At 35.6% G+C, this 72,089-nt stretch overlaps 1 long non-coding RNA gene and 1 pseudogene across 1 annotated transcript; one reads left to right on the forward strand and one right to left on the reverse strand.

The window, feature by feature from the left end:
* Positions 1-8,481: 8,481 nt before the first annotated feature.
* On the forward strand, positions 8,482-9,192 carry LOC122738398 (annotated as a pseudogene).
* A 5,811-nt stretch (positions 9,193-15,003) lies between these two features.
* On the reverse strand, positions 15,004-47,523 carry LOC122742328. Its single transcript, XR_006354914.1, has 3 exons — positions 47,398-47,523; positions 39,009-39,092; positions 15,004-15,132 (listed from the first exon to the last, which is right to left on the reverse strand). It is a non-coding gene; the product is annotated as an uncharacterized LOC122742328 (long non-coding RNA).
* Positions 47,524-72,089: the final 24,566 nt, after the last annotated feature.

Genomic DNA, 72,089 nt, shown 5'->3' on the forward strand with positions numbered 1-72,089 from the left:
GCAAATTTGAACTCCCAATCTATCCAATCCACCACCTAGCCAAGGCTGTCTATCTATCTACTATAACCTGCTCTTTTTCATCGTAATCTACATTCCAAGAGCCAACTGCCTTGCTTTCAGAAAATTACCAAGCTATTTTTCTGATCCCAATATTTCCATGAAAACAAAGGCCCATCTTTTCAATTCTGACCTCATTGATATTTCCCTTTGGCAACAATAAGTGGAACACCACTATACTAAAGAACTAACATTGAGTGTCACACAGGAGAGTTTCAAGATGTATGTGAGCCAGGCTGTAACATATACTAATGGAGAACTCCAGAAGATTAGGATGAAAGAAGTCATTGTTCCATTAATTTCTATCCCTATTCTATAATAGAAAGAAGATATTGGCTAGTCATGAGTTATGAGTAAAGAGTGATAAGTAGGTAGCTAGAATGATTCATTGGTATCCTCTCAATGTTGAAAGTAAGAAAGGTCCCCAGTTTGGACCCCCTTTGGTGAACATGAATAAGAGCTACATATGAAGGGTAAGCATAGTTGGGTTGCAATTTAAAACACTGGAGGAAACTCCTGAATCTATGTGATAACCGACCTTTTTGGATATTTAAATATTTATGCAAATCCCAGAAAAGTTCTTCAATGATTCATTTTTTAAAAGATGTAATTCTTAAGTAAAAAATCTAAAACTTAGGGCAATGGATGGTGCAATGGATAGAGCACCGGCCCTGGATTCAGGAGGACCTGAGTTCAAATTTGACCTCAGACACTTGACTAGCTCTGTGACCCTAGGCAAGTCACTTAACCCTCATTGCCCCACAAAAAAAATCTAAAAATTCAGAACTACTTTTCCCAAACTTTATGTGATTCCTCTCCCTTGAACAATTATAATTTATTCCTCACCAGATTTCTCATCTCTAAATATTCAAACTGCATTGCCTTTCTGAGCAAATGACCCCCTACCTTAGTGTTTTATTGTGACTTGTCATTGAAATACATACATATGTGTGTAGATATGTACGTACCATAATCTTTAAGATCAAGATGTTCCACTTTTGCTTCTAAGCCTTCCTTCATTTTACCTTACACAATATCACTTCTCTTATATAGATATAGAATTTAGAGTGACCTTAGAGATAATTTCATCCTCGTTTTTCAGATGAGGGAACAGAAGCCCAGACAGTTGAAGTTACTTGTCCGATTTCAGAAAGCTAATATATAGCCAATCCAGGACTCAAAGGAATCAAGAATCTTTACCTTATACATTATCTCCTCTTAGTCCTAGGGAGATCTACATCTGTCACACTTAGACAAAGGTACTCAATGAAGTTTTCATCTGATATCTCCCAATTTATATCACATTCCAGGAGTGCCTTCCACACTTGGGTACTTACCCTTTTGTTCACGCAAACAATCCTAAAACCTCATGAACACCATGAAAAGAAAATAATAGATATTCCTAGGTCATGTGCTATCAAAGCACACTACTGCCATGACCCTTCTTCACTCATTACTTCCACTAAGATCCTACCCATTTCCTTGAATACAAAGAAAATATTATAAAAAGATTTTTTAAATCACCTTCCTTTGTCGCATATGTTTTTGTTTTTAAGTTGTCTTTCAGTCATGTCCAATTCTTAGTGACCCCATTTGGGGTTTTTCTTGGCAGAGATACTAGAATAGTTTGTCATTTCCTTCTCTAGCTCATTTTATGGATGAGGAAACTGAGGCAAACAGGGTTAAGTGACTTGCCCAGGGTCACAGAGCTAGAAAAGTGTTTGAGGTCAGATTTGAACTCCTGAAAAATAAGTCTTCCTTACTCCAGGCCTGGTGCTCTGTGCACTGTGTCACCCATAGGTTAAATTGGCAATACAGGGACATATCAATCAAACAATAAGCATTTTTCCATGTCTACTCTGTGTCAGGCACTGTGCTAAGCCCTGGAGATAGAAAGGGAAAAACAAGAGAAACAATACCTCCTCCCAAAGTAATTTAAATTATATATGTATACTTACATATATGTATAGGGTGTCCTAAAAGACCTATTTCAGTCTTAAACTTTAATAACTATGAATTATAAATGCCACAAACACAGAAAACATGTTTGAAAAGTTAATTATTCAAATGTTTAAAATAGTTTTGTTTCTAATTAAAATTCAACATAACCACTGTCATGTTATATATCACTCTATCCACTTTTATTGTGGGGCAATGAAGGTTAAGTGATTTGCCCAGGGTCACACAGCTGAGGCCAGATTTGAACTCAGTGCCTCCTGAATCCAGGGCTAGTGCTTTATCCACTGCACCACCTAGCTGCCCTGATATCAACTCTAGCTGATTGAAAACTTCGTATAAATCTGTCAACAGCTACTGCTACTCAGTGACTGAAAGGGCTGCATGTAATCTTAGCCTTAAGGTCATCCAAAAGAATGAGGTTTAGACACATGCATGGCAATATTGAGGGTACCTCCACAAGTAACAGCCTAATGGACATAGATCAGGGAACCAAGGTGACAAAGCAAGAGGACCTCCTCTACCAATCCACTGGTTTGAAAAATTGTCATCCAGAAGCCGCCACACACATGATGCATAATGGTGGGAAACCCTGTCATATAAGAATTAAAGTTTATTATTCAAAATTCACAAAACTAAATAAGTTTAAGAGACATAAAAGTAATTAAACTTTCAAATGATATTTTTGGAAGTTTGGAGTATTTGTGTGTCTTGAAGTTATTAAAACTTAAAACTATAATTAGGCTCTTGGGACATGCCATAGACATATACACACAAAATAACCATATACATATATATCTGTATGTCTATATAGAGACTAATAATGTATAGTTCTAGGTATACTAATAATAGATAACAATATTTAATAATAATGATATATGTAAATATGTGTCTGTATATCTATGTTTATATCTATACATATATACATATGTCTGAATGAGCGTGTATACATATATATCTATCTGCACATGTATACAAATAGATATACAAATAGATATACATATATATATATATATATATATATATATATATATACACCGATGTACAGACATAGATATAGATATACAGAATAGGGGGCAGCTAGGTGGCGCAGTGGATAAAGCACTGGCCCTGGATTCAGGAGGACCTCAATTCAAATCTTACTTCAGACACTTGACACTTACTACCTGTGTGACTTTGGGCAAGTCACTTAACCCTCATTGCCCAGACCCCCAAAAGTATATATATACAGAATAACTATAAGGTAAATAAACAGTAGTTACGGAGGGAGAGAAGAGAGGACACTAGCAGCTGGGGAAATCATGTAGGTGATGCTTAAACTGTATCTTGAAGGATGTGAGGAATTTTATAAAATAGAAGTAAGGAGGGAATGCATTCCAAGTATTTGGTACTACTTTTGCAAAGGCAGACTGATAAGAGATAAATTGCCATGTATAAGAAAAATAAAAGAAAAATACTTTGGCTAGAGTCATGTCTAATGGTGCTTGAGAGTTAGGTTGGAACCAAAGTACAAAGGAATTTACAAGCCAAAAAGAGAAGTCGATATTTTATCTTGGAGGCAGCAAGAAGCCACTGGAATTTATTGAGCACAAGAGTGACGTGGTCAGGTCTGTGCTTAAGGGAAATCACTTTAGTAGTTCTGTAGGGGTGGAATGGAGAAAAACCCAAAGTACAAAGACCAGTTAGGAGTTCTTTACAACAGTGTAGGCTAGAGGTAATAAGAGCCTGTACCAAAGTAGTGACTGTGTGAATAATGGCAAGGGGTCAGATGGGAGAGAAATTGCAGAGAAGAAAAGGCAAATTTGGCAACTGATTGGTTATGTGGGGGTGTGGGAAACTAAAGAGCTGAAGATAATACTGAGGTCATATGACAAAAACAGTGTTATCTTTGACAGAAATAAGAAGTGTGGCAGAGGAGTCTGTTTGGAGGAAAAGTTAATGGATATTTTGAATCTGAAATGCCTCCAAGACATCCAATTTGAAATGTTATGTGTGATTGGAGCCCAAGGGAGAAACTGGATGTGGCTGGATATGTCAATCTGTATGTCATCTGCATAGAGATAATAATTAAGTCTTTGGGAGCTGATGAGTTTTCTAAGAGAGAGGATGTATGGAGGAAAGGGGGCCTAAGACTAAGCCTTGGAGTACACCACAAGTTAGGGATGTTCAATGGTTGATTTTCCCAGCAAAGCAAACCAAAAAATAGAAGGAGAAACAGAGGAGTGTAATGTCACAAAAACCCAAAGTGGAGAGATCACCAGGAGGAGAGAATGCTCAACAATGTCAAATGCAGCAAAGAGAGAGGTCAAGAAAGATGAAGACTGAGAAAGGAAATCAAATTTAGCAATTAAGAAATTGTTGGTAACTTTGGAGAGAGCATTTTTAGGTGTCAAGAAGTCAGAAACCAGATCTCAAAGGTTTGAGGAAAGGAGACAAAATGGAGACAACAAATGTAAGGAGCTTTCTAAAGACACTGGCTAAGGTAGGTAGAAAAGATACAGAATAATAACTAGAGGGGATGGAAGCATCTAGCAAATATTTTTAGTGTGTTTCTCTCAGAAAACTTCATTTCACACACACACACACAAACTTGGAACATGAGTTACTTGGCATTAACACTATAATGGAGTTCTATTGGAACTCAGTATTTGACAAAAACTGCTGGGAAAACTGGAAGATAGTATGGTGGAAACTAGGCATAGACCAACGTCTTACACCTTATACTAAAATAAGGTCAAAATGGGTACATGATTTGGACATAAAAGGTGATATCATAGGTAAATTAGGAGAGGAAGGAATAGTTTACCTCTCAGATTTATGGAAAGGAGAAGAGTTTATGACCAAACAAGAGATAGAGAATATTATGAAATACAAAATGGATGATTTTGATTACATTAAATTAAAAAGGTTTTGTACAAACAGAAGCAATGCATCCAAAATTAGAAGGGAGGCAGAAAGCTGGGAAATACTTTTTATAGCCAGTATTTCTGATAAAGGTCTCATTTCTAAGATATATTGGGAACTAAATCAAATTTATAAGAATCAAAGTCATTCCTCAATTGAGAAATGGTCAAAGGATATGAAAAAGCAGTTTTCTGAGGAAGAAATCAAAGCTATCTGTTGCCATATGAAAAAATTATCTAAATCACTATTGATTAGAGAAATGCAAATTAAAACAACTCTGAGGTACCACCTCACACCTATCAGATTGGCTAAAATGACAAAAAAGGAAAATAATTTTGGAGAAGCTGTGGAAAAATTAGAACACTAATGCATTGTTGGTGGAGCTGTGAACTGCTCCAACCATTCTGGAGAGCAATTTGGAAGTATGCCTAAAGGGCTATAAAGCCCAGCAATACCACTCTTAGGTCTTTATCCCAAAAAGATTATAAAAAAGGGAAAAGGTCCCACATGTACAAAAATATTTATAGCTGCTCTTTATGTGGTGGCAAGGAATTGGAAATTGAGGGGATGCCCATCAATTGGGAAATGGCTGAACAAGTTGTGGTATATGAATGAAATGGAATACTATTGTGCTGTAAAAAACAATGAGCAGGTGGATTTCAGAGAAACCTGGAAGGACTTGCATGAACTGATGCTGAGTGAGATGAGCAGAACCAGGAGAACATTGTACACAGTATCGACTACATTGTGTGTTGATCAACTGTGATAGACTTGACTCTTCTCAGCAATACAGTTGTCCAAGATTGTTCCAAAGGACTCATAATGGAAATGCTCTCCAAACCCAGAAAAAAAGAACTGTGGAATCTAGATGCAGATTGAACCATACTATTTCTACTTTTTTTGTTTCTCTATTTTGAGGTTATTCCCTTTTGCTCTGATTCTTCTTTCACAACATGACTAATGCAGAAATAAAAAAGAAATATGTATTTAGTCAATTTGTTATTGTTTGGTAATCTCAAGCTCTTTATATTTCTGTCTCTATTGTTGTTTCCTTAAGAGTATAAACATCTAGAGCTAGAATCTAGGGCTGTATCTTCTTTATTCTGTATTAAGGATAAAGAAATATCTCACTAATATTGCTCATCATGATAAAGTCAAAGAAAATCCATGGCCTTATGAAATGAATAGAAGCAATGGCTAACCCAATTCACCTCATTCTGTTTTCTTTCTGTTGTAACATCATATTATTCTGTGAATGTATTAATGGGAGGAAGTGTCATAGTGGGTAAAGCATTTAACTTGGAATCAGGAAGACCTGAGGGTAAACCGTGCTTCATACACTATCAGTATGAATCTGGCCAACTCACCTAAATTCTCTCAACTCCAGTGTTCTCAAATATAAAATAGGAATAATAATAGCACTTGCTTCACAGGGTTGTTGTGAGGATCAAAGATGAAAATATTTAAGTGTTTTACAAAGCCCTACATAAATATTGCCTATTATGCATAACAGATGTATACATATATCTGTATGTACATATATCAGAACAATATCTATGAACATCTATCAAATTTTCTACTCAATTTTCTGCCTCCCACACATTTCTGAAAATGCCTGTTTATTTCATTCAATAAAAAATGCATTTTAACTATAACTTTCAACCTTGTTATTTTTTTATTCAATCCCTGAAGCACAAAATAAGTATTTCAGAATAACACGGGCATATTGATAAAAAACAGAATTGAGTTTGGTTGATCCTTTATATGTCCTAATTTCCCCCATGAATTGAAGATGGATATTTCTATTCTATGGAAGCCAGACTGCTTAAACAGTGGTTAGTTATATTAGATATCAAAACCTATGTATAAAAAGTGAAAATTTAATTAAAATCAAGATAAATTATCAACATGAGACCAAATATATGGATGAAAATTTTTACATTTTAATCCTAACATTTGATATCATATAGATACAACCAGGTGAGAATGTGAAAATCTTTATAAAAAGAATTAGAATCAAGTACTTAGGATCTTTTTTACTATCTAAAATTAAAACTGACTTTAGGGGGCAACTAGGTTGCACAGTGGATAAAGCACTGGCCCTGGATTCAGGAGGACCTGAGTTCAAATCCAGCCTCAGACACTTAACACTTACTAGCTGGGTGACCCTGGGCAAGTCATTTAACCCCTTATTGCCCCACCAAAAAAAAAACTGACTTTAAAAGATTTTAGAAATATTGCATAGAAAGATTATAATTATTTTAAGATGTACTAAGTAAATAAGAATTGTGATGAGAAATATAGCTGAATAAGAAAAAAAGGTTGAAGATAGTTGCCATTATTTACCCTGGAGAAGTAAAGACCAAGGAATGACAGAATGATTGTATTCAAATATATGAAAAAAGGGACAGCAAGGTAGCATAGTGGATAGAGTGCCAGGCCTGAAGTCAGGAAGACTGTGTGACCCTAGGTAAGCCACTTAACTCTGCCTCAGTTTCCTCATCTGTAAAATGAGCTGTAAAAGGAAATGACAAACCAATATCTTTGCCAAGAAAGCCTGAAAAGAGGTCACAAAGAGTTAGTTGGATACAAATGAAAAAAATGGCTAAATATGAAAGAATTTTATATGAACAAATAGGGCCAACTATTCCCTCACCCTACTAAAGACTAAAGAACCATAGAATTGACTTACATTACCAAATAACTGTCTTCTTAAGGTAGACATAACAAACAGTGGAAAATTAATTTTTTTTTAATTTCTTGGAGGTATTTCATCTTCTTGAATTGGGTTAGTATAGTCTTTCTTGATTTGGGGCAGTTAAATTGGGTAACAGCTCTTCTACGTCACTTTCAGTCCCATGTTGCTTGGTGGTTGTTTTTTGTCTTGAAGAGAAGAGAAAATATAGTAATGACTATATAGGAAACACGGTTAAACTCTAATAATAACTCTTGAAACAAAGATGAAAAGATGAGACTTTGTCCGGCAGAGATAAGAAAGCCATAAAATGAACAAAAGTATATAAATAATTTTTAAAATCAGAAATGTGATTTTTTTTTCAAAAATGCTTAGTACAGTGGAAAAGCTGGCTCTGGAATCAGAGTTCAGATGCTGCTAGTCATTTGACCTTGAACAAATCATCAGCCTCCATGTGCCTCAGTTTCCTTATCTCTAAGGCAAGAAGGTTGGACAAGGTGGTTTCTGAGTTCCCTTCCCTCTCTATATCTATGATAACTATCCCAAAATGCTGAGAGTTTTAAAAATTGCTACTTTATTTTTCTGGAGTCTTTTATGGTCAATTGCAATGTATTTCTGGGTTCTCCATCCAGGTTGCAGATTACAGCCCATTCATACCTTCTCATCCTTGCAATTCTTTCATAAATCCTCCATAGGGTATCTACCCATTGCACTTTAAACCTTTGTTTTTAAATCTTTTAACCCAGAACCCAGATTAACCACCCTTATCTTGCCCTATAACCAACCTTCTTCTTTTTCCAGTCATATGCTTTCTCAATTATGTCCTCTGTCACTTCTTCCATTTAGTTCATCTCTGAAAATACTCTCAAATCTTGTTCCTGAACTACCAAAACATGCCAGACCTGAAATAGATGGTCCAACTCAGAAGAATGACTCCCTCTTTGCAATCTGGAATATCAGAGGATTTGAACAATGTACAGAAAGAGATGGGCATGGACAGGAGCAGAGATGTAGACTTCTTCCTTCTGCTAGACAATGTATTAGTGGTACAGACCAATGAGCTCTGCAGGTGCTCAATACTAAATAAATTCACACATATTATTGAGCAGAGAGTTGTTGATACAGCCCTATATATCCTGGAGAGCAGACACAGGGAAGATCTTCAGATGGCATTTGGCTCCAAACTCTACACCCTACAGCACAACATGCTAGAAGCAGTGGACCCCTCTACTCCACCCAGGAATAACAGAAATTTCCTCATTTATGCTATGCATAATGTGACCCTCTCACCCCTCTTCATAACACTGGGGATTTTTGAGCATTAATGATGCCTATATGCTTCAAACTTGATCATGAAAATCTATCAACACCAGGACTCCAAGAATTAGTTCAGACAACTTTCTTACAATGGAAAGAAACAAATAGTGAAAAGGTGGCCCCACAGGATTCTGTCCCTGGCAATTTCTAAAAGCCCTGTCACCTTACACTGTATGCCCAGAAGAGTATAACACACTCTGCTCCTACCAGAGAATATAAACATTGAAAATGAGAAACAATCAGATGGTACACATGTGTACTGATTTTTAAATAAAAGCCTGTTTGCACACACACACACACACACACACACATACACACAAACTTGCTTAAAACCACTACACATTTCTCCATCAACCTTTGGGGCAACATAAAATTTTAGTTCTTTAGAAACTGTGGCATTCTATGATCACAACACTAAAATATAATTGTTGAGGTGACATAGTCCTGAATCGTGTGCATATCAAAAACTTGAAAAGGAATCATATTCCATACCACCTTACATCTTAGACTTCTATAATGTTGAATAGTTGAAGTGGTAGCCTAGAAAGTACTTTTTTATTAAAAAACACAACAACAACATAAAAGGTGAAAGAAATCTTTAGTGCCTACATTTGCAAAGGAATCTTGAATTACCTGTCTATCCCTTTAAACATTTTCATCTACAAATCAAACACAGATGGCCCATTATGTTTATGACCTCACTGTCAATTGCTCTAGATGGAGTATGCATTAATTATTGAAATATTTTCATAGTATACAACTTTTTAGTGTGTACATTGTCACAGATAATTTCAACTTTTTGATTAGAAGGCGGTATAAACAATTTTATTTATGGGAATTAATCTCTTTTATGTCGTAAAAGCTACCAATACAGTAATTTTTTTTATAATAAAGCCAAGCAAAAGTCCCTGGCCCTAGTCTTGGAAGTCAACATTATGTTAACACTGCCTACAATACATAAACGTTGCCAAAATCTATTACAATTGTAGTAAATTTTGATTACTGGAGTTGTTTGTTATTTATGTCTAGAAGATAAAGATAATATTGGGAATAGCCCTCTTCTATTCAACGTATAAATTACATCCATAAAATATCTTGCTTTGTAAACAGCAAGAGAAAGAAAGCAGAACTTGATTGAAGCTTTTAAATTGTTGCATCTACTTTACTTTCAAGTAAACAAATGTTTTAGCTAATATAAAAATCTCCAAAAAAGTTTTATTTTGTAAATGTATTACTAGCGTTTTTTTTTAATTTAGAAAACCACCCAAAAATGTATAGGTGTCATTTAGCTTTGAAAATATATTTGCTGGTGTCGTTTAGCTTTGAAAATACTTTATATTTGCCAAGTCCTTTATGGCTTACAAAGCATCAACACCAATATTATCTCATTTCATCCTTATAATAACCCCAAGATGAATGCAAAGAAAACATTCCATTTCCTGTCTCTGGCTTTGTACTGGCCCTCCCCCATGCCTGGAATGCACTCTCTCCCTACCTCTGTCTCATAGAATCCCTCTCTTATTTTAAGGTGCATCTAAGGCACCATCTTCTTCATAAAAACTTTCCTGATCTCAACTACTAGTGTCCTCCCTTCCAAGCTACTTTGTATTGAACAACTATGTATGTGTAGGTATATTAACTTTATGTTGTATATATTTTATATGTAGTCATCTCCCCATTAGAATGTAATTTTATTGAAAGTGAGAATCATTTCATTCTTTATACGTATGTGCTTCTACCAGTATCCAGTAAACCAGCACAGTGACTGCCATTTGTTGAATGAGGGAGACAGAGAAACAGAGACAGAGAGATGATAGAAAGACAGACATATAGATTGGTATGCATACATATAATCAGTTCATAAATATAATGAGTCCTATATTTTATTTGTAGATAGACATAGATAAATGTAGATATAAATATTATATACATTTTGCAGATGGAAAAACTAAAGTTCAGAGATATTAAATTATATGCTCAGTTGCAAATCTAGTAAGTTCCAATCCAATCCAGAACCTCAATTTAGAACATCTCTCTTTCTACCACAACACTGACTCAAACTGCAAAAATCTATACAACAAAACTGTCTTTTTAGAGAAGTAGAATCATAAATCTAGAACAAGGCAGGACCTTAGAACTCATCTAACTCCAACTCCCTCATTTTACAAATAAGGAAAGATGCTACAGAGAAAAAAGAAGGAAGTCACTCAGCTTCGTCCAAATTCCAACTACAGTTATCCCTTCCACGTCACAACTTTCCCCATATCAGTTTCATTATATCATGGATCAGCATAAGAAATTATGTGGGAATTTTGGGGGCTTATTGCAGAAGCCACCCAGACCTCTAGACTAATCCATTCTGGAGCTGGAACTAACTACTAAGGAATATGCAGAGATTGGGGCTCAGGGTCATTCAGAAGGGCAAATCAAGAATCATTTGAAGTACCTGTGTCCTGATTGGTGGTTTAGGAAGATAAAGGAATCCTGGTAAGAAAAAGAAGTAATTGTGCATTCACTGGTGTTTTTCTCCAGCCAAAGCAAGAGTTATACCTCTAGAGAAAACAGAAATGGAGACCCATAGGAGGCACCATGCGTTTCCAATTAGATGAAGTGATATAGAGGAGGATATATCCTGTATACCCTTAGAAAAATTGAGACTGGAACAAGATTTTTTTTCTTCAACCAGAGAAATGATAGGGGAGTGGGAAGGAGATAGAAGTTCAGCACAAATATTACATGGAAATCCGTAGCCTTTTTCTAGTGAGGAACCCTGATATAAGTGAAATCTAGAAAACCCCATCTTCATAAGGAAACTGAAAAAGAACTTATAGGGATATTTGCTAAATATTTATTATTGATTTTTCTACTGTGAATCTTTCTGAATATAGAAAAGGGCTTAAGGATCACTATTATTTAATATTCATTGGCTGCCACAGATAAATTAAGCACTATATATGAGAGAGTATATATGTAGATTGTAAACTTTTGTCTTTACATGGTAAACTTAGGTGACCATCAATGACTACTTACATCTTTGAAAATAGCTGCTGCAAAGAGGGCATTGTTTTGGTGGTGATGACAAAGTTTACATTGAGATTTAAAATAAGCATTGCATGCGCCTAAGGATTTTTTTAAGTAACAGGAAAGAAATTTGACTGTGTCAAGGAAAGTCCTTTCCCCTTAATTTACTTTCTGTAGACTTTATTTTGCAAAGGGGTTTTGTATTTTTAGGAAAAAGAGATGAGTCATAATGTTTTGAGACATTGACTTCCATCAGGCATCAGGATATCTTTAGCTAGAACTGATCAACAAGAATAAATTCCTCTGGCCAGTTTCCACATAAGTTATGTACCAGACTGCCAAAGCAGGTCTACCATGTATAATTTGGCTATCATTGCTAGTTGTGACTTAGTTTGGTATCTTTAAAAAATGTCAACTTTTGGCCCACCAAAGTACTAATGTAGGAAAAAAAACACAAAACAAAACCTTATGTGTTCAGCTAGAACCTTCTTCTTCATCCCTAAAATGATGAGAGGAATTCATAGAATATCAATATCCTCCTAAATAACATTTATCTAGTGCTTTAAAGTTCACAAAACCTTACATTGAAACCTATGACTTTCTGTGCCCAGGTCCAATGGTCTTACCACTGTTACTCTGCTGCCTCAGTCACAATCTCCTAAAACACTATGGTCTGCAAATAAACTTGACATTAAAATCTGAACTGAATAATCTAGGCAGGAATTTATTCACTAGAGTTTTTCTAGCTTCAGAAATAAGTGGAAGCAAATTATTTCTAAATTAGAAACTATGTCTACAGTACCATTATATCAGCTCTAATTTTAGAGGGCAAGGTGCAGCTCTGGCACTAGACTAATGTAATTTTAATATAGTTTAGCAGATGATGATTATGATAGAGATTGTCTTTTGCTCCCTTAGGAGTTTTTCACTTAAGAACTTGATAGTGTTTTGGGTAAAGTGTTATAAGAGGGGCTATGGTACATGACAGAAAAGAAAACATTAATCTCCTATGTAGCCAAGAGCTGCATTAATCTTTTAAGCAATTCAAAAGCAAATCAGAATATGAACTCTTAAAGACTGTTCAAGTGTCCTAAAATATCCCTTTTAGTAACAAGGCTACTTGGGTAGATTTTCACATTTTTTGTTGGATATATAAGATTCACTGAATCAAAGATACATTTTAATGTAGATTTAAAAATATATTTGCAGGTTAACTATTGATATAGTTCATCTTTAAGCACAGAAGGCAACATAATCTGCATACCACAATTGGTATCAAAGAGTCACTCTAAGAAAAGGGTGCTTAATGGATAACTTGATGGTGAAGTCTTGAAAACTTTCCCTAATTATTAGACTCCTGTTTTCTTTTTGAAATATATTAACAGCCCAAGAGGGATTATTGATGCTGGCAAGTAAGCTTAAACAGCTTTCAGAAGTTCCTGACATTCCATGTACACCGTAAGGTTTGTGCATTTTTTTTTCTCTCTTGAGTGTTTGGAGATCTCAATGACTAGAGTTCTGCTGGAAAGATTGATAAAGCAAAGCAATCGGAGTTATTTCCTATGCATGAAATTGATTAAATGCTTCACTAAATGGCTTATAAATTTGCTTCTCATATTTCTGTCACCCACTGAAAAGATTACAGAAACTCTGCATATAACCATGTTGTATACAATACCAAATTACAAAAGGTTGTAAAAACTAATGTTTTGTTTAAAGTTTTGAGCAGGACCATATGCCTTCAGTGACCTTGAGTAAGCTATTTTAATTCAAAACATTTCAAAGACTATAAGGGGGAAAAAATCCATCTACATAACAAGCCAAACCAAAGTGGTTAGATCTCAGCATTATTATACTGAGCTTATTTTCGCCTGTAAAAATTAGAATGACTCTCCTTATACAAATGAATGTAATATGTCTTTAAAGCCATGAAGCACATGTTATGTCAACAAGGACAATTTTACCAAAGGAGCTGAAAACATGTCTTTAAGACATCTCCAAGTTGAGTTAAATTCTATTATTTTTAGAACTGATGATCTTCAAATGAGCATAGAGTCTTGCATAGACTTGTAATCTAGGTCTTTGATTTATTTAGAAAGGATAGCAAATATGAATATGTTTTTTAATCTCTCCACATATTTTCAAAATGGAATTTTAGGTCAATTTTCCCCTTCCTGTTGTAGCTGTTGTGAAACAGTTGAGGGGGCTTTCAAGCATAAAGCCAATTTATAGGCCAAATGCATGACCTACAGATGTGACATGGGAAAACAATCCCTTTCTTAACATGGCCTTAAAAGTCCCTTAACTTCTACAGGAAAAATGATATTCTTTCATAACATTTACAAGACATCATGTCCCCAGCAAGAATTAGCATTTGGCATTAACACACGGCTCTGGCAAGAAATCTCAGGAAAATAGATTTTACAACCAATGATCTGCTCTGAGTCTTGACTGGTTTGACCTCTGCACATCCTAAGCCTTCCATCATTTCCAAGAATGGCCAGTGTCATGAAAAAAATGGCTGCCACAGCTGGGGACATCCAGAACACAGCAATCCATCAGTCAACTTCCAAGATTAAAAGAAAGAAACTCTTCAAAAAATATCAAGTGGAAAGGTTAGGAAGAGATGTAAGAAAAAAAGCCTAAATAATGCACAACCACTAGGTAATAATCTTCCGATTCTCATAAATTTCTGTGAAGTTTATGTGTTTGTGTCATGAGATAAATTGGATGCTGGGGATTTACCCCAGTTCCTGAGGGGCTGGAAGGGAGCAGAAAGTGAAACACTACAGTCACTACAGAAAAGTGCCAGGTGGTGATGTTGGTGGTGGTGGTAGTAGCAGTAGTAGTAGTAGTAGTAGCAGCAGAAGAAGAAGAAGCAGTAGTAGTAGTAGCAGAAGAAGAAGCAGTAGTAGTAGTAGTAGCAGAAGAAGCAGTAGTAGTAGTAGTAGTAGTAGTAGTAGTAGTAGTAGTAATTATGATTTTCATAGTTGTTCTACCTTCCCTCTTCCCCTTTTTCTTTCTCCTCTCCTTTTCCTTCACCTTCTTCTCCTTCCTGTCCTACTCCTTGTTCTCTTCTCTCTTTCTTTGTCTTCTTTCTTCTCTTTATTTCCTTTCTCCTGTTCCCCTTCCTCCTCTTCATCATCACCATCATCAGTAGCAACATTAGTTGTCTATCTGGTCTGGAAAATATGTCAACCATTCAGGAATTATGTAATCAGTTTATTTTCCCACACCATCAGAAGCTGGACAGTAAAAATCCTTGCTGGTAGGGGTCTGGGTCTTCTTTATTGGCATGAAGAGCTGAAAGTCATAAAACCTGACTGGGTGTTAAAAGTTTAATTATTTAAAACAAAGAAGCAAAGAGTTTAGCTTTAAATCACAAGAGAACCTGACTCCAGTCTCAGGTCACTGTCACCATAAAATATCCAGCCTATTTACATGTAAGTTTTTGGATGCTAAAAATTAAAATCTAACCTTAAAAGGAGTCTGGCAAAGACTTGAGAAACATACTTCTCAGAATAATCTTATCAATTCAAGAATGTTTTAATGATACCGTCTTAAATGTGCTTTGCATTCAAAAGAAATTCTGGGTGCTATTCTTTCAATATTGTCATATAGAAAATCATGAACATTAAGTTGGTAGGACAGTGTTTGCAACTGTTGGATCTTGTCATTTACCCTAGCCATTTAGCACATTTTTCCCCTGCAATGATGATGTGTTTGCATGTAGCCATCCATATTCTCCCACCTGATTCTGGGTTAGGGGTGTGAACTGTGGTTTTGAACCAGAATTAAGTAAGCTGGCCCATACAAACAATTATGGACCTATTACCCCATACCGTCGCCAATCAGAAACTATTAATTCGTGCTAATTAAAGTCCTGATTTATCCAGTGTTCGGATTATTCAGACTCTTCAAATCTCTTCTCTGACCCTGTTATTTTCCTTTTTCACTATTCATTTCAATAACAAAATTCAAATAAGTCAAGGTTTCTATATTTTAGCAGCTGTAGTGAAAGTTTTTATGGGAGAGGCAGTAGAAATTATTCAAAGGAAGGGAATTTGTAGTTATTTATACTACCTCTTGTATACATACAGAATCAAAATAACTGACATTTATTTAGAACTTTAGGGTTTGTTAGTATCTCATTTAATCCTTAGAACAATCTTATACAATATTTGCTGTTACTATCCCCATTTTGAAGTCAAGGAAATGAAAACTAAAAAGGAAAAAAAAGAAGTTATGTTAATTGACTAGGATCACACTGTAGTGTCTGAGATGGGCTATGAAGCTAGGAATTCCTGACTCCATGTCCAGTGACCAATCTATTATACCAGATAGCCTTTCAGAAGAATAATGGTATAAATAGTCATGATTGTTAATTAGCAGTTATTTTCTGGTAGAAAGTTAATTTTCTATTATATATTAAAAGGATTCATAAATGCGTTATGATTTTGTGTGTATATATATCCACATATATGTTCTAACTTTATTTTAATCTCATTTTGAATCAGATTTTGTGATATTAAGAGAAGGGTTATTAAAGGGTTAGTGACATATAAGTTGGAAATACCTAATTTTTTTAAGGTAACATCATCATTAGGTCATTCAAATATAATTATTATCTTAGTTATAAATATCATGGATATCATGGTTCACTATTCTTTAGAATGGTAGAATAACTCTTCAGCTCATACATTTCTAAAATGTATTGAACTATTCTCTCTGTCACTTTTTGTTTTATTTTGTCTTGTTGGGCAATGAGGGTTAAGTGACTTGCCCAGGGTCACACAGCTAGTAAATGTCAAATGTCTGAGGCCAGATTTGAACTCAGATCCTCCTGAATCCAGGGCTGGTGCTTTATCCACTGTGCCACCTAGCTGCCCCCTCTCTCTGTCACTTTTTACAGAACTATGACTCTAAGAACCTTTTCCAAGTTCATTATATGTTCATTTCTTCTTAGTTTACACAGACTCATGGGACTTCAGCTCTAGTAAAGAAATGGATTCTGATACCAGGGCAGAAGGCCCCCAAAATGGCCAGCAGCCTAATACTACTAAGAAGCCTTTTCTATTTAGAAAAGGTAGCTTGTTCAGTCATTCAGAGAAAACACAGAACAACATTGTCTATTGTACTTGTCACATTTTTTTAGCACATTGTCATTTTCTTTTCTATTTTCTTTTGATATAATCAAGTTTTACTTTTAAGATTGTTTATAACATTATTTTAAAAACAGATAAAAGCTACCTTTATTCTTGGTCACTGTGACCAAATAGTAATTCATTCAACAAGTCACATAGCATCCTTTTTCCTATTTTTAGTCTATTTGAAGACAATAGGATACAAAGACTCAATGTTTTCCTTTTATATCTGAGTTGCAGGTACTTGGGCTCTGTATGATTTTATACCTTAGGATCACAAGGTGTTAAGCCACATTGTAGTAAGGGGTTTTCCACTGCTAGTGACCTGCTCAAAGAGTAACATGGCTCAAGACATATACATTCTTCATCCAATAACTTGTCCCGTAATTGGTATATTGATTGCTAATGTCATCATGATTTAGTATATCTAACCCTACCCCACCCCCCCACACACAGCAGCCAACAATCCAAAAAGTCATTGTTTATTCATTGTAACTCCCATACTGGCCCATGTCAGCTCCTGCTTGAGGCCTGCCTGATAGAAATCAGCAACTGATTGGACGCACACATTCTTAACATGACTGACCCATGACATCTTAGAGGGCAGCAAGGGAGCCTGTCATTACATGTACAATACTCTTCTTTCTTCCTCCTTATCTATCCCCAGATGACTTTGATATTTTTATTAACTCATTAATGACTGAAGATGTCATTAGAAGCAGTGAAGAAGGGTTAAGCTTTTCTCCTCTCCCTTTAAGTGGGAATAAGCATATGATTGGCTTCAGGAAAAAGAAGAAATGGGTTCATTGATGATACAGTTAAACTAGATCAAGTGTGCAGGCTAATTTATTTCATTAGAATTTGAAATTTGATTGACAAGCTCTGGGTCTGAAAAAATGACCAGAAAAATGCCTGGAGGTTCCCAAAGTGGATTTTTGAAAAAGTATGTAGCTATATGATAAAAGATATAGTATTAGATACAATTCTATCATTTCCGTTATATTATGGGCTAGACCTTGCCTGTACAATAGCCAATCTTTCTTACTCTAGATATTTAGGAGGTTTCTTAAATAGTATCATCTCTGCATTAGCATAAATTCTTGGGTTTAATCCTTTCCATCTGAATTATGTATCCAAGTCATGGGCTCTCAAGGAAATACTCCTCACTTTAAAACTTCAGAATATTAAGAGTTGGCTGGTGATTTTCATTATATACTCCCTTATACAGAGAATAAGCTGCAGAGAACAAATTTCGATAAGTATGATAACCCTTTTAGAAGGACTCAGAAAAATTGGCAACAACAAGGTGCCTTTCATTAAGTATAAAGGCTTTGAAGTGGAATTTCAGCTGATTTTTCTCTAGGGTTCAGCCTGGGGCATATCAGGAGACTGCTTAGAGAAAAGGTTTACATTGATTTGATCAGCCTGGATAATTCTCTTTGCAAAGAGTATGTGTCCCACAGTTCATATCCTCAAATACATCACAAATTAATGAATCCTCATAAGCACCCTAGAGGAACAATTCCCATATTAGAGAGGAGTAGATTGAGGCACCCCCAAAAAATTCTGCTTGAGGAAACTGATGTTTCCATTGAGATTTAAATGTTCCTGGTATCTAACTTTATCTTTAGGGAACCAAAGCACACCTTTCTTTTCTGCACTGTTTTACTAGGCAAGGATTTAACCTGTTCTATATTGTATTTATTATTTTATTGCTACTCAGTGATTACTACAACTTAACCAGCATTTATAATGTTCAATTTTATTTTTATTTTTGAAAATATACAAAGTTAGTCTCTAAGATAATTATCAGATGCTATAATTTAAAATTATTTCTTAAAAAATCAGAATTTAACTTTGCATCTGTCTTATGAGCCAACATGATACCAAATATTCAGATAAAAATGTTGAGACAGATGCATATATATGTGTGTGTGTGTGTGTGTGTGTATGTGTAAGTAAATCAAACAAAAAATTAAAATGTTTGGTGACGGAGAGATTTAGTTTTAATCTGTTCATTTAGAACCAAGATGTGATTTGATATTCTTCACCGACCCTTGACTCACTTATTAATAGGACAAAACATTTTCCCTAAAAGTCCCATTTTATTCACTGTCAAAAATATAAATATAGGGGCAGCTAGGTGGCACAGTGGATAAAGCACCAGTCCTGGATTCAGGAGGACCTGAGTTCAAATCCAGCTTCAGACACTTGACACTTACTAGCTGGGTGACCCTGAGCAAGTCACTTAACCCCAATTGCCTCACCAAAATATGTGTGTGTGTATATATATATATATGTACATATACACATATATGTATATATATGTCTATTATCTGAAACATTCACAAACATACCTTGATTTGGTTTGTAAATTCTTTTAGTCAATATCCTAAAAATATTACCTCCTCTAAATATTTAAATTCTATAATCCAAGTAACATTTCATGACTGTAGGGTTTTTTATTGGGGGGGGCTGTTTTTTTTTTAATCAAGGAGAATAATTCATTTCTTTTAGTACATATCTCAATTGGAATGATGTCATTTTAGAACTGGACTACTACAATATTCATTCTAATGGATATATAGGGTTAGGAGTGGCATATGGGGCGTTCAGGGAGGACTACCACCTGTGATATGAGGGCTTGGTAAGTCTTTTTCAGGGTTACTCAACTACCTTTGTTGTCCACCTCTCAGCCAACTCTTCTCTGTGGCTCCAAGAAGCTATAGCTTGTGCAGCAGCTGAACCCTGGAAAAACCATCTCAGCAGATGGGCTAAACCAGGTTGAGGGTAAACAACAGGTCTCAAGTTAGGGGGATGTCTACTCCAAACATGAAGTCTTCCCTTGCAGAATGGTGGCTGGGACAATTTGTTTCAATGGTCACGAAGGAAGATGAAGCTTCGTCAGACATCGAAGATGCCATTGTCATCTGCTGCATCCTGAGCCATTGTCAGTCATCTAGACTTCTAAATTGGCACTGTGTTTTGATTATTGTAAGAGAGAGTGAGGCTGACAACTTTCTCCAACTCTGCCTTACTTAAATCTAATTCACAAGAATGTCAAGACATCACCCATGATGTCATTGTTCCTCTTCAAAAAACAAGAACGAACAACAAACAATAAGGTTAGGGATAAGAATTGTGATTTTCCTAACATAGGGAATTCCTTGTCAATGTTGCACCTTAGAAAAGAGAAATTACCTCATATTTTTAATAGCACCAAACTGATTCATACATAAAGGTAAAAATTGGGTCTGTGATTTCACTAGTACAAGGAACTGTCAGGTGAGGAAACACCTTTACCAATTTAGGTTGGCACTTTCTCTGAAACTTATAGTTTGAAAGAATTGCCTAGAACAGCACTTATCAAAGTGGTCTCAAGTCCTTTTTAAGGGGCCCACAAGTTCTTGACTATTAATAATATTAAGATATTTTTAATTTTAATATAGTAAATATCTATTAACATAACCCACATGAACTAAAGCTCTTTGGTGGGGTCCTTGATAATTTTTAGGAGGGCAAAGAGATATTGAGACTAAAAGTTTTGAGAATGGCTAGACTAGAGAATTGAAAAGTTGTAATTTGACCAGGGTAACATAGCCCGTATGTCAGAAGTAGATCATCTTAGCTCTGTAGCTCATTCTTTATTTGCTATACCACGCTGAATTTCATTATTTATATATAGAATAAAAAATAACAATAGTTCCTGAATCTATAACAAATGTAGTCTGGTCCTGCTCAATATCCACTCGGTCCCTTCTAATAAGGGTACACTAAAGTTACATAGCAATAAAGTCTAATAAATAGTCTCATTTCCAATTTATATCCCAGCTGTATGGTTTTCTAGATAATAAATCAGATTGCCTTTTTAGAACATTTTGTTGTTTTAAAATGATTGATCACTATTTTAACCCATTTTTTCTTTCCTCAAAAGCTGATGTCTAGGAAGCTTTCACAAAAATATGAACTGTTGGCTAGTTTGGAATGTGGGGATAAAAGGAAGACATCGTAAATAAGAAATCAACTCAGAAGTTCATAAACTACTGAGCACTAAGATTTCTAGATTAAGAGATTCTTGGGGGCAGCTAGGTGGTGCAGTGGATAGAGCATTGGCTCTGGATTCAGGAGGACCTGAGTTCAAATGCGACCTCAGACACTTAACACTTACTAGCTGTGTGACCCTAGGCAAGTCACTTAACCCCAATTGCCTCACCAAAAAAAAAAAAAAACAAAGAGAGAGAGAGAGAGAGAGAGAGAGAGAGAGAGAGAGAGAGAGAGAGAGAGAGAGAGATTCTTAACCTAGGATCCATAGTCCATAGCTAGATTTCATAGAGTCTGCTAACTTCAATGGCAAAAAAAAAAATACAGCTTTATTTCAATTTAATTGATTTCCTTTGTAACTCTACATATTTTATTCATTTAAAAGCATTATCATGAGAAGGGGGTCATAGATTTCACCAAACTCTTAAAGAAGATCCATATCACACACACACACACACACACACACACACACACACACACACACACACACACACAGATTCTAGATTTTTGTTCTAGATTTTCAAATCCTCCCCCTCCAAAAAAACTATTCCAATACTCTTCCAAAAGAAAACTTTTGAACTATGCTTTTGAAATACTCTATAAGAGACTTGACATAAAAGGAAAAAACAATCCACCTAGAAATAAGGGAATCCAATTCAAGAAATTCACTTAACTGCAATCTAGGTAGGGAATGTTGTGGTAGTAGGTGTGGGTGGTGGTTCAGTTTCGAAAAGACACAGGCCTTCTTTTATAGACCTTACATTCTAATAGAGGGGTTCGATGTATTGTTCTGTATGTGAGGCAAAAAAAAAAAATGAGAGGCAGGATTAAGAAGTGGATTGAGGGCTAGCCTTAGACTCAGGAAGATCTGAATTCACATCTTTCCTCTGACAAACACTACTCTGAATCTAAAAGAGAAAGAGAAGGGGGGGGGTGGAAATCTAGTGAGAATCTGAGAATGAATCTTATACCTTAGCTCCCCATAAAAGTTCAATGGAATAAAAACAGACCAGTGCACAGGACAGAAACCTCATCCTATTATACTTTTTTTTTTTTTTACTTTGAACTCAACAATTACTCATTAGTGTGCTCCTGTTTATTAATGTTTACTTCTGGAGAGATGGAAATCAATATGAAATGAAACAATCATAATAAAAGGCCAGGATTCGCCAGCAATAATGGGGAAAGGTGTGTGAGCTGGAAGAAAGTACAGTAGAGGAGCCCGTGACAAGTCATGATAAATGGGTCGTTATAAAATTCATGTTTAGGCAGCACCAGGCTGGGGATAATGCCATTCGTCATGGCAACACTGGGCCGCTAATGAGCCCTCATTGCATATTCATGTCAGTGGCGTTTTTTCTCTCCCTCCCACCCTGAACCAATGCCTGGTAAATATCCCCACCTCAAGCTGAAGCTCAGCCTAGGGTCCCCCCTCCCAACTTTTTTTTATTTGTTACGTTGCAGCAATTACACTGTAAAAGTGCTGCACAAGATTGATTGCTCTGATCTGTAGTTCAATTGTAAATTAGAATACACATCCCCCTAGGGACACACGGCCCCTATTTGTGATTAAGAAAAAAGCCCCATAATAGACTAATAGCTAAAGTTCTCTCTCTTTTACTTTCAGGCAATTAGCTTGATGAAATGGCCTCTTTTTGTGTACCCTGGAAGTGTAAACCGATATCATAATGAAGTATATGATGTTTATTCTATTATTTTCACCTTGCCATGTATGCAGGAATGCATAAATAATGGCTGCTTTGTCTAGTCCATTTACTGATTCACAAGTAAACTATTTCTTAAAGATGCAGTATGTGCTTTCTAAGCCTGGAGTTAAGCAGTTGCCTGTGAGTTAACCCCGATACAAAGGATTTCTCAGCTGTGCTGAGAAAAGGGAGGGAGAAGTACTTTGTCACTGAACAGGTAGTCAGTCCTGTGGTTATCAGGGTAAAAGGAAGCATTTGTGTGGCTTGGAAGGGCTGTCCTGGGGAATGAGATCACAAGCCCAAATTCCATGCCCTTGGGGTCTGGGATGATCCCAGGGTACTTTCAAAAGGCATAGTGTTGGTTTTCTGGTCTGGCCAGGTTCCAGCTTTTGATATAGAATCCTCCATCTATACTCATCTGTTGGGGTGAGTGGCTCTGTCTCTGTTAGACAGCTGCTTTAGCATATATCTCTGAGGGGGCCAAAGTAATCCCTATACATTCTGTAGTTTGCACCCAGGAATATTTAAGTTTGGAAATTTTCTAGGGAAAAAGAAAACTCATCTTTCTAAGATGCAATAGTTTTATCATTTTGAGGTGTCCAATATAGAAGTATCAGCATTCTTCATTTAGTTTTATATGGGTTTAACTGAGTTAAATGTGAAAGTAAAATTTTATATAGTCCTTTATGATTAGAAAGGTGTTTTAAATCTATTATCTCATTTGATCTTTAAAACAACCCTGTGAGGTAGATATGTCAGGAATTATCTCCCTACTTTATAGGGGAGGTAAATAGAACCTCAGGGAGGTTGAGACTATCCAAGGATTCCTTAGTTAGTAAATTTCTGAGGTGGAAGTTGAACCCAGATAATTCTTGACTCCAAAACTTGCATTCTGTCTCTTACACCAGGCTGCCAAGGTTCATAGAAATAAGTAGTATATAGTCCTTTAAGTTTTGCAAAAAGACTTGATATATGTTATTTCTTTTGAGTTGCACAACAAACCTGTGAGATGTTATTCTCTCACATTATTCTCCCTCTTTTAAAGAAGAGGAAACTGAGGCTGGAAATGACAAATGACTTGACCAAAGTCACACAGCTCGGAAGTATCTGAGAGTATATTTGAACCCAGAGCTTTCTGCATCCAAGTCCAATCCAATCCAATAAGGTATCTAATCATTTAAGGGGGAGAGAGGGAAGGAGCAGGGGAGCTCCTTGTGGCCCACAGTTTATACCAGATTAAAATGTAATTGTTAATGTTGTTCTGTAGTTTCAGTCACGTCTGACTCTTTGTGACCCCATTTGGAGTTTTTTGGGTTTTTTTTTTTGCAAAGATACTGGAGTAGCTTTGTCATTTCCCTCTCCAGGTCATTTTATAGATGAGAAAACTAAGGCAATTAAGGCTAAGTGACTTGCTCAGGGTCATAAGTGTCTGGGGCCAGATTTGAACTGAGGAAGATGAGAATTCCTGACTTCAGGCCTGGCACTTTCTCCCCTGTGCCACCTGGCTGGCCTTATAATGTAACTGGGAAATATTTAACAAAATAAATAAAATACAATAAATCATACGTAGCATTACATTTTAAAATTAAGCCCATATATCACTTGCTGGGATCCTCGTTTATGGACTATTGGTCCAAATTTCTATTTGAGTTTGATACCACTGGCTTAAGAGATTTCCATACTCCTATGAAATCATATGGTTTTTGGATCCCTTTCATTCACTGGATAAGTTTCACTGTGTCTCCTGCACAAAATGATGTCCTGGTGTCAAAAATGAAACAGAAGGAATTGAGGGAAGGTTGAGGACAGGAGCATTAAAAAAAACAAAAACAAAAACAAAAAAAACCCACTCAAATGTCCAAAAATTGTTGATGATGGTTTATTTACTAGGCTGGTTATTTCTATGAGAGTGTTTTACTACCTGTGTTCCAATCCTCTTTCATTCATCAATAATGCAATTTAGATTACATATCAAATCCTCCCTGGACAAATGTTGTCTGAGTAAAAGCTTCCTCATCCCTCTTTAATATTGAACTCTGTTAGATTTGCTGACAAGTCTACGGCAGCCATCAGTGGGTCTCTCAGACCACTTGATAAAAGAAATGACAGTGAATATGTTTGAAACAGAACAAAGCATCCATCTCACAGCCCCCCCCCCATACACACACATTCTAACATTCATTCCAATGCTCCTATTTTTTTTTTAATGAGGCAATGAGGGTTAAGTGACCTGCCCAAGGTCACACAGCTATTGTGTTTAGTGTCTGAGGCTGGATTTGAACTCAGGTCCTCCTGAATCCAGGGCTGGTGCTCTATCCACTGCGCCACCTAGCTGCCCCCAATGCTCCTAATTTTAAGATTAATTTTCAAAGTGATCTTACTATAGAAATATATTATTCTTAAAAGAAGTCAGAATTTTTTGAAGGATCAATACCACTCTTTTCCTAAGTTGGTGACTTTGGGGAAAGTTCAGCATTATATTCTAACCATTTAAATGTGATTTTTTTTTTCCATTTGCCAAAGGCTAATGCTGCTAGGTAAGTTTTCAAGGACAGTTAGGCATTTCCTTATAATTCCTTGTGATAAATGTATTAGTTCCTATAATTCCAGATTGCTTTTACTGACATTCCCCTTTAATTTTCACTATGTTAAACTAATATCTAAGTTGTAAATCCATAATAAATATAGATTTCCATTCCTTGCATAATTTTCTGAAGAGTCTGGTCCTACTGTAGCTACATCTCAAGTACTCTGTTATTCCATTAGTTGTATGCTGCTTACCTTCTATCAAGAGCAGCTAGATTGTGTAATGGATAGAGCACTGGCTCTGGATTCAGGAGGACCTGAGTTAAAATCTATCTCAGACACTTCCTAGTCATATGACCCTGGGCAAGTCACTTAACTCCAATTGCCTCAAACATTCAGGGCCATTTCCAGTTGTCATGATTTATATCTCACAGTTCAATGGACTCAGATGGCTCTGGAGGAGTGAGTGAAGTTGGTGACTTTACACAGCCCTGTCTCCAATTCACTGCAAGTCATGACATCACCCCAATGTCATGATCTTTGAGAATGAAGGACAAACAACAACCTTCTATCAAAGTAAAATTCAGCAGATCTAATTGTCAGGCTCAAAATAAAAGCTTTCATGCTTTTTTCAAAGATTTTTATAATAATATTGAGTTTATGATTTTATTAAAACATTTTCCCTAACATCCTCAGAGCAGGCAAGACAAATATTAATTATAGTCTTCATTTTCTACATAAGGATCCTGAAAGAACCTCTGAGAGGCTCTAAAGTCACACAGTGGTAGGCCCAGTTTTAGATTGTTTAATCTTCCTTCAACTTCACACAGAGTTCTGAAAGCCATTTAAGCTCATGGTAGCTAATTACTACTATAAAGTAGTTTGAACAGCACCCTAATGACCTAAAATATTTTCTATATTGTTCAAAATGCCAAAAAAAAATTGAGGAATGTCCACAATGAAAGAATTAGTGAAGTATAACAGAAAAAGGCTTGGGTTTGGGAGCAGCTAGGTGGCACAGTGGATAGAGCACCGGCCCTGGAGTCAGGAGGACCTGAGTTCAAATCTGACCTCAGACGCTTTAACACTTACTAGCTATGTGACCCTAGGCAAGTCACTTAACCCCTATTGCCTCACCAAAAATTAAAAATAAATAAATATAAAGGCTTGGGTTTGGAGCCAGAAGGCCAGTGTTCAAATTGCCATTCAGCTACTTACTACCTGTACTTCCATGGGAAAGTCCCTTCAATTCCTTTCACCTCTCTTTTCTCATCAATAAAATAAGATCTATAGGACCCCTTCCATCTCTAAAAGTCCTATGACCCATGATCATGTTCAATTCTATTGAAAAATATTTATTTTTCTTAGCAATAAGGTTAGAAGGAGGAAAAATGTCATAGGCCCTACCCTCAGGGAGTACCTTTGAATTTGCACTTATAACATTAGTTATAAAAATAGGTTTCTTGGTAATAATAAATGAAAGTAAATACAATTCTTCTTGCCCCATCCAAGATAAGTTTCTATTTCATTGACAAATAGCTAACTAATACCACAGATTTCTAAACCAAAAGGCACAGCTATCCTTTTATGCTTATCTGGAAATTTTTGAGATCACCTGATTTCATCCAAGATAACCAGATAAGCATTTTCTCTCTTTGTGGTTCTCTAAGACCTAGCAAATGATAGAGCCTTGAATTTAGAATCAGTGATCATGGGTTCTCTCTCCCTCTCTGTCACTTAAGTAGAAATGGGAACTTAAGCAAGTCACTTAAGCACTCTAAGCCTCAGTTTTCATATTTGTCAAACAAAGACGATCATACTTGAACTATCCACTTCCCAGTTTGATATAGAAGATGATATTGTAATTATCATTTTATTTATTTTATTTTTAAGAGCCACAAGCTTCAAAGACTCAAACAAGATAAGCATTCATTGTGATGGAAAGGAGAGACAAAAAGTGTTCTTATTGATAAAATAAGTAGAAAATCATTGACATTCTTATACACATTTAGGTATTATCTACTTGGTTAGTTTTCCTTCTTAGTTGTAGGAAATTCCAAATCAACTTCCCAAATATCCCCTACATTATAGAGATTGGGGTGTGGGTGAGAGAGTGGGAAGGGAACTAAAGGGAGCAAAGGAGAGAAAGCCTCTCCTGTAAGTATTTCTTTTTCCACTGAAAAGTTTTGGATTCTTTTAGAATTCTTTTTGCTTGGTATCCCAGAATTTAAACTTATATCACTGCTTCCAAAATAAATTGGAGGTGGAATCAGAGGATCTGATGTCAAATACTCCTTATTTTATGCAAGTCATATAAATTTCTCTCGGCTTCAGTTTTTTCATCTGTAAAATTAGGTTAGATGAGATAATCTGTAAAGGGCCTGCTAGCTCTAAATCCATACAGCCTAAAGTTTTACATGTTTACATATATCTAAGTTCCTTTACCAAAAACAAAAACCTAGAAGGCTTCAAAACAAAAATCCTGTTGACTATCTAAAATGAATCAGAGCATTTATTTGTTTGTTTGTTCATTTATTTATTTATTCATTCATTCATTCACTTGGCTGTCTGCCTGTCTGTTTGTTTGTTTATTTATTTGCGGGGCAACGAGGGTTAAGTGACTTGCCCAGGGTCACACAGCTAGTACGTGTCAAGTGTCTGAGTGTTCACCTCATTCTAGCAAAAATAATACACACGTACATATTGGTCATGATATAATAACAAAATTTGTCACTGGTTAATGCTGTGTCTTCATTTGCAAATGGAAAATTGAGGAAATTACCTTGAACACCCAAGTGAAGATAAAAACACTACTTTTGCCTGAATTGTTTGAAAATGCAGGGGAGGGGATCATTTCATTTCTAACTCAGATAATTGTGTTATTTTCCACTCTGTGTGTATGTGTGAAAGGGGTGGTTGGGACAATACATATACATCATTAGAAACCTCAGGAAAAAAATAACTTCTAGATGAAACAGCTATGGAGATCAGAATTGTAATTAATGATTCAAACATCACTTCTTCCTCAACTAACCAGTCATTAAGTGGGTAAAATCATACTACCTGAAATTATTATCATATTTGCATTGCCAAAGAAATGGGTTCAGTGAAAGGTATTGTCATGTCATTACATGTTTAAAGATCAGGAAATAATTTACAAAAAAATACATGTTATCACGCACTACAAAAGCCTACATAGACTTTATGAACTAAATCTGTGGATCACTATCCTTTTTGCATAAGAGGTATAGACTTTATAATATGATTCAAGAGGAGGGAGAGGCATCACTTTTCCTGATTCATTAAATCCTTAAGAGGATATTTTTGTGACCAAAGTGCTTTGGGGTATGATCATGTCCTCTTTTTCTTTCATATAAACTCTAGTCAATACAAAATATTTCTCAGCTGTGATTTGAATACAAAAAGAAATTAATCACATCTTAGGTAACAGTTTGGAGAAAATGTGTGGTAAGTCTACTGTCTGAAAACCTAAGTCTAGCAAGCACTCTCAATTTAAATAATTTTTAGAATATAGGTAGAAATGCCAAATACAAGAAAAGATGTAAATATCTAAAGTAAACTCATAACTGAATATCTTCCTTTTCTAGTTTAGGTGTTAAGGGTCATAACTCATTTACTTGAGTAGAGGTCACTTTTGAAAAAGGGGTGGGGGGAAGTATTTTTTCTTCAATCTAGGCCATCGGCATGCCAATGACCAGGGGATGTCTCCATTCTAAGAGCATAACACGTACAAATGTGTGGATTTCAGCAAAGATTCCATCAATGAAAATGGCTGGAATTTGCCACTCAATTAGTCATTCTCTTGTAATCCACAAAAAGTTGTACATTGGGAAAGTTGTAGAGGATTAAAAGTCTGAAACCCAAATCAAAATGAAAACTTTTTTTTAATGATCACTTCCTTAAATTCTGCCCTCTCCTCTTTTTTTTTTCCTAGAAATTCCAAATGTTTTTGTTTATAACTGAGAGAGTAGCATTATTTTTCAAAAGTACTTGCTACATCACAAAATTTCAGTACTTCAATGCCTGGTTATTAGCCTGGATATTCCCTCCACAAAGGCAAATCAAAATTCTCTTATGACTTAGTAGAAAGCCTTTGAAAATTGCATGGCCAAAAATGTCATCACCCCATTGCATGGCTGTATTGGAGAGAGCTCTAAAAGACTGGTAAGCCAATTGTCAAATTTTCAGTATGAGAAGAGTTCTTCCTTAGAACCTGGTAATCCCTAAAAATCGGGAACTGATTTGTTACTTTGTGGATTATCTAGAAGAATGAAATGTTAATAATGCATATAGGGAGCAGCTACGTGGCATAGTGGATAAAGCACAAGCCCTGGATTCAGGTGCACCTGAGTTCATGAGTTTAAGAGCTCACTGCCTTTCCTCTACCATCTAGAGATCCTGAGTTCAAATCCAGTCTCAGACATTTGACACTTATTACCTGTGTGACCTTGGACAAGTCACTTAACTCTCATTGCCCCACAAAAAAAAATGCATCTGAAACTTTGAAATATGTGTATATACTTTGTTTTTCTACAACCTGATCATTAATCATTTAATTAATCCACCACATATTTCCCCTTGCCTCCCTCCTCTTTAGGTAGTACAGTGCTTAGGAGAGTGCTGAACATGGGGTCAGGAAGATCTAAGTTCAAATCGAGCCTAAAATTTTTTTTTAATTTGTTTCCATCTGTTTTCAGATACTATTAGTTCTTTTACTGTAGATGGATTACAATTTTCATAAGTCCTTCAGGGTTTTATTGGATCATTGCCTTGCTGAAAATAATCGCATGCTTCCCAGCAGATCATCTTACACTTTTGCTGTTCTTTTGTATACAGCACATTTCACTCTGCTTCATTTCATGTAGGTCTGTCCAGGTTTTTCTGATAGCATCCTGTTCATCATAAACTGTACATAGTACCTTACATTTGACAAACACACAATTTAAGAAGCTGGGTTCTAGACAACTTCTGCAAGTTCTTCAGACAGTCTCCAAGTAGTTTTTATGTAAGGAAAAGCAAAGAGTACTATTCAGAAGCTTCACTTGCCTTTCTTCTTGCTTCATGAATCTATCAAAACCAATAACAAAGACTCTGAAACTTTCTTCTTAGTTCAACCAGAAAGTAATTGTTTGCTTGTCATGCTATTTCTTATGAAACAAAACTTCCCCTTCACACACACCCTCAAGTAAATCCACTTTTAACCATCTTAAAGAGATAAAATACTCTCCATATCAAGTTATTCTTGACTTTTTGCCAAAGACCTAATCATACAATTAACATCAGTCAGTGTAAATGCTAGAGTAATATAATGTTAATAGATCATTTTATACTGTGAACAGTTTTTCAAAGTCATTCCTAAGTTATTATTATTATACTGAATACTGGTATTTCTACTAACCCTATTATATGTTCTTAAGTCTGAAAACATTATAAAATAACATTTGCTACTTGTTTGAAAGGCAACATGGTATATTGTACAGAACATACTAACTTGTCAGAAGACTTTAATTCAAATCCCTCCTTAGATACTTACTGTGTGACTCTGAGCTAATCACCTAACCTCACTGAGCCTCAGTTTCCTCAGTTGTAAAGTGGTGATAACAATACTATCTATTGTTCAAGACTTTTGTGGGGAAGGAATGAAAGAAACTGAGGAATGCATTATAAATTGCTTTGCAAATTTTAAAGCCCAATGTTAATCTAAGCACTTTCATTTGAATTCTCTGAGCCTTGAATTAGGGTTCTAAAATGAACTATGTTTCACATTTCTTCCTGAGTGTGTTTGCTTTGATTTTCAGACAGAGAAATGAGTGCTTCCTTCTTGTTTCATAATTATTTTTGGTTTTGAAATATACAGGACAGTTGACATTGAGCATGATAATATTAAGTGTGTGTATGGGTGTGTGTGAGTGGGGGAGTGGTGTATATGTGTGTGTTTTAAAAAGAAAATTAAACGAACCATAAAATAAGCTCTTAATAGTAACCTAAGAAATAAAGCAAAATCATTTACAACACATGGGATTGTTGTAGGATATGTCAAAGATTAGATGGTTTAGGAAGGGAACTATCTTAAATGTGGAAGCAATTACACTGAAATTCATGACTCATTAGCAAACATTCCATATTGCATCTCTCATTTCTGGGTCAACATTAATAGAAAATACTCATTTCAGCTTTCATATATTTTGCTCACTTTTCTGTTATTATTTCAACCCAGTTTTCCCCTAACAAACACATTTTTTCAAAAAAGAAATACTCTTTGTGAAGTTCCTCATTTCTCAGTTTTAAACAACTTACTCCTTGAGGTGAGTATTGCAGTCAAATGAATTTTTTTTGGTATATTTAAGATTCAAGTTGATAATAGATGCATTGCCTGTAAACCTTTATCAAATTAAATGATTTGGAGAAAATATGTACCAAGTGACACCAGTGAGGATTTTGGTAGCATGCTATTTTGTATGCAAAATGGCTAGTGAACTGAAGTACCCAATACTATACATAATGGGAACCAGATGTCTAAGAGAGAGAGAGAAATATTTTATAGCAATAAATGTGACATTGAATATTAAGGGCTTTTCAATTTTTTAAACAACTGCCTAGTCTTGCTTTCTTCATATTTTGAAATTAAATACCCCAACACCTGAAAAGAAATTTCAATTGAAATTCACCCTTCATTCTGTAAAAGAGGAAATGGCTAATTTACTACTTCATAATCGCCAACAACAGCAAAAAAAAATGTAATTTGAAAAAAAACAAAGCAAAAACTTATACATTAAAAGAAATGGTACTAGCTGTGTGACCCTGGGCAAGTCACTTAACCCTCATTGCCCTACAAAAAAAAGTTTGCAATTATTTTTTTAAAAAGAGAGAGAGAAATGATACATAAGAAAGATCATTTTTGAATTAGCTTATAGGCTTTAAGTTTTTTGTTTCAGTATTTGAAGAATAGAGACTAATCCATTTTTCAAGTTTCCTCCTTTTCTTCTACCTAAAGAGAGTTTCACATGTATATTATAAACCTAATCCTGATTTTGGCTCTCCAGGAATTGAGTAGGGCACCACCTACTTAGACTACTAAATCCAGATAAAACTAGCAACCTTTATGATTAGTATTACTTCTGTGTTCAATGAGGAAAGTACCTCAAAATATAGGAAGGCCTTGAATAGGTTTTCATGAAGGAGGACATGACAAAATTTTGAAAATATTTTCTCTAAATCCACTGTAGCACAAGAAACAAATAGCAGGTGCTAGAAATTGAGGATTTAAGAGAATTTAGGAGAGGCAAAGGTATGTAGGATGATGGTAAAGCCATGACTGAAGGAATCATGCTTGAGGAATTCAATATAAAGAGAGAATCCAAAATAGCAAAGAATTGATATCTTCAGGGTATAGGACTAACAAATTAAAGGTACTAGTGAGGGCGAAGAGTACATTCAGAGAGAGTAGATTATATAAAAGGTTATAGGGGCAGCTAGGTGGTGCAGTGGATAGAGCACCAGCCCTGGAGTCAGGAGTGCCCGAGTTCAAACCCGGCCTCAGACACTTAACATTTACTAGCTGTGTAACCCTGGGCAAGTCACTTAACCCCAATTGCCTCACTTAAAACAAAACAAAAACAAAAAAAAGTGCCAAAAAAAGGGACTCAATATATAAAAGGTTATAGACAAGGAAATAATACTATGTAATGGGGAAGCCCACAGTAGAGTATTCAAAGGTAAAGTCATATTTGCTAATGATAAGGTGCATCTAGTGACATACGGTCACAAAGTTGGTATAGTCCAGAAAATTGATGTATTATGAAGGTGGGGTGTATTGTGGGTTGCCAATAGAGAAACCAAATTTACCAAGACAAAGCAAGTGATGGATTTGACTTAAGTGAACTGATACTGAGTAAAGTGAGCAGAACCAGGAGATCATTGTACACAGTAACAACAACATTGGGTGATGATCAGCTGTGCTCCTCTCAGTAATACAATGATCCAAGAAAATTCCAAAGGATTCATGATGGAAAATGCTCTCCACATTGAAGAAAAAAGAACTGTGGAATCTGAATGCAGATTGAACCATACTATTTCTACTTCTTTTGTTTTTGTTTTTTCTTGTTGAGGTTTTTCCTTTTTGTTCTGATTCTTCTTTCACAACATGACTAATGTAGAAAAATGTTTAATGTGATTGTAGATATATAACCTATATCAGATTGCTTTCTGTCTTGGGGAGGGGGAGGAAAGGGAGGGAGGAAAGGAGAAAAATTTGGAACTCAAAATCTTATAAAAACAAATGTTGAAAACTCTCTTTACATGTAACTGGAAAAATAAAATACTAGCAGCTAGGTGGCACAGTGGATAGAGAACTGGCCTTGGAGTCAGGAGGACCTGAGTTCAAATCCAGCCTCAGAGACTTAACACATACTAGCTGTGTGACCCTGGGCAAGTCACTTAACCCCAATTGCCTCACACACACAAAACAAAAAGATTGAACAAAAAAAGAGATAGATTTGATTTCCAGAGTTGGGGTATAACAATAGAAAAGGCTGATATGGTTAATAAAGTGATATGGTTAATAAAAGAAAGGGGTGGTATAAAATATAAAGTGAAAAGATTGTGGTAATTCATTGATCTTAAAATGGGATTGGGGAATAAGACAAAAATTAATTCTCCCAGTGAGTGAAGGGAGAATAGAAGAAAGTGGGATTTCCATAAGGAAGAGAGTAGTATCATCTAAGTAGAATAGTTGTTGAATTTTAGTTTTATTTTGCAATAGCAAGAAACTAGAATTTCTATGAATGAAACAATAGAATTAAGTAACTAAAAGAAAGGATTGAAGGGGAATGATAGGGGAAAAAATAAAGGAAGCCTTAGGTTGAAAAAACAAATTTATATATATGTATTGAATGAGATAATGAAATGACTTGAAATTCAGATGTCATGGAATGAGATCTTACTTTTCATGAAACTTGAAAATCTGAGGAACCTCCAGGATAGTAATAAATACAGAAAAATGGCATAACAAAGGAAATGCTTGAGAAAACATTATATAAAACACATGTAGACGTGTCAATGGAGTAAACAATGACCCTCAAAAATGTATACAAAAGCAAAAGCAATTAAAAAACATGTACCCATCTAGACATGGGCAGCAGATGAAGTTGGAGCTACCCCCCCAAATTTTTGAGCCTTTTGGACTGAAATTTTCTTTCCCTCTCCAAACTCCTACAGTACTTATTATTTTTATTGGTCATTTGCCAATCATGTACTTCTATGTTATAGCCTTTCTATTGTTGTCTGTCATTCTTTCTTTCTTTATTATTATTTAACTTTACACAGGGTAATATCATCTCCCTAGGTAGACTATAAGGCCTTAAGTAAAGCGAATGTGTTTTACTCTTTTTTTTTTGTTTCCTTCATAGCAAGTAGCACGGTGCCTTACACACCAGAGATGTTGATAAATATCTGTTGATTTCATTTTAGATATGTAGAGTAGGGCAAAGAAAAGCTTATCTATTTTTCCCTGCTCCCCCTTCCTCCAGCAGTTCATACCACTGTTACAACTAATCTCTCTTTTTATACAATTTGATTCCATTTGTTTTTTTTACTTTTAAAGGAGATGCAAAACATGTAGTCAATGCTCTATAATCAATCAACAGTTCTCCAAATGCCTAAAGACTATTTCAAAAGTTAACTCTATATTTTGTTCTTCTTTTTTCTAAAGAATCTCAGATCCTTAAACTTCCATAATATTATGTAATGGAACTGATTAGGAACAGGTTCAAACCCTGGTTCCAACATCAACAAGTAGAACCATGCTAGAAAGGCTCAACAAACAGTACTGGCAACAATAAGTAAGTACCTAACTGCCCTTGACAATTATTATCTTCACTTGACCCCAATCAAACCCATCCTCTGGTACTGAAAGCTCTGATAAATAGATGTGAATTCTGAGACCCTTGTTAGTGATATTTGCATAACTGTGAAGAATGGGAGAGGTACTACAGGATGGCTAAAAGGCAAATTTTGCTCCAATTTTCAAAAAAGACAGAAAAACTATAGGCCAATGAGTTTGATTTTAATTCCTGGGAAAGTTCTAGGATGTATTTTCAAGGGATGATTAGTGAATCTAGAAAAGGAAAGAGTGATTATAAAGCATCAGCATGGCTTAATCAAGAATAGGTCAAGCCATAGGGAAAAGAACAAAAAAATGCTTTGTAATTTAAAAAAATAAAAAGGAATAATCTTGCCAGACTAATCTTAAAACACTTTTTTCCTGGGTTACTAACATGATAGATAAGACAAATATCATAGATATAGTTTCCCTTGATTTTAGCAAAACATTTGAAAAAGTATCTCATGTCCTTGTGGGAAAGATAGAGAGATATAGACAGGGGAAAGTACAATTAGAGAGATTCAGTATTGAGAATGGTTTTTTGGCAACTGGGCTGGGGTCTCCATTAGAGTCCCCAGAAATCTTTGATTGGATTTTTAACTGTTTTCAATGCTTAGACTACAGGTGTAGAAGGCATACTTAGCAAAATTGCAGATTATACGAAGCTGAAAGTGATAACTAACATATAGGATAACCTTCAGAATCCAATCTTGGCACCCTGAACCTTTTGGATGAATCATAAGGTGAGATTCAATAGGGATCTATGTTAAGTAATATAGATTTTAAAAAAAACAATGTGATGTTACATGATGGGTGAAGCCTGGTTAGACCAAAGTTTGTCCTCCCCAAAATGGGTGTTTTAGTAGATCACCAATTCAATATGAATCAGATGAAATATGAAAATATGAAAACCAAAAAAGCAAATTTGTTTTGGGGCTTCATTTAAAGGCAGTTTCCAAAAATAATGAAGTGATGTCCCATTGGACTCTACCCAGAGAAAGTGTCCAGAAAAAGACAATAAGAATGGTGAAGGACTTTGAGTCCATGTCATATGAGTATCTATCGAAGTTACTAGAGATGTTTAGTCTGAAGAAAAGAAAATTTAGTGGAGACATGATAGCTGTCATCAAGTACTTGAAGGTTTGTCCTGTGGAAAGGTGATTAGATTTATTATGTTTTACCTACAAGGTTGGAAGTAGGAAAAAGGTTTTTTTGTTGTTTGGTTGTTCAGTTGTGGCTAATTCTTCATGACTCCATGGACCATAGCATACCAGGCCCTTCTATTCTCTACTATCTCTTGAAGTCTGTCCTAACTCGTGTTCATTGCTTTCATGATACTACCTGTCCATCTCATCCACTGCTATCCCCTTCTCCTTTGGGCTTCAATCACTCCCAACATCAGGGTCTTTTCCAATGAGTGCCATTTTCTCATTATGTGGCCAAAGTATTTAAGTATTTGTCCTTCCAATGAATAGCCTGAATTAATTTTTTTTAAAGTATTGACTGATTTGATCTCTTTGCTGTCCAAGAGACTCTCAAAAGTCTTCTCCAGCACCACAATTCAAAAGTGTCGATTCTGTGATATTCAGCTTCCCTTTCAATCCAACTCTCCCAACCATACATTGCTACTGGAAAAACCATAGCTTTTATTACATGGACATTTGTTGGCAACGTGATGTCTTTGATTCTTACTATGCTATCCAAATTGCCATAGCTTTCCTTTCAAGGAACAAATGTCTTTTGATTTCATGACTATGGTCAGTGTCTTCAGTGATCTTTTAGCCCAAGAATATAAAATCTGACACTACTTACATTCCTTCTCCTTCTACAGGAAGGGCCAAAAGTCATGAAGGAGTTTCAATATTTAATAATGTCTTTATTTTTTGTTTTAAATTTACAACACCATAGTATCATATACAGTGTATATAGGAAGTGTATTTATATTATATGTGAAAAATCAAATCTCATAAATGGGGAAAAATAAAGAAAAAATAATTTTCAAAAAGTTATTAAAATATGGCCCAACCTGTATTTGCCAGGAGTTTATGGGACCAGTTGCCAAGATCTTGTGGGGAGGGGGAGGTTATCTTAAACTTCAAGCCAGCTTCTACACTCTTCTTTCACCCACATCAAAAGGCTTCTTAATTCTTTACTTTCTGCCATTATATTGGTATCATCTGCATATCTGAGATTATTGATATTTCCCTGGGGAACCTAAATTCTAGCTTTTGGTTTATCCAGCCTGGCATTTCACATGATGTACTTTGCATATGAATTTTAAAAATAAGCTGACAATATACAGCCTTATCTTACTCTTTTTCTCATCTTAAGCCAATCAGTTGTTCCATGTTCAGTTCTAACTGTTACTACTTTACTCATATACAGGTTCCTCAGGAGACAAATAAGATCATCTGGTATCCTATCTCTTTGAGAACTTGTCCTATTTTGTTGTAATCCACACGAAGACTTTAGTGGAGTCAGTGAACCAGAAGCAGATGTTTTTCTGGAACTCCCTTGCTTTCTCCATAATCCAGTGAATGTTTTTTCTCTAGTTCCTCTGCTTCTTCAAAACCCACCCCACACTTTTGGTAATTCTTGGTTCACATCTTGCTGAAGCCTAGCTTGCAGAATCTTAAGCATAACTTTGCTGGCATGTGAAATGAACACAATTGTTCGGTAATTTAAACCTTCTTTGGCATTGCCCTTCTTCAGGATTGGGATGTAAACTGATCTTTTCTAATCCAGTGGCCACTGTTGATTTTCCAAATTTTCTGGCATATTGAGTCAAAGCAAAGGTTAGACGTTTCAAAGAAGTAAATTTAAGTTTAATAGAAAGAAAATCTCCCCAACTGGAATGGGCTTTCTCAGGAGGTGGTGGCTTCTCCTTCATTGGAGGTCTTCAAGCACTTGTTACATATATTGTATTAGGGATTCCTTTTCAAGTATGGGGTGGACTAGATTATTGCTGAGGTCTGGTCCAACTGTAAAATTGTGTGATTCTATAAACCTGTTACTTATTACCTAGGTAAACATGGACAAGTCACAAACCTACCTAAAACCTCAGTTCACTTATTTTTCAAACGAGGATCAAATTTCATTCAAAAATTTATTAAGTATAAATTTTCACACTTGTGCTTAGGAAGGTTTCAGTGGCTTTCTTGTAGCTATGCAGAGGATAAATTGAAGAGACTGGAAGCAGAGACTGGAATAAAGAGATAATCTAGGCAAGAGATCATGAGGGTCTCAACTAAGGTGCTGGCCATGTGAATAGACAGAAATGGATGGGTTCAAGAGATGTTTTAGAGTTAAAATTGACAAGACAAACTATTGAGTATGGAAAATGAGGGAGGGTGAAGAATTGAGAATCATTCCTAGTTGGCAAAGCTGAATGACTGGAAGGATGGTGGTACCTTTCACAGAAATGAGAAACTCTAAAGAAGGGGTAGATGTAACAAGGAAAAATAGGAAAAACAGTTATTACATTGGTATTATGTACATCCCAGGTTTTCTTTAGGGGAGCATTTTTTAAACTTTAAGTTGCTTTAAAAATGTGTTATTATTATAGTTCCTTTTTCATATCCTTTATCTGATTTCATTACTCTTTTGCAAATTTTCTACAACTTTTCTTTTCTTTCTTTTTTTTAGTATAAGACTAAAAATGGGATACAATGCTCTAGTAATGATCTTGGCTGTGTAACTAGATTCATCTGTAAAGCATTGTTATTTTTGGCCATACTTACATCTTCTTGAAGCACTTCAGTACATCTGTTCTTAGAGCTTCAATTTACTTCATCATGCCATACAGTAGGATACACAGGCAGCTCCTATATTGGGAATTCAAGTGGGACAGCAACAAACAGGGTGGTCAGAAGAAATGTTGCAAAATGTACTTCAGTACAACTTCAAATTATCCAGCATAGTTGTGGACAGCTAAGAAACAGTAGCAAACAGAAGAGCCAGTGCTAAGAAATAGAGTGACACATTTTGAACACAAGTAGAATCTGAATGATATACAACCACAGATCTACCAGTAACCTCAAACAAACCGAAAAGGATTGGCTTCATGAATAGGAAGTCCACAAAAAAGGGCATGGAACTGTGTTCCAGGAATGTTCATAAATAAATAATGATACAGAACAGTTGGCCACAGCATCTTTGGAGAAGGGATAGGAAGGGAAGGCAATAAGCATGTATTAAACACCTATTATGCTTTAGAAATATTCTCTCATGTAATCTTTAGACATAAAAAGAGAAACAGGAATGCATATTTATATGTACATTATATATTTACATGTGCATTTACTTTTTTTACATTATTATATAAATAATCCAAGTAGATTTAAAATGATATATGAGAGCTCAGAGGAGAAATGAAGTAATGAATTCTTCCCAGGAGTGGAAAATTCAGATTTGCAAATGGATCCATGATCTCATTGATCATGTATTCCCCCTCAGCAATACAGATATTAACACATTCATGCCTTCCATCTTGTGCAACTCTGTCCAAATTCTGCTCTAATTTCACCACAAGAGAACCACCCAATATGTCTTAATGCCTTCCTCTCATTTTCTTAACATCTCAAGAATATCACTGGAGCTCACAGGCTTACATGCAGTTATCCAACACACTTGTTACTTGAGTAGCCTAGTCTATATACTTTAAAATATTTTTAATGAGTTGAATTACCATTATGGTGTTAACAACTTATCAGAACCACTTTCTTATAAAGATGAGATACCTGGAAGTCATAGCACTAGGTTTTTAGGGATAGAGGAAAAAAGTGAAAGGTAGGAAAGAGACACAGAAGAAGGTGAGTGGGAAAAGATTAAATTCACTACACAAATTTTCCTAGAATCAGCCAAGCCCAAGACTATGCAGACAGAATAAAATACAGTTTAGTTATGGAAAGGGTGCTAGTATTTACTCATAAATTTGCATCCTATAGCTGAACAGTTTAGAATCTTCATATCCCTAAACTCTCTTTTAGAAAATTACCTGAATGTGTGCTTTGATGCTCCTTTTAAATTTACTTGAACAAACAAAACTGTAGGGTTGTAAACTATCAATGAAAAAGAATCCAGGGGAAAACTTATATAGTTGTTTCTATTTGCATCATTCCTAGATACTGTATTATCAGAAAAGGAAAAAAAGGACAGGGCTAGTAGGTGACCAAAGCATTTAAATGGTACATTTGAGTAATCCAGATGACAAATGTAAAATCTCACTTTCTTCATTTATCAGAGTAATTTAGCCAAAGATTCTATATAATTCCATTGCTGGGGAACTCATCTTTTTCAAATAAATTGGGTTCTTAGGCAGCTATATTCAGGGAATGTATATATACAGATTGTATACGAATTATATATGTATGTGTGTGTTTGTGTATGTATATGTGTATGCATGATGTATGTACACATACACATATGGATAGTTAGGTCAAACTCTTTTGGGTAAGAATGGATTTCATTTAATAGGTTTTACAGTGATCTTTATGCAATTATGAAATCACCTGCAAACATGTACTTATTATCTAGGGGCATTACTCTTCCATTTGTACTCTACACTGGACATCTTCCATGACAGTAGCAAACACTTTTGGCTAGCTCCTATCTCATGATTTTATTCCTCACTTGCTATCATAAGAATTTTTTAAATTATATGATAATTAGGGCCTTGTAACAAAGTTATTTCTATTGCTGCATTTTTTCAAGAATCCTTGCAATACATATTTGTGATATGGTAGTCAAAAAGGATGTGCAACTTGAATCCATTAAAGGTGGAGAGGTATAGAGTATAAAAAAGATAGTACAAGTTCAGGTAGGGTCAGGAATATATAGATTTCTTAAGACTGCTTTGAGAAATATAATGTCTTGAATGAGCATGGTAATAATATTATTGTACTCTGCAATGGTCAGACCACATCTACTACATTGCATTCAATTATGGAAGCCAATTATTATGAAGCAGCACCTTGAACAAGACCAACAAAGAGTACATGAATTGGAGATTATGCTTTATGTAAATCAGTTACAGGAACTAGGAATGTTTTGCCTAGAGAAGAAAAGACTTGGGAACAAGAAGAAGCATGATAACTATTCTAAAAAATATGAAAATCTACCATATGGAAAAGAAATTTACATTATTCTTCTTGGCCCAAGAGGAACAATGAACAGAAGTTGCAGCAAGGAAACTATAGATTCAATATAGAGAAAACTTTTCTAATAATTAGAGTTGTCCAAAAGTGGAAAAGGTTGCATTATGAAATTTTAGATTCCCCATCATCAAAGGTCTTCAGTTTGAGGCAAGATACCTAGTGGCCTACAACATTGTAGTAGTAATTATTCCTGTATTGTTATGGTGTAAAACAGATGATCTCTAATATCCCATATCACTCTGATATTCCGTGACCTTCGTGGTCTTATGGAATAAAAAAAATAATACAGAACTAAAAGAAAGGTTTACTAAAATTTACTGAGAATTTGGTGTATCCATTTGTTAAATAATACTTCTATCTAATGCATGCTTAAATCAATTAAGATGAACATGATTTATAGCAGGTATTACCAATCCTCTTTGTCTTAAGTACCACTAACAGAGCTAAGCAATGTTTCTGGTTGAGACTACTTGAAAGATAAGAGGGAGAGAAAAAAGCAATAGAAAGTAATATAAGATGGAGGAAGGGTAGATAAAGAGATCAGAAAGGGGGAGGGGGAAAAGTAATAAAGGTCTGAACTAAAGTGGTTGCTATGTAAGTGATAAGGAAAAGATTCTATAAGATTTGCTAAGAGAGAGCAGCTAGGTGCTGCAGTGGATAAATCACAGGCCCTGAATTCAGGAAGACCTGAATTCAAATCCAGCCTCAGACACTTGACACTTACTAGCTGTGTGACCCTGGACAAGTTACTTAACCCTCATTGCTCCATCCAAAAAAAAAAAGATTTGCTAAGAGCACAGAAACAATCTTTGGTAACTGAGATTTTATACTTAGGTGGTGGTGGTGGTGGTATAGAAGAAGAAGAAGAAGAAGAAGAAGAAGAAGAAGAAGAAGAAGAAGAAGAAGAAGAAGAAGTATCATTTATGTCAAGCCTACTACAAGCCAAGCATTGTATTAAGCTCTTTAGAAATACAATCTCATTTGATCTTCACAACAAACTTGTGAGATAAGTGCTATTATTCGCTTCATTCTACAGTTATAGAAACCAAGGCAAATTGTCTGAGGTGAGATTTGAACTCAAGTCTTACTGACTTCAGATGTCTCAATATGTGACTATGGGGTGTGAGTGAGAAGTAGAGGACAACATCAACATTACAAACCTAGGTAACTAGAAGGACAATCTTGCCTCAACAATATTAGGGAAGTCTGGAAGTGGGATGATTCTGAGGAGAAATAATGAGCTTTGTTTTGGACATGCTGGGTTTGAAATGCCTATAGGATATAAATTTTAAATGCTCAATAGGCCATTGGTGATGTATAACTGGAGCTCTGGAGATAGGCCAGGGTCATAGAGTGATGGAGAGAGGAAGATAGATAAACATAAGAGGCATCAGCATAGAGATAGTAATTGAACCTATTGAAGCTGATGTATTCATCAAATGAGAGAACATAGAGAGAAAGAGATAGGCACCCAATATAAAACCCTGGGATAAACTCACAGTTAGTGGGCATGCCTTGGATGATGAAATGAGTGAAAGAAAGAGAAGATGTGGTCAGATAGGTAGGAAGAAAAGCAAGAAAGAGCAAGGTTGTGAAAACAAAGAGAAGAGAGAAGGAAGCTTCCAAAGGAGAGGGTGGTAAACAGTGTCAAATGCTTCAGAGATGTCAAGAAGGATGAGGAATGAGAAAAGACCATTATATTTGGCAATTATTATGAGGTTAACAGCCAAATTGAAGAATGTTTAAAAAAGAGTGAGACCAGGGAAATTGGAGGGTAAGTCATTGATAATAACTGACTTTTCTCCAGGAGTTTTGATGATAAAAAGAGAAATATATAAAATGATAGCTAGCAGGAATGGTGGCATCTATGAAGGGTTTTTTAAGGATGGGGAAAACTTGAATGTGTTTGTAGAAAGTAAGAAGGGAAACAATAGATAGGGAGATATTAAAGGAGGGAGAAGGAAAGAGGGAGAATGAAGGGAAGTCAGGAGCTAGAGGCAGAAAGACTAGGAGAGACAGAAAGGAATGATGATTGTGGGAGCAATATGAAACAAGAAGTAGGATAGGCTCAAGTACACCTAGAGAAATGGGAAACTGGCTTTCTGGGAGAGGGGGAATGTTATATACACATGACACACTTTTGAGTTTAATTTTTGTTATTAAAATTTTTATCCATCACTTTCTTAAGTTAAGATCATCAACAAAACAATAAATCAAATCCTGGTTTGTAACCTTTGCTCATTTCTGAGGTTAAAACTTCCCAATGAAAATTTAATATTTGGCTCTCAGAAGCCCCTGTAAGCTGGCTCTGACACACTTCTGTCTACAACAATAACAACAACAACAACAACATTAACAACCCAGTGGTGAGCAAAAGAGCCATCTCTTCATCAGAGGCTGGAGTAAAGGAGGAATGTATAGGATGGTACCAAGGAATTTTATATAAACTGGATAGATTGTCAGATAACAATCAGGAGTCTTATTAGGAGAAGGGGGTATGGGGGAATAGAATGGATTGAAAAACTGCAAGGTTAGGGCATATGAGGTGTGATAAAATAATGGGATTTAGCAGATACTGAAAAGCCCCCTGGAGATTAATCTAAACTGATTGGATTAAGTGAGAGTGATTGACTGCTGATTAGCCTACTTCAAGTTAACTAGATTGTAAGCACACCTGGCTAGCCCTTAAGAAGGTATTGTTCTTAGAAGCTAAAGACTTTGAACTTAACTGGAGACCACTTTCAAGTCCAGTGAACCAATGGATTTGGAGGATGCCTACCAATTGGCTTGAAGCAGGGTGTAAGGAACTCCTATGTTCTAGACCTATAAAAAGCTTCCACACTCAGTTTGAGGGGAGTTTGTGGTTGAAGCAGTCCTGGCGGAAGAGTTGAGGAAGAACCCAACCAGGCTGGAACTCTAGGCTGGATAGGCCTTTTCTTAACTTTCTGAATTCCACGTGAATACCTGGTATGCTTCAATAAATGCTTAATGCCCAAAGACTGGTGCTAAAGCTTCTAATTTAAGGCAACCACACATTTCGATTTTAAATATCACAGAGGGAAGACTAATATGGCAGAGTGAAAACAATGATTTCCTTATGGAGAATCACTGATTTTCTGTGTGACCTTAGGCAAGTTATTTGACATCTCAGTCTTTGTTTTCTCATAAGTAAAATTAGAATAATAAAAGCCATAGGGGTGTTGCTAGGATATTAGCCAAGACTGAAGGATGATTGTTGAGCTCTTTTGAAGATAAATGACGCAAAAAAAGAATTGTTAATATTGTTGAGGATCAAAATTATATTAGCTACAATAAAAAATTTTTAAAATAGACTTTAATAGAAATATGTAACATGATTGGGTAAATAAAAACAAATTCCAACTGTGTGCACCAGAATGCAAGAACAAGGGCCATTTGATGAAGTTAAAAGGCAACAAATTTAAAACGGATAAAGGGAAATACTTCTTTAAGTGGCATATAATCAACCTATGGAATTTGTGGCCACGGGATATTATTGAGGCAAATAGTCTTGCAAGATTCAAAAAAAGGATTAGAAATTTATATGGATAGGAATAACATTGGAAGTTACACTAACTAGGTTAAAAAGTTACAAGGCATATCAATCCCCATGCTTCAGGGCATAAACTGATCACCAGCTGGGGTTAGGAAGGAATTTCCCCCCTATGATATAGCAATGCATAATTGACCAGGTGCATTATGATTTTTTATTTTCGCCTTCCTCTGTAACATTAGGCATAGACCATTGCCGAAGGCAAGTTACCAAAGTAGATGGCCCAGTGATCTCTTAACGGAGGATTTCTATGTTCTTATTTCACAATTCTGAGTATAAAATACAGTATAGATATAAATTCCACTGGTCTGAGAATTTTAAAACCTCCATTTTGTAATGCAAAATGGCAAAATAACTTCATTATTCAGAATGATATCATTGTTATCACATTAAATTATGATCTCAGTATAATATTACATACTATTAAAGAGACAGCATGGTGTCATAGAATGAACTCTAAACTTGGAATCAAGAGACCAGGGTTCTTGTTCTAGCTCTACCATTTGTTAGGCGTGTAATCTCTTTGTATTTCAATATCACCATCTGTCAAATGGGAACAATAATTATCTGTACCATCTTCCTCACAGAATGTGACAACCAAATGAAGTGAACTGGAAAGGAGCCTTAGAAATCATCTCTACCAACTCCATTTCATAGTTGAAAGAAGCTGAGCCAAGGAATGTTAGTGGCTTCCTCACAGCATCACAGAACTAGTACTTAGTGGCAAAGCTATAACTAGAGCCCAGGTCTCCCAACTCCCAGTTCATTGCACTTTCCATTCTGCCTTTGAAAACAGCTCTCATAGTAATATTATATGTGATTCCAGTTGGATGCTCTTCAGGTACTGACTGATCAATCAATAAGCATTTCTTAAGCACTTTTATGTCCCAGGCAGATGTCCACAGTAATTTCAGCATGATGAACCCCTAGAAATAGAGGTAATAATGGGCATGGGTTGCCTAAAAGGGGTGATCCATTCCTAAGTAAGAAATGGAGCAGATTTAACCTCTCAGACTTATAAATGTGGGAGAGACCAGTACCTAATATACTAAAAGTCAGAGAGCTAAGATACTGCCTTGATGGTCTATCAAGGAAGGAAACATGTATGAATTGAAATACATACAAAGTATGTACAAGGTCATTTCAACTTCATGGAAGAACATGAGCAACTGAAGGATGAGAGAACACTTCATGTTGGAGCCGAGCTTTGAAGGAAACAGGATTGTAAGAAGTATAGTTGAAGGGGCAGCTAGGTGGTGCAGTGGATAGAGCACCAGCCCTGGATTCAGGAGGACCTAAGTTCAAATCCTACCTCAGACACTTATCACTTACTAGCTGTGTGACCCTGGGCAAGTCACTTAACCCCAATTTCCTCACCAAAACAAAACAAAACAAAACCACAAAAAAGAAGTATAGTTGAAGAGGGAGAGCATTCTAGGCATGTGGAAGGAACAAATGGGAACTGGAATGTCAGTTATGAAAAAGAGCAAATAGGCCAGTTTAGTGGGAAAATATAGTATGTGACACTAACGAAGAAATATCTGAATGAAAAAGATGTCTCCTTCTTCTCCCCCATGGTGATATGGTGAGAGTGAGAGATAATCATGGCCATCCTAGGTACTTTCTTGTTATCTACAAAATATCAACCAGAACAAAAGGCAAGCCCCCTGAATGATGTGTGGAATCCCTGTGGTGAATTTCTTGGAGGTGATGGATGAGATTTCCATGGGATGGGTTGACCTGGATGGGTGGTGACCTGCATCATTACAGGAATACTCAAATCACTGAGCTCAGAGATCCATTTAAGTATTAGGATAAGCTAGTTCAATAACTTTGGGGTAAAAAAAGATAGTATACTTGTTTTAAAATTATAAAATATTTCACTCACAAGGTTTTTTTCTTTTTTAAAAAATATTCCTTTCTTCTTTTTTGGTGGGATAATTGGGGTTACTTGACTTGCCCAGGGTCACACAGCTAGTAAGTGTTAAGTGTCTGAGGTCAAATTTGAACTCAGGTCCTCCTGAATCAAGGGTCCCTGCTCTATCCACTGTGCCACCTAGCCGCGCCCATTCACAAGTTTTAAATAGCTCTTAACGTCATTAAAGAATCATTTAACAGTCAATTATTTCATCTTCATGTATATCTAAGACATTGTACCTAGATTAGAATCTACCCAAGTATTACAACAGAAGAAAATTCCATGACTTCATATGGTAACCCATCCGAATATTCAACAACTGCCACTCTCAAAAAGTTCTTCCTTATAGAAAAGGGGTTATCTGTGAGATTTTATAATTATGAAGAGCAACCTGATTTGACATTTCTCTTTTTTATTGCAAGTTAGCATCTTCCCTGAGACTTATAAAGAGTTGACTAGAACAACGAGGAAGGTAAATGACTTACCCAAGGTCACACAGCAGTCTATGTCAGAGTCAGGACTTGAATCGAGGTCTACCTGTGTTTGAGGCCAGCTTTCTATCCAATAAGCCACCTTTGACTCTTTTCCCTTGTATTTGATGTAAACTGTTTGGACCACAATTTAAGATTATTTTGTCTTGTCCTGTCTCAGGAAAAAGGGAAAAAGAGTTCAACTTCTTCATAAAATACTTTGGATATTAAAGACCATTCCTAAATCTCTTCTCAATCTTCTGTTGTCTAGGTTAAACCTTCTCATATCCTTTACCTTTCTTGGGTTTTGCTTTCCAAATCTTTGTTCTAGTGGCTTCCCCAAACTTTCTCTAATTTTTTTTTCAATCCCTTCTCAGTGACTGACTCCAGAACTGAGCACAATCAGCTGGAATCTGGTCAGGCTGCATGCAGAGGGAAAGACCCCAGAAATGACCATGTACACATGGCTATGTATGTATGTATGTACACATACCACTCATAGAACAAAGATCATTGTTTTATAGTCACAGGGCACAGTTTTCTTAAACAATGCTTTCTGCTGCATAACCACTTCTCAGATGATTTTACTGCTGCAGTTCATTCAATTGATTGGGGGGTTTTGCCTGATTATTGCAATGAGGTCTCTCTGAAGAACTTAGGAATTGATTGTGTGACATGGGAGACACTGGCACAGGAACAGTCAGTGTGGCATGCCCACATCAAAGAAGGTGCTGTGTTCTGTGAGGAAAACAGAATTCCAGTAGCTCTCAATGAGAAAAACAACACAAAAACAACAAAAACAACAAACAAAACCATGAGATGCACAAATTTAGATATCTCCACTCCAAATATTCATGTGGACTATTTGTGCTTGACCTGTGGTGTATCCTTTCAAGCTTATATTGATCAGCCACAGAAAGACACACAGTACCTTGAATCCAACATAATGATGTCATTTTGGTCATCTTTGAAAATGAAGGACAACCAACCAATCATTATGATGAAGTATGCAAATAAAGAGTCTAGATCACAGTTTGGCTCTTTCCATACTTTCAAAGCCACATATTTTCCAAAAGTCCAGAATATAACCATTATTACTTAAGTGGATAATTTGATTAGATACTAAATAACAATTTGCATAGCCAGGCATTCCTATAATACGAGCCCCTGAGAAGACTGAAGCTGGGAATGTCTTGAGCTAGGGAGTTCTGAGCTGCAGAGGGCTATGTCAATTAGCATGATGAGCCACTGAAAATAGATGTAGTTGTGGGCATGGGAGTGCATCAGGTTGGCTAAAAGGGGGTGATCCAATCCTGTGAGAAATGGAGCTGATTTAACCTCTCATGCTTATAAATGTGGGAAAGGCCAGTGAGTAGTCCCTGTATGTCTAGCCTGGGCTAAATGAAGAGACTTAGTTATAAAAAAGTAAATAAAAACAATTTGTGTGACATATTATTGTAAATCTCCTTCCCCATCTCTACCTTCATCCCTGGAGGATGTTGTTGTTATTGTTCATCCTAGGTTCTCAAAGACCAATGATATGATGAAGGTGATGTCTTGACTTGCAAGTGAGTTGGATTTAAGTGAGGAAAAGCTGAGAAAAGTTGTCAACTTCACTCTTTCTCCTTTGGAGTCATTGAAGTCCAATGGGAAGACAAAAGTCAAGATGACTTGAGGTGACCCAGGATGCAGTGAATCAACTTGGCCTTTTTAATTAAGGTCTTTCCCATGTCTCAGTTTGTCTGAGGCAAATTAACAATTAAGACCTAACCTCATTGTATGCCTGTGAAACCTGTACAGTACACCATCACCATGCCAGTAAACTGAATTGCTTCCATTTGGATTGTCTTAGGAAGATTCCAAAGATCACCCAGCAGGATTAGGTATTAGAAACTGAGGTCCTTTCTCAAACTAAACTACCAAGCATTCAAACTCTACTGCAGAGCGCCCAACTTTCAATGGGCTGGCCACATTGATTGAATGCCAAAAGTAAGTTTGGCTAAAAGACTATTCTATGGAGAACTCACACAAAGCAAGTGTCCACATGGAGGTCAGAAGTGATTCAAAGACATTATCAAAGTCTCTCAGAAGAGCTTTGGAATTGAATGAGTGATGTAGGAGACACTGGCACAGGACCACCCAGCATAGCATGTCCTCACTAAAGAAGGTGGTGTGCTCTATTAGCAAAACAGAACTGAAATAGTTCAAAAGAAACATGAGATGTGCAGATTTAGAGAATCTACCCCAAATGTTCACATGACCTATTTGTGCAGCCTGTGGTAGAGTATTCTGAGCTTTTCTAATCAGCCACAGTCAGACACACTGTAACTTGACTCCAACATAGTGATGTCATTTTGGTCTCTTCAAAGAGGAAGGACAACAACCATGGGCTAGGTAAAAAATGAGACAAAAGACAACCTAGTTGACCATCACAAAAGTGTCAACCTAGAAGGGTTTCTGGCCAGAACAGAAAACAATTGTTGTTTATATTCATTCTAAGCCATCAAAATTTAAAGAATGAGGAACAGAGCTTTGGGCTAGAGGCTGTTGCTGACCATTCCATGAAAGCCAAGCTGATTTGGGTTTAAAGGTATAGTCAAATATCTCCATTTGAATCACAATGGGTTTTTTTTTAAGTCCGTTTGTTTCAGAGCTATATTTCAAGAAATCATAAATGAAAAGTGCACAGGACAAAAAGTAAATTGACCCAGCTTTCTGAAAAATAAAAATAAATAAATAAAATGATTTTTTTTAAATCTAGCCACCAAGGCAGAGGTATGTTGAATGTGATTTTACATATATAACTAACCTATATCAGATTGCTTGCTGTCTTGGGGAGGGGGGAGGGAAGGAAGGGAAGGAGAAAAATTTGGAACTGAAAATCTTATAAAAATCAATGTTGAAAATTATCTTGACTAGAAAATAATAAAATATTTTTATGATTAAAAAATCTAGCCACCAAACTAAACTTTATTTCTTAGAAAATATAAGTGACTAAAAATTACATTCCTATAGATAGAAAGAATGCTAACTTTTTGAAGGGAAAGATTTGTTTTTTCTTGTCTCTGGATCCCCAGTGTCTAGCATGCACCTTGCATATAATACACCCTTAATAAATTTTTTTTACCTGAATTTCTTCAAATAATCCACCAGACAGAACAGAAAGTGCTTTATTCTGGATTTGATCAAATAACAAATTCCACATTACCAATGTAGCAATATGCTTATTCCAAAATGTCAGGCAAAGAAGGGGGGATGGAAGTGGATGAGATTTTATTCCCAACTAGTAGAAGCAATAACTGATGGGTATGAATAGCATTTTTATTTAAACGCAATACCATGGGCATAAATATTTGTAACATAATTTCTAAGAAAGAACGGGATGATTATAGAATTAAAGCCACTGTGTAAAATAGCTGAATTGGATTGCAAGCTAAAAAGGATTTCTATCTATCTTCACAAGCTTCCCGATTGCATCATTCCTTTTAAGAGACATGATTTGTTTAACAGCACTTTAAGAACTTCTTATGTGAAAAGGACTGATTTATGATAGGACTGATTAAAGCAATGGTATCTTAAGCAATAATGATTTAAATTGTAGACTTTCACTTGTATACATTATTCTGATTTGGTCTCCATTTTTCCCATATTTTTATTCACTAAGTAAAGAGTTAGACTTAGGTGATGTAATTTTGAAAAGTCCCTGGACAAATATAATATTGGAAAAGAATGTATAGACAGATGGAATGATGTACCCTTTTTATTATGTGAATGTATTGTATTTTAATGTGCTCTGACAAACTCTCAAACAACTCCCTGGTGAGCTTCTTCCTAGTGTCATTAGGGTTATTTAGTGTTTCAAATACTGCTCTAATTCCCTCTGGATCAACACTAAGGTAGTGATAGCATGTACATTACTGATTTAATACAGAACTAGTCCTTTACTTCTTGTCTCTATTCTAGAGACATTAGAAACATAATGATTGAAATAATCATTAATTTAGTTACTTGAGAACATTTAGGAATAGCCAAGAAGGCCACTGAGGAGATATTATAGTTCCCAATATCAACAATTCCAACCTTTGTGATCCTTGTCAGGCCTCCTCAATGGCAGACAAATAGTTAATTGCTCACATTGCTGGTGATGGAAAGCCATGCCAACAGATTACAATCCATGCAGCTGGTACAATTACAATTCAACACATCCAGTACAATAACTTCAGTAAATGACAAAGTATTTCATATCTCACTATATATGAATGTTGATTGATCTGAAGGTTTAAGAAGTGAAGAAGAAAGTGAAGCTTAACTTTGAAGTCCAATTCTAATAGTCTTCTTCAAATTAAATCTTCAAGAACTGTTACATTTTTTGTTTATAAAGCCTACCCTCCAGATGAGTTAATTTTGTCTACTTATGTTCCACTTTAGGTCCTGATTTTAATTCCAAAATGATTCCTGTGAATACCAAAAACCGTGTAGGAGACATAGCCATTAAAAGTCTGCAAAGGCAATTGAAATGGAAAATTCCGATAGAGCCCTATTAGAGTTTTTCTCCATCAAATCAACATTACAGACTTCTTATGCATTTCTTAATTAGACATTGATATTAACTGGACTGTTGCATGATTTAAATCTAGCTCTTAATCTCGGCTATTCTATGCTGCTGTAGTTTTATGACAGCAAACCAGTAAATGCTTTATGCATTCACCTATCTGGAAAGCCACCTTAATATTTTTTGTCTTTTTTTAGAGGAATGAAAGCCCCAAGAAACAAATGAAAGCTTTTGGGTTCAGCCATTAGTAATTTTCTGCTTAGTATTTGAAAAATTGCTTATTTTAATTGCTTTACAGAAGAAAGGCAGATCAAAGCGAAGATACTTTCTTTCCAAACTTTGTAATTATTTCTCTCCAACTCTTATTTGAAATGCCTTGAAAGTATGTTCATTGAACTGTAGATTTTTTTTCTCTCTTCATTTCAAATATACTTTTATTGCCCAACACCTCTCTTCCTTTGCCCTCTATGGCAACAGTACCTGAAACTATAAAACTGAAATCTGGCAGACTATTGCCATCCTGTGTAAGGTATACAAACAGGTAGTTGGTAGTGTACCTGCACTAAAGACAGTAAGTTCAAAGGTCTTAAGAAAAGCACTTGATAAAAAATGCAGCACAGAAATAGGAATTACAAGGGACCTAATTTTATTCTTTGCATAAGATTCTAGTCCATCAACTAACTTAGAGAGTCTCTTTGTTTTTCAGGCATTCCATCCTAATAACTATTGGTCGATATTCCAATTTCATGGGCTTCCTTTTTCTAGGAAAAGGTGCAAATATAGCATGAGAGGTGATAGGGTTGAAGCTTTGCTTTTCTTAGATTTCTAGTCTAAAAATAAATCCTGACAAGTCATCTCAGCTAAATATCACCTCTCATACTCAATGTCTTTGTGATCTTGGGCAAGTCACTTAAGCTATCTGGGCCTCAGTCTCCTCTAAGGAACCAACAGGTTTAGACTTCACGACTTTTAAGGTCCTTTCTGGCTCTAAATCTATAATTCTATAAAATGAAAGGCTATGTGGTTGAATGCCTCAGATAAATCTATAAGACTCTTTTTCAGATATGTTTCTAGTCTAAGTCAGTGGATGGAGTTTCCACACTTGAAATTTTCAGAACCAATGAAATCACAAATCCTCACCATCCTTCCCTCCTGCAACCAAAAACAACCTGATACTATCAAGACTTGATCTACATCTAGAGAACTACCCATGCCATGAAATTTGAAGCCACTAACTAATGCTTATGAGTAACCGAGAATGTGTCTGAATAGGTAAACATTACTAGATTGACAATGTTAAATCTGGTAGAAACCATAGCAATCATCTTGTCTAACTAGACCTATTTCATAGATGAAAAACTTGAGTCTAGAAAGTTCAAGTAATATGTTTAAGATTACATAGCTGCTTGATGGCAGAACTAGAATGAAACCCAGCTTTGGGTCTCTGTGACTTACCTCCACAACAAATAATAATTTTCTGCACTTCCTCTGATATCTATATATGACATTCTGGTTTTAGCCCAAATTACAAATGACAACCTATTTGTGATTTAGCAAATGAGCCCTAAGGCATTGTCTGAGACACAGAGAAGTTGGGTGACTTTCCAGAGTCACAAAGGAAGTATCATAGATAAGATTTGAACACAAGTCTTAATGATTTCAAATCTAGCATAAACCCACCAATGTCACAATGCCTGTAGTCATCAGAAGTTATAGAATGATTGTACAGACCAGTGAGGGATGGGGGTAGAGGGGAAGGCTCATAATGCTGATATATGATCATATATTTAGATGTATAAGGGAAATTAGAAGCCTATCAATCTAAACTCTTCATTTTACTGAGGAGGAAACTAGTACATAGGTTAAATAACTTGTTCAGAAAAGTAAAAGCTGTCTCTGAGCCAGGTTTTGAATCTACACCTTCCTGACACCAATTCTGGAACTCTTTTAACTATATTACTCAACTGGGGAGCTTAGTAAATCTAAAGAAAATACATTTATACATATCCATCTATCTATCTATGAAAGGGAACCTGGAACTAGCATTAATGGTTTCATGCTATTTGTGGTAGACACAGATTATGAGAGACACTACATAGTAGTATAGTGGGGAAAACCTTGTTCAGAAAACCTGGTTTTGAGACCCAAGCATTTAATAGCTATGTTGCTTTAACAAAGTCCTAGAAATTCTCTGAGACTCACTTTTTTCATCTGCAAAATGGTCATAATCATGTACTTCCAATCTCAAAGATGTCATAGGGAAGGAAACTGTAAAATTTTATACATAGATATAGAATTGTATTATTACATGTTATATAATATATAATTATATATTTTATACAAACTATCTATATTAATATGTTTATATGCTATGTGTCATATAATATATAAATTTCTACACTAAAATGTGCTTATATTATGTTATATAATATGTTAAGTTATATAGAGTAAGTATGCTAAAATGTGAACTATAATTTATAAGTATTTTCAAAGGAATTATAAATTTAACATATTTAATTATATCAGCTAAAAACATATTAAACACAAAAATATCACCTTTAAAGAAGAAATTAATTAATCCTACTGTTCTTAAAATATAATCTTTCACAAGACTACCCCTAGACACAAATATGGAAAACTATCATGATAAGTAAAATATTATAGAATAAAGAATAGCAATTAACTGATTATACAATTAAAAACCAAATGGTGGCCAGAGTGATTCTCTTTGGGCAACACTAAATAAAATAAACTATGGAAAGGAAAGATAAATGCAAGTCAGGCTGGAGAGAAGCTATATAAGGAAGGCAAGAATTAGAGGAAAGAAAAGAAAAAATGATAAAATGTGTACCACTACTCTAAGGAAAGGTCTGGTAGGATTATCTGGACATTTTATTGGCATCTTAGACATCGATTCTCAACTAAATTTTAAATACTTATAATGTGATAGAAGACAATCTAATCTATCTACTAACATATAGACAAGCACGAGTTCAGAGAAATTTTGTTGCTTAAGTTTTTTATTATTATTATTATTATTATTCTTTAAGGCTCCATTTCAGTCCCATAATAGTTTCATGATCCACTGAGATAGATTCTCTCTCTAATAATTTTTATTCTTTGGAAATTCTAGCATTCCATGATTTGTATGAACAAGGTGTATCTCATTGAGAATACTGATGTTAAGGAGTTTTCCGTATCACAGATATTTTGGATTTTTTTAGTACAATATAATTTTCCAAATCAACCTAGCCTACTGCTTCCTCCTATTCAGTTGGTTATCTGCAATGCCGGTCCAAAATATGTATAATGCTGACCTAACCCAATTAACTGTATGTTATGGGCTGGGCAAAAGGCATTCTTAATGCATTTGGTTTTTTTTTTTCCTTTATGAATTGTTAGGCTACTCTTTTGAATAGTTATAAGTATTACTTAGGAAGTGCTGTAACTTTTGAGGACTTAATCAGTCAGCACAATGCTATCCACAAACAGAAACAGCAAGAGGACCTTACTACCTCTAGGGAATACCTTTTCTATTTGTACCCTGTGTAGGTACTAAGAGTCTAAAAAGTCTAAGTTTTTTTTTTTCTGTTTTCATTGATAAAAATTCAGCACTATAGGAATATTGGCTTATCTGTTCCATTGTCCACATAGTTGTCCTATTTCTAGGTTTGTCTAGAAGTATTCTTGTGATGATCTAGTTTAATTGAGTTTCATATGATATTTTCTTTTTCTTTTCTTTTTTTTTTTTGCAGGGCAATGAGGGTTAAGTGACTTGCCCAGGGTCACACAGCTAGTAAGTGTCAAGTGTCTGAATCCAGATTTGAACTCAGGTCCTCCTGAATCCAGGGTGGGTGCTTTATCCACTGCACCACCTACCTGTCCTCGTATGGTATTTTCTACAAATTTTTTTAACTCCATATCTTTTTGATATTCTGTGAGCCAATACTGCTTAAAATTTTAGTGCTCTTTCTTTATAATGTTTTTCAAATTAATGTTACCTTTGATTTCCATATCTCTCTGTTTAGGAAAGACATCAGGCATTTATCTATCAACTAAGGTACTTTCTAGGCTATTTTGCCTTCCTGGTGCTGATTATTTAAAATAAGATATTTTTTATTAAAAATTGTTGCAATCAGAGATGATATCTTTACCTCTTTCTATTTCTCATTTTTAAAATGTACGGTTTATTTAAATGATAGGATGAAGTTGTAGTTTTCATACCATATTTTCTTTTCAGTTCTATCTTTCTTCTAATTTAGCATTTTGTTTGACCTTTGATAAACCTAGTCAGAAGTCTAGCAGTATACAGACAAATGATTCAGAAACAACACATTAGTAACTGGTGTTCATATGTTTATTAAGATTACTTTTATTTTGTGGGATTTAGAGGAGGGGTGGAGTTGCAATTCCAGCTCAGCTATTTAAAATACTAAAAGATGATACTATTAAAGTGCTGTATTTAATGTACCAGAAAACTTGGAAAACTCAGCAGTGGTAACTGAATTAGAAAAGATCAATTTTCATCCTAAGCCTAAAGAAGGGCAATGCCAAAAAATGTTGAAATTACCCCCCCAAAAAAAAAAACCTGTGCTCATTTCACATGCCAGCTAAATTGTGCTTAAGATTCTGTAAGCTAGACTTCAGCAATATGTGTACCAAAAATTACCAAAAGTGTGTACTGGTTTTTGAAGAGGCAGAGGAACTAGAGTCCAAATTGTCAACATTCACTGGATTATTGGTAGAGCAAGAGAGTTCCAAGGGGAAAAAAAAATCTGCTTCTGCTTCACTGACTACACTAAAACCTTTGACTATGTGGATCACAGCAAAATGTGGCAAGTTCTCAAAGATGTGTGACAACCAGATCATCTTCCTCGTCTCCTGAGAAAGTTGTATGCTAGACAAGAAGAAACAGTCAAAACTAAACATGGAACAACTGATTGGTTTAAGATTGGGAAAGGCTGTATATTGCTACCTTATCTATTTAATTTATATGCAGAGTATTTCATGTCAAATGCCAAGTGGGGCAAATCAAAAGCTGCAATTAAGGTTGCTGGAAGAATATCAACAATCTCAGATGTGCAAATAACACTCTAATGGTAGAAAGTGAAGAATTTAGAAGCCTCTCAATGTGGATTAAAGAGGAGAGTATAAAAGCTGGCTTGAAACTTAACATTAGAAACACTAAGATGGGGGCAGCTAGGTGGTGCAGTGGATAGAGCACTGGCCCTGGATTCAGGAGTACCTGAGTTCAAATCCGGCCTCAGACACTTGACACTTACTAGCTGTGTGACCTTGGGCAAGTCACTTAACCCCCATTGCCCCGCCAAAAAAAAAAAAAGAAAGAAACACTAAGATTAGGTGGCCCCATTACCTGGAAAATAGAGAGAGAAGAAATGGAAGCAGTGTTAGATTTTATATTCTTAGGTTCAGTGATTCCTACAACTGGTGACTGCAGCCATGAAATTAAAAGATGCTTTCAGAAGAAAAAAAAAGATGCTTGCTCCTTCAAAAGACAGCTATGGCAAATCTCAACAGCATACTAAGAAGCAGAGACATCTCCTTGCCAACAAAGATCTGTATAGTCAAAGCTATGGTTTTTCCAGTAGTAAGTTATGGCTGGGAGATTTGGATTGTAAGAAAAGCTAATTGACACAGAATCAACACTTTTGAATTTTGGTGCTGGGGAAGATTTTTAAGAGTCCCTTGGATAGCAAGGAGATCAAATCAGTCAATTCTTTAAAAAATTAATTCAGCTATTCATTGGAAGGTCAAATACCGAAGCTAAAGCTTAAATACTTTCTCCAAATGACTAAAAGATAGTACTTATTGGAAAAGACTGATTTTCTTTTCTATTTTTTTTGTTGGGCAATGAGGGGTAAGTGACTTGCCCAAGGTCACACAACTAGTACATGTCAAGTGTCTGAGGCTGGATTTGAAGTAAGGTCCTCAGGAATCCAGGGACGGTGATCTATCTACTGCACCATGTAGCTGCCCCCAAAGACAGATTTTCTAAAGATTAAAACCAAAAGGAGAAGGGGACTATAGAGGATGAAATAGATAGATATTGTCATGGAAGCAATGAATATGAGCTTGGATAGACTTTCAGAGATAGTGAATGATAAAAGGGTCTGGTATGCTATGGTCCATGGGTTCAGAAAGAGTCCGATATGACTAAACAATTGAACAACAACAACATGACTATTACATTCCTTCTTCTAAAATTCAGTCATATCTGGGAATTTGGCTTCTAAGAAGTCAACAGACCTTTGGTTTCTTTCATTTCTTAATCCCAAACAATATTTTTAAAAAGAAGGATCATACTTCACTATGCCTACCTTTTCTCTGAAGTTACCAAGGATAAAATATATGTTGGTTTCATTTGAGGAATTAATAATTTTTTTACTTTATCCTCTGCAACAGTTGTTGGCATACAAACTGCAGTGATTTTCATGGTAGTCTTTCTTAATTATGTTCCTTGTGAAAATGAGATGAATTGATCAAATGGTCCCTCTGTGATTGCTTCCATATATGTGTGTATATGAATATGTGTATGTATCTATATATGTTTGTATATGTACTTACACACATATATCTGTATATGTAGTTGTCTGTAGTTGTTTGCATGTTGTGTTCCCCACTATAATATGAGTTCCTTGGTCCAGGAAATGTTTTTACCTTTTTTTGTATCCCTAGTGCTTTGCATAGTGCCTGGCACATATTAATTACTTAATAAATTCTTGTTGACTTGATTTACTCCACCAAATCGTGTTTCTTATTGCTTTGGAGAGAAGGATGCGACCAAATATGGCAATTCCTTTGTTCACATTTTCATGGAGAGCCTATAAGCTATCCTTCCATTGAACTGAAACTTCTTTATGCCAATGCTGAAGAATGTTAACCTTGATATGCTTTAGTTCCTCCAGTAACATTTCAACTCACTTGTCACTGAACAGAAATTTAATATCTGGAATAACAACAGTTTAATTAATGTTTATGGAGAGTCCAGAAACTTGATTCTGACCTCTTTGCTTCCATTCTGCCACTGTTACTATGGAAGCAAAAGAGGACTATACTAGAGTAAGCACCATGTTGTATTTTTCTTTGTTTCATCGTTTGCCATGACCAAAGAATTCATCACATGGTAGTCCACCTAGTGATGCTGAGACTCCACCTTGATCTAGGCTGGTTCTTGGACAACAGACTCATTGTGTTCTTGGGATCAAATTTAAGTTTTTCTGTCTTAAAAGAATTTGACAAAGTTTGCCCTCAGAAGCATTGTCTTTGAAAACTCAGAATAAATTTCTTGCCTCAATTATAAATACATTAGGAAATATATTTATATCTATTTTTAAATATAATTTTAACATAGATTTGTGTTCAGTGACAAAAAATGATAAGTGATTGAAGTTCCTAAAGATTCATGCTGCTTTGGGGAAAAAATTAACATGTACACATATACAACTTACCTATATAATTTTAAGCAATATGGTAGGAAACAGACTAAGTTATCACTTTGTAATGTTATTTAAGAAATACTGCCCTAGTATTAGCCATTACTATAACAAATCACTTGTCCAAAGGGGCCTTTTGTCTTTGGATGTATTCAACATGACCAGTCATAAAATGAAATAATATTTGTAAAATAACTCATAAACCTTAAATGCGATATAAATGTAAGCTATAATTATTATTGCCATTATTTTATTATGATTATTATTGTCTTTAAAATCTTCTAGATCTATAATAACTTTGACTTCTATGATCATTTCTTTCCTTCCTTCATTCTTTTCCTCCCTCAATTCCTCCTTTCCTCCCTTCCTCCCTTCCTCTCTTTCTTTCCTTCTTTCTTTCTTTCTTTCTTTCTTTCTTTCTTTCTTTCTCTCTCTCTCTCTCTCTCTCTCTCTCTCTCTCTCTCTCTCTCTCTCTCTCTCTCTCTCTCTCTCTCTCTCTCTCTCTCTCTCTCTCTCTCTCTCTCCTTCTCTCTCTCCCCCTAAACCAGCCAGGCTGAAAATGGTCTAATCCCACTGGTTACTAGCATTAATGCTCCATTTCTGACTAGGCTCTTTCTAGTCTCCTTAGGCAACCTGGTATTTCTCTGCCTGGGAATCCCATTGGTTAATCATATTGGTGCCAGAACTAGCATCATCATCCAATAGGTTTAGTCCACTGCAATTCAGTACACTAAGCTCAGACAATCCACTATGATGTCTTATAAGACATCATTCCCAGTCCCCATTGCTTTTCATAAGAATGGATGAGCAGGGGCAGCTAGATGGCACAGTGGATAAAGCACCGGCCCTGGATTCAGGAGTACCTGAGTTCAAATCTGGCCTCAGACACTTGACACTTGCTAGCTGTGTGACCCTGGGCAAGTCACTTAACCCCCATTGCCCTGCAAAAAAAAAAAAAAAAAGGATGGATGAGCAAAGGACCTCCAGTGATTTGACAAAGATCACTTTGTTACCTATGCTGTCTCATACCCCTCTCCAACTTATCCAGCTACTGAAGTCAATCCTTATATAAAATAAAGCATATAAAACTATTTTCTGGTATTTTTACATCTCACTGGCATAAACTCAAAACTTTCAAATGAAATTATAATTTTTCAAGTGAAAAAAAGCTTTTAGCATGCTGTTAAAAATCACCAAAAAAAAAAAGATTTCACTGTCTCTAAAAATATTCAAAATATAAGAAAACAGGCATTGTGTTTATATTTTGTAGAAACCCAACCTCAATAAGACACTAAATATTATGTTCGTGATTGGTTGTCTTTTAATCTCACTCATGTCACTCAATAAATGAATAATAGTTCAAAATAGAGCCTTAATTTACTTAGAAAGTACTTGTTAAGGAAGTACCCATTCAGTGAGAAATGTGTAATTGACAAATTGATTTAGAGCACATCATATTGGATTTGTCCATGCATTTTCTTATTATAAATGAAAATTTTTAACCATGTTTTCCCTCTAAATTTTAAAGAACTGGGCATAATTTGGAAGCTATGTCAATTATAAGGAATTGAGTTGCAAGGAAGATTTTAGTTCTTATTTTCTAAGCTATTTTATAAGAAAATGGGAATTAAAATAACATTTTGCAAGTGTGCATATACATTTTATCTTCCATTTTTCTGAGCTTAGTTTATTTATTATTTGTTCTTGTATTGGGATTAATTACATTTTCTTCCTGTTTATAACAGTATCTATTGCACAAGGAATCAGAGTCAACACCCCACCCTCTCAAATAACTCCAAAATACACATTTTGAGATTTCTAAATCAATTACTTTTAACAGACACCTTCTTATTTTGATATTAGTTAAAAATATCTACTTTCTAGAGCAGTGGATAAAGCTCTGACCTTGAATTCAGGAGGACCTGAGTTCAAATCCAGCCTCAGACACTTGATACTTACTAGCTGTGTGACCCTGGACAAGTCACTTAACCCTCATTGCCTCGCCCCCCCCCCAAAAAAAATATCTACTTTCATTGAATTCAGTAAATTATAGTTAGAAAAAGAAGGTAACACAACTCAAAAATTCTAAAGACATATTTTATAATGGCAAGTCCATACTTAATTGAATTATTCATATTTTTACCATATTAAGCTATTGTACTGTCATTTTTGAGAAAGCAACTTTTTATAGCCTAAACCAATACTCTTTTTGTTTGTTTGTTTTTTGTGCAGGGCAATGAGGTTTAAGTGACTTGCCCAAGGTCACACAGCTAGTAAGTATCAAGTGTCTGAGTCCGGATTTGAACTCAGATCCCCCTGAATACAGGGCCAGTGCTTTATCCACTGCGCCACCTAGCTGCCTCCCTATATTTCTTTTTTAAAAGAGTATTGGTGGGGCAGCTAGGTGGCGCAGTGGATAAAGCACCAACCCTGGATTCAGGAGGACCTGAGTTCAAATCCGGACTCAGACACTTGACACTTACTAGTTTAGTGACCCTGGGCAAGTCACTTAACCCTCATTGCCCCGCAAAAAACAACAACAACAACAACAACAACTTTTTAAAAGAAATATAACAAAAACTTTTATTAATAATATTGATTTTTTTAAAAATTTAGTCTATACTATCAAGTGGCAGTAAACTACAGTGAAATGAGGATAGAAATTGGAGTTAGAAAGCTTGAGTTCAGCTACTGCCTATGATATACTGCCTAATCCTAGGCAGGTCTTAGCACTCTAAATAACTCTTTAAGACATTAAGTTGAAGAGAAGATTGCTGGTTTGCATTGGTTAAGGGAGATTCCTCATATGAGTTGGCTATACCAATGACTAAACAGAGAAAGGCCAAAAAAAGAAAAGTCCTGCTCAAGGAATGGAAATTCAAATTGGAAAGATAATATGTAAATATCTGTGTATACACAAGATATATACAGAACATGAAAGTAATCTGAAGAAAGGAATGGATTCTTAATATGTTAATATTAATTCTCCTTAATTTCCAATATAAATATATAATGAACATTACAGATTCTTTGGTACTGTCATTCATGAAATCCACAGGAATCAAAAAGAAATCATCTAACCATCCATACTTAATAATGATGCTTCATTACTTGTAGAATCCATGGTTTCATCAAAGTGGATACTCATTCCCACTGCACTAGTACAGATTGAAGCTTTTCTCAACCACAAAGGTGAATGGAATAAATGGATAGAGGGCTGAACTTGGAGTTGGGAAAAGCTTGGGTTCAAATTTCACCTTCCAGACTTCTGGTTCTGTTACCTTCAGCTACTCACATAAACTCTAATGCAAAATGGGATAATAATCATATCATGTAAGGTTTCTGTGAATAATGAATTATATGTGTAGAAAACCTTAAAGTACAATATAATATTCATGTATTTATATTAAATATAAATCAACTATTATTGACACAATTTTTAGCACTTAGTTTTAAAAGTCGCTATGGCCAAAAATTCCATTACCTTTTGGTCAACTTGGTGATTAATGAATGAATGAAAGAAAAAAAGTTATAAGAATGGTATGTCTCCCTTGGCCCTTTTGACAGTCTTCTCTCCCCTCTCAGAGAGAGGAGTACTTTGAGCTGTCAGACTAGGGAGGGGCAGCCAAACCTATCTCCCACATTTATGATGTACCTGTAGTCATGTGGTACTTCTGTTCCTTTATTTCCTTTATTTTTATTCTAATCTTAGGTGAATGAATATCTGGAGATGGAGTGGACATGGTTACAAGTTTGTGAGCTTCAACAGCTCAAAGAATCTATAGACATTCTCAATCACTATTCAGTAGAAGAGATCTCAGGATCCTATTGTAGCACTATCTGAATCCAGTGAACAGCCAGCCCTGAGAAGTAACATGATTGACCCAAATGAACAGTTGACTGAGTTGGAAGCACTGATTTGACATGCAAAGAGAGAGCCCAGCTATGCCACGTTCAGAAATTAACTTTATGGGGATTCCCACAAGGGACAAGAAGATTCTTCTTGGCGAAATGGCAGTAAGTCATCTTTTGTTTGTTACAGGCAGGTGACCATGGCACATATGAATTCAATTCTATATAACCTTATGAATAGAGACTTAAAATGATAAACCATAACCCTTCAGGGTCACTCCTTGAACCATGAAAGGAGAATTCAGTCACCTATGAGGATCCTGCCTGCTAGTGCTAATGGGAGTTGGGAGAGTAAGACCTGAAGGAGTGCTACACATACATATACATACCAAACACAAGTGACAGGTAGACAAAGAGCTGGACAAGGAATGGAATAAAAAGAAATAAAGTTGGATCATATCACTTTCCTTAATTTCACGCTCCTCAGTAATGCAAAATAAAAACTATTTAACCCCATTGTTTTTCTCATGATGCTATATGGGTTTGAATTAAGGAACACAATGACCTCCAAATAACCACAGTCATAACCCAAAAGGCAACAGAAAGACAAAGTATGGCCATAAGTAGGCTTTAGTAGTTAACAACAATACCTTGCCTATAAGAAATTATGGTAAACAGTAATGTCAAACTCCAATAGAAGTGGGGGCCACTAAACTGTATATAAAGATCCCTGAAAGGAGTATATTGACTTAGAAAATCACACATGTTACTTATGTTCTGTTGTATTTTTATTTATTTTGTTAAGTATTTCCCAATTTCATTTTATTCTGGTTCCAGCATACTCTGAGCAGGAGCTCTATATAAAGCTTTTCTATGAAAAAATATCATCTGGGAAATACATTATCACCATCCTTACAAGTGAAGATTTTACAATTTGGTAAGACCAACCAGTGTTTATTCTCAATTGTCCTAGCCTTTGAGAGTCAATGGTCACCCACCCCTAAGGTCCAATAAGACCTATGCCTATGCATAGACTTTAAAAAGTAGTTGAAAAATACTTATGGATTGGGAAAAAGCAGTAGACGAGGCATTTTGCAAAAATGAGAGACAACTAATACATAGCCCAAATATTTTGTTAGTACCACTGATCCATTCAAAGAATGAGAATGAGAAAAGAAGATAACTAATTAATTAGGAGATCTACAGATTTATGAAAATATATGGATAAGAATTTCAGGAAGTAATTTACAAAGAATTTCCAGTATCTCACCTTTAAGATTCCCTATAAACTCTTTAAAAATTCAATATAATAATATCTTTCAAATATGTGAATTGGTAAGTATATATCCTACTACTCAAATAAATGGTATGATTATTATAATATATGTAATTACTATGTAATATTATTAACATATTGTAAAACTCTAGAATCTCCACTGGTTGCTTAGATGTTTAGCTTGTTAGAACACTGATTTTTTTATCTTTGAAAAAAAGGTTTATGAAAATATTCACTACTTTCAACTATCCTTTGTCACATGATTCCTCATAGCATTTTTTTAAGTACTAAGGATAATTAAAGGCTAATTTCCCATACAAATATTGTTGAACACATATTATAGCTTTAAGCCTCGTTACAGGATTTTGTCTAAGTTGTTCCTAAATCATAGCACAGTATTATACCAGTTGTGGGCAAAGATTGAAAAATGATGTGTGTATCAGTGTACAATCCTGAATGCTCCAGGGATAAGATTTCTTGTGGAAACTGGTAGTGTTTTTGTTCTTCCTCAACCTTTTAACATACAGCCGGGTCTCTCTGTCTAACTACACCTGCTGTGGTTGTGACTGTAGTGTACTAAATTTATGTTCAGACAACTCCCATTGAAGTGCCTCAGTGGCACAAAGTCAGTGGGAGTTGTGTGTATATAAGCAGGGGCTGAACTTGGCCCGCTGAGTGTAATAACATATCTGTCTTGGGAGATTATGGGTATAATATGGGAGACAGGTAATAGATAGGGCAGTCTGTTGTACAAATTTCAAATGACTAACTACACCCCTTTATTCAGGTCTATTGCTATCAAAGTATTATCCTCTTACACACACACACACACACACACACACACACCCCACTATTATATTACCACTTATCCCTCTTTCATGAAATGGCTCCTCCCATGTCTAGCAATAGGCATTTCCTTCAAAGTCTTCTATTAAAAACATACAAAGAAAAAATATAGTTATGGTTGAAGTTATGTCTTCAAGCTTTTCTATATCAGATTATGAGGGAAGAGGGGTTGGGGGAAGGGGTGTGGAAGAATTTCAAATAATTTACAAGACTAAAAAAGAGGCCAAAGTAATAAAATTACAATTAATAGGGGAAAATTAAATGGATGATCAATGAAATTAGAAAAATGTGATGTAGAATTAAATTCAGATGATTACATCTGTGTATAGATTTACATTTTCCACATAATCAGAAATGTTTCTGCTATTCTCAACCCAAGCCAAAAAAGTTTTATACTAGTCTAAACTCCAAACTAGACCTGCATTGTCAACTCTCAATTAACAGAACTAATGGAGGTGACCAGAAGTGACCATCATTCCAAATGAAAGATCATCAAAAAACAATTTCTATTTACCTTTGTACTTACATTTGAATTTTTGTGTTCTTGATAGTGTGAGAATTAGGAATTCAGCAAAGCTAGACTCTTTTCTTTTTTTTCTTTTTTTCTTTTTTTTTTTTTTTTTTGCAGGCAACGGGGGTAAAGTGACTTGCCCACAGTCACACAGCCAGTAAGTGTCAAGTGTCTGAGGCCGGATTTGAACTCAGGTACTCCTGAATCCAGGGCCGGTGCTTAACCACTGCGCCATCTAGCTGCCCCCCCTTTTTTTTAAAAATGTTTATTTATTTTTTTTATTTTTGGCGGGGCAATGTGGGTTAAGTGACTTGCTCAGGGTCACACAGCTAGTATGTGTCAAGTGTCTGAGGCTGGATTTGAACTCAGGTACTCCTGAATCCAGGACTGGTGCTTTATCCACTGCGCCACCTAGCTGCCCCTAGACTCTTTTCAATCAACCCATTCCATGTTGATGATATAAAGCATCATCTCTCAAGTTGAGGCAAAATACAGATTTTGTGGGTGAATTTTATGGATTGAGACGATTGTTAAGTGCCTAATTTCCAAGGACTTCCATGTTGGCCTGCTGGTTATACATAAAGAGATAAATAAAAATGGTTTCAAATTTTATCACTGAGAGAATTCTATAGATTAACCACCATGTAAGTGACATTGACATTGACCTTATATATTTAATAGCACTATAAAGTTTATAAAGCACTGTACATCATTTCATTTGACCCTTACAACAACCATGTGAGACAAGTACTACAGGAATTATCATCTTCATTTTATGGATGATACAATTGAATCTCCAAAAAAGTTAAGTAAATTACACATGATTATATAATTGATAAATGGCAGAGGTGGTTTTTGAACCCAAGCCCTCTTTGATTCCAAGTCTAGCATTCTACCTACTATAATAATATAAAATTTGGTGTCCATAACTATCAGGCACATATCATTTCATCTATAATAACACTCTAAATTAATCCAGACAAGTAGGTGTTACACTATCCTGGATTGGGTCTCACTTATGCCAGTCTCCTGGTAGTTTATGTTCAATATTGGAACAAAATAAGACACTTGTAGGTCATTCATCAGTTAACAAAAGGAAATTTACTTAGCTATGGTGAGCAAAGGATATGCAACAAAGATAGGCATTGAGGACATGTCAGGTTGATTCAGCTGAGTGAAACTCCCTTGCCTGAGTTGCCCATTGTACTCCACCAGCCAAGCATCAGAGAAGGCCTGTAGCTCCTCCTGGCTCTTTTATATTCAGGCAGCAAGGAAGTGATGTCAATAGCCTGAGCCTGTAGTCCCATGAGCCAATCAAATCTCAACAATAGTTTCAATTCCTTTTAAGGAAAATCTAGACTAACTTATATGGGGCAGGAGTTAGGATATTATGTCTACCACACATACATTTTTTCTGTTTTGTGCACCTGTATAATGTCTATGTTATTTGATCCTGTTCGCTATTGAAAACTGTAAAATAGGGGGTGGCTAGGTGGCGCAGTGGATAAAGCACCAGCCCTGGATTCAGGAGTACCTGAGTTCAAATCCGGCCTCAGACACTTGACACTTACTAGCTGTGTGACCCTGGGCAAGTCACTTAACCCCCATTGCCCTGCAAAAAAACAAACAAACAAAAAAGAAAACTGTAAAATAATCAATTCTGTCTGATATTTTATCAGACTTTGAATGAAGGCAAAAAGGCATATGTATCAATTTTATACAAAGTTGGATGATGGACTAAAGACTGAAAAAAATATCTCAAACATGTAGAATGAGGGCTCCAAATTAACACAATGGTGTTAGTTGAAGGAGTTAAGAGATTTTTAACCTGGAAAAGAACCAACCTTAGAGGGAGATAGGATAACTGTCTTTAAGTTTTTGAAGGGCTGTCACCTAAAACAGAGGGTTCAATTTAATCTATATTGCTAGTTAATGCAGAAGTAGGACCAGTGTAGAAAGTTGTAGGGCTCAGTATGAGGAAGAACTTGCTAACAATGAAAGCTGCTACATATTAGGATGGTCCCATCCTTATTCTACAAAATAGACCTGATCCTCAGGTTCTTTCTATTGTCACTATATAACTTTAAGCCTGTAGCTTAATAGCAAATGCTAGTTAATTCTGTGTTTAAAGCATGGGGGATAAAGCAGGCTAGTATGTAACATTTAGTTCAGTGTTTGTATAGGGTTAATGAAAATTCCAACCTGTTTTATTGATTTCTTTTTCTATCTTTTTAAATTGTAATCAAAAAGACATTTCGACACTTAAAAGATCTAGAGTAGTTAGCATTGACAGGATATATTAGGCTAGAGCAGCTAGGTGGGGCAGTGGATAGAGCACAGGCCCTGGATTCAGGAGGACCTGAGTTCAAACCCAGCCTCAGACACTTATCACTTACTAACTGTGTGACCCTAGGCAAGTCACTTAACCCCAATTGCCTCACCCAAAAAAAAAAAAAAAAAAAGGATATATTAGGCTATACCAGATGACTTTAAAGTTCCCTTCCAGCTCTAAGATTCTGGAAGTCCAAGATTCAATCAGCTAATAGATCAAGTAAGTAATTCTTGATCACCCATTGGTAATGTATGTGACCTTCTTCCTCAAACTTCCCATAGCACTATGTTGCAACTCTTTATTGTAATATTGTTTATCTTAGCAACCTATATTGGTATCTTCTCTTCCCACTAGACTACAAGCTCTCTAAATATAATAACCAGATCTTGTCTAAATGTTGTATTCCCACCCACCTACCCAGCACCTAGAATAGGGCTGCCCTATATGTCATAGATACTTTATACATAGGTGTGGATTGGAATACATTTGATTTAATTTGATGACTGTACCTCAATATGGTTTTCAAACATTTAATTTAAAGAGTACCTAATAGATCCTTTTTTTAAAAAAAAATCTTTTTCCCTCCATTTAGTTCAAATCAGATGATTTCAAAGAAGTCCTAAAGTAGTTAGATTTGTGATCATAGTATAGTAGGGTTGGATCTGGAGTAAAAAAAGACTTCTTGAGTTTCCATCCACCCTCTGATATTTTCTAGCTGTGTGATCTTGAGAAAGCCACTTAAATTCTAAATTTTATCATCTGCAAAAGAGAGATAATAATACTTGTTCTAAGGCGTTTACCTGTTAAAAGACTCAAATTTTATAATGGTTATAAAGTACTTTACAAAACCTTAAAGTGCCACCTGAATTAAAGCTATCATCATCATCCTCTTAAAATATATGGCTGACTACAGGTTTTTTAAAAGGCAGTGTCTTTTTCATTCGTGTGTGTGTGTGTGTGTGTGTGTGTGTGTGTGTAGTTTATGTCATTAAATACCAAAAGGCACTGTCTTTATTAAAAAAAAATGTGGATCAGAAATAACCCCCATTTCTAATCTTATAGCTTAAGCCATATGGCATTTCCCCCAAACAAAGTCAGACCTTCAGCATCAGAAATGTGTTAAAAGATGAACAGTTTCAAAACTGTTGAAATTCTTAGCATGGACCACAGTGGAGGCTGGAAAATCTTGGGAAGTAGGGGAGCTAAATCTCAATTTCAAAATAACTCCCACCACCACCACCATCAACCTTTGAGCTGCAACCAAAGATCTTACAAGTTGGTTCTTGTCCACAATAATAATATTCATCACATCAATCTCTAACCATTCTCAGGAACAACATTCATGGTAACGGCTTCATTGCCCACCATTAGTTACTGGTTAATTCATAATACCATGATAAACTGGAGTTAAATGGGAGTATTTTTGTTAATTAAACAAGAAGATGGGAGTGACTCCTTTCATTTTCTAAATTCTTTTGTGGAGATAATTTTCCTTAGGTTCCACAGCTGAAAGCCCAAATCTTGGTATACCATACATAGTTTATCAACTATCCAGAAAAAAAGTCATTTTCCTCAAAGCATAAAAGCCACAATTTCTCTGAGTCTGTGGTGTGTGACTTTGTTGATATGTGGCAACAAATAGTTTTCTCCAAATCTTGGATTTTTAGTATATGTTATAACAGTGCTCTGCTTCCTTTGAGGAAAATATATAAAGGTATTATCAGACATAGATGTGAAAGGAGTATGTAATGTTGGGCTAAATTTTCAAAATGTACAGTCTTAATATTCTCTTGTCTATAAAGCATAAATATAACATTGCTTCCCAGCTCACCCTTTTCCCCCTCCTACAAACACACCTTATGTGGATAATTGGTCCCAAATGTTGTTTGTCACTTTCAGATTGTATGCTCTACAATTCTTTTTTAAAGAATATGGAACTTTTTTTTGGCAGGGTCTAACCTATAGAGTATAACAGTGTTTTCATCAGCACTAATGCTGAAGTAAACAACTAGGTGATTTCATGTGGGGGCCTGAAAATACATAGGGTCTCAGGTATTCTTTAAAAGTCCCATGAAGGAGGGCAGCTAGGTGGCACAGTGAATAAACCCTGGATTCAGGAGGACCTGAGTTCAAATCAGGCCTCAGATACTTAACACTTACTAGCTGTGTGACCCTGGGAAAGTCACTTAACCCTCATTGCCTGCCCTGCCCCAAAAAAAGTCCCATGAAGTTTTAGAATGCTCATCAATGTATCTATCATTTCTATTGATATTTTTTCTGACTGCTGTATATTTGCTTCATATACACAGTTGCTGTAAGAACTGGGCAGACTGAACAACTTTCATAGGATGGCTGCCAGATCCTAGTGAGTGTTGCTATATCTAATCCCAATATGGTTTTGGGGTAACAGTAGATTACAATCAGATAAATTCACTTTATTCTATTTTGCTAAAAATAAATCCAGTTTAGGCTGTGTATGTCTGTGTGTCTGTGTGTCTGGGGGTGGGGAGGAATGGAGGGTTACAGGTATACCACACTATCAGTCTTTGAGTAAAGTTGTAAGAAAGTTTTGTTGTGGAAAATTGTGTAGGGTTTGTAAATATGTGTTCTCTCTCTCTCCCTCTCTCTGAATTAATATAGAACAGCACACTTTTTTTCCTTGTGATTTCTCTGGTTAGGGATTTAATAGCTAAAGAAAATGGGGCTTCCATTATTGGCCTTAGAAAATGAATTCACGGCCTAATAGAATTCACTTATTTCCCCTTATATTTCTTCCAATTACCTCTGATTATACTCTCAATGCTATTCTTTTACTCCTTCCTCCCTCCTTTAAATATTTGTAGAATGTTATCAAGTTCTCCATTAATTATTGCTTAGTCAAGCTCTGAATATTTAGTTCTTTTAATCTTCACTCATAAGTCAATCTCTAAAATGCTTTTTGTCATATTTGTGGTTCTTCTTTGAATTCCATTCAATTGGCCTATATCTTTCCGGCATTAAGGCATCTCCTTTTTTTAATGAAGATTTTCAATTTAATCTTATCATAGACATGCAAAAAGAAGTGCCCTTCTATTCTTTTCAAGAAACTTTGTTTAGTTCAATTCAATAAATATTTATTAAACATCAAGTGAAAATAACAGTATTAGCTGATATTTAGGATTGAAAGATAATGCAGTTTCTGCCTTCAGAGAGTGGCCAAACCAGTGGAAGATGTAAAAGAAAGTGGGACAATCAATGTTTGTTCTTGTAAGTTCTCTGGTTTTATCATCTCAACAAAACAAGCCCATTATAAGTCTTAGAAGATTATGTCAGAGGCTAACAGAGTTCACTTACTTTCTAAAATTTTCTTCCCATTACCTTGCATTTTACATTTCTCCTCTCTTCCATCCATTTGACACATCTCTAGTTTACAACTCTAATCATAAAGCCTGGAGTTAAGAAGACCTGAGTTCAAATCCAGCCTCAGACATTGACTAGCTGTGTCTCAAGGCAAGGCACTTAACTTCTGTTTACCTTAATTTCCTCCACTGTAAAATGGGAATAATAACAGCATCTACCTTGTAGATTTATTGCTAGCATCAAAAAAGGCATTTGTAGAGTGCTTAGCTGAGTGCCAGGCAAATAATAGGCATTATATAAATGCTTATTCCCTCCCCTCCCCTAACTTTAAAACTTCCTATTGCTAACCAAATGAAATACATTTTCCTCAATCTGACATTCAAGGTCCTCCACAATATGATTTTAACCTAGAGTTGTAGCCTATCATCCACTCCTCCACTGCATGGATATGCTCTTCAAACCAAACATACAGCTTACTGTCACCTGAATGTCCCCCACACTGTCTCACATCTGCACCTTTGCTTATACTCTCTCTGGTACCTGGA

The sequence above is a fragment of the Dromiciops gliroides genome, chromosome 2, assembly GCF_019393635.1.
Source record: "Dromiciops gliroides isolate mDroGli1 chromosome 2, mDroGli1.pri, whole genome shotgun sequence".
Lineage (NCBI taxonomy): Eukaryota > Metazoa > Chordata > Mammalia > Microbiotheria > Microbiotheriidae > Dromiciops > Dromiciops gliroides.